General features: G+C 41.8%; 4 protein-coding genes across 5 annotated transcripts in view; 1 reads left to right on the plus strand and 3 right to left on the minus strand.

The window, feature by feature from the left end:
• Positions 1-1,797: 1,797 nt before the first annotated feature.
• rergla (RERG/RAS-like a) lies at positions 1,798-7,821 on the plus strand. The gene is made up of 6 exons (XM_080441576.1): positions 1,798-1,983; positions 2,429-2,485; positions 4,321-4,394; positions 5,199-5,347; positions 6,003-6,144; positions 6,780-7,821. The coding sequence occupies exons 1-6, from the start codon at positions 1,932-1,934 to the stop codon at positions 6,921-6,923; spliced, it is 618 nt and encodes a 205-aa protein (XP_080297702.1). The 5' UTR covers positions 1,798-1,931; the 3' UTR covers positions 6,924-7,821.
• A 26,821-nt stretch (positions 7,822-34,642) lies between these two features.
• On the minus strand, positions 34,643-38,687 carry LOC308095671 (lipoyl synthase, mitochondrial-like; the record flags this gene model as incomplete). The annotated part of the gene is made up of 3 exons (XM_080442715.1): positions 34,643-35,718; positions 36,966-37,117; positions 38,671-38,687. The coding sequence occupies 3 exons, from the start codon at positions 38,685-38,687 to the stop codon at positions 34,643-34,645; spliced, it is 1,245 nt and encodes a 414-aa protein (XP_080298841.1).
• Positions 38,688-40,415: 1,728 nt separating this feature from the next.
• On the minus strand, positions 40,416-56,154 carry LOC308095672 (piwi-like protein 2; the record flags this gene model as incomplete). Its single annotated transcript, XM_080442716.1, has 23 exons — positions 40,416-40,572; positions 40,875-40,982; positions 41,420-41,673; positions 42,213-42,318; positions 42,599-42,687; positions 42,792-42,908; positions 43,477-43,578; positions 47,648-47,836; positions 48,002-48,115; positions 48,248-48,388; positions 48,726-48,815; positions 49,072-49,156; positions 49,846-50,034; positions 50,680-50,793; positions 50,954-51,034; positions 51,413-51,537; positions 52,281-52,398; positions 52,935-53,045; positions 53,334-53,427; positions 53,680-53,843; positions 54,089-54,209; positions 54,935-55,040; positions 55,516-56,154. 23 exons carry the CDS (start codon positions 56,152-56,154, stop codon positions 40,416-40,418), a joined length of 3,414 nt encoding a protein of 1,137 aa, XP_080298842.1.
• Positions 56,155-64,092: 7,938 nt separating this feature from the next.
• The window catches only part of ripor2 (RHO family interacting cell polarization regulator 2), a 110,592-nt gene continuing 102,595 nt past the window's right edge, over positions 64,093-72,089 (minus strand). For both annotated transcript variants that reach the window (XM_080443226.1, XM_080443227.1), the window contains exons 19-24: positions 71,472-71,609; positions 70,122-70,316; positions 67,185-67,387; positions 66,807-66,890; positions 65,859-65,949; positions 64,093-65,558 (exon numbers count right to left, since the gene is read on the minus strand). In XM_080443226.1, coding sequence (XP_080299352.1) covers positions 65,458-65,558; positions 65,859-65,949; positions 66,807-66,890; positions 67,185-67,387; positions 70,122-70,316; positions 71,472-71,609 — 812 coding nt within the window. In that variant the 3' untranslated portion in view covers positions 64,093-65,457. The remainder of the gene's footprint in view (positions 65,559-65,858; positions 65,950-66,806; positions 66,891-67,184; positions 67,388-70,121; positions 70,317-71,471; positions 71,610-72,089) is intronic.

Genomic DNA, 72,089 nt, shown 5'->3' on the forward strand with positions numbered 1-72,089 from the left:
TGTGTGTGTGTGTGTGTGTGTGTGTGTGTGTGTGTGTGTGTGTGTGTGTGTGTGTGTGTGTGTGTGTGTGTGTGTGTGTGTGTGTGTGTGTGTGTGTGGTGACACATCTACACAATGGATCCTCTGCACTCTACAGCCTCTCCACTAGATGGCTTTGTAGTGGTGGAAGAAGCACTTTGATTATTTACTTGAGTAAAAGTACCAGTACCACAATATGTATTCAATTACATTTTAATTCATTTCATTTTGAGTAAAAGTACAAACATATTGGCATCTAAATATACTTGCAGTACCATAGTAAAAATACTCACATTCTATTTTTCTTCAAAAATAGCAGGTTGACAAGACACAACGTACGGATGCGACACATTGTGAGCATCGGCTTATGGCAAAACAGCTGAAGTCTAACATAGGGCTTAAGTGGTTAATGTACATATGTTTTGTAATATTAATCTAAATCTGCACAGTAACTTGTAACGAAAGCTGTCAAATAATTGTATTGGAGTAAAAGTACAATATATGCCTCTGAGATGTATAGCATAAAGAAAACAAAAACAAAAAAAACTAAAACAACTGAAATACTCAAGTAAGGTAGAAGTACATCCAAATAGTACGTAAGTAGTACTAAAATGTACTTAGTTACTTTCCACCACTGTGTCTTTGATGTCACTGAGGATGGATGGATGCTGGTGTTTGTGAACCACAATCATTTTCATGTCAAGGACCATATGTTCACAATTCTCCTTTGAAAATAACGGTTAAGTTAAGTTAAAGTGGTTAAACTTACATTTTAAATTTAAGTAAACATTTTGATGCAATATCAATTAATTTAGCTGGGGACCCCGTGGAACCCCCTCGAGGACCCCTGGCAGTCCCCAGACCCCACTTTGAGAACCAGTGTTGTAAACAAAGCCCTTCAGCTGGCCAATAGGAGCGCAGTGTCTCGTCGTGTATAAAAAAGAACCTGGGGCGCATGTTGGGCTCACTGCAGTGCTGGTCTGCTCACAGAGAGGGAGAGACAGGAGAGGAGAGGCAGTCACAGGAGAGGAGAGAAAGGAGAGGAGAGGCATTCACAGGAGAGGAGAGACAGGAGAGGAGAGGCAGTCACAGGAGAGGAGAGGTAGTCACAGGAGAGGAGAGACAGTCACAGGAGAGGAGAGACAGGAGAGGAGAGGCAGTCACAGGAGAGGAGAGACAGGAGAGGAGAGGCAGTCACAGGAGAGGAGAGACAGGAGAGGAGAGGCAGTCACAGGAGAGGAGAGACAGGAGAGGAGAGGCAGTCACAGGAGAGGAGAGACAGGAGAGGAGAGGCAGTCACAGGAGAGGAGAGGCAGTCACAGGAGAGGAGAGGCAGTCACAGGAGAGGAGAGACAGGAGAGGAGAGGCAGTCACAGGAGAGGAGAGGCAGTCACAGGAGAGGAGAGACAGGAGAGGAGAGGCAGTCACAGGAGAGGAGAGGCAGTCACAGGAGAGGAGAGGCAGTCACAGGAGAGGAGAGACAGGAGAGGAGAGGCAGTCACAGGAGAGGAGAGGCAGTCACAGGAGAGGAGAGGCAGTCACAGGAGAGGAGAGACAGGAGAGGAGAGGCAGTCACAGGAGAGGAAAGGAGGAGATAAAAAAGACAGGAGAGGAGAGGAGAGGAGAGGAGAGGAGAGGAGAGGAGAGGAGAGGAGAGGAGAGGAGAGGAGAGGAGATAGGAAAGACAGGACAGGAGAGGAGATCAGAAAGACAGGAGAGGAGAGGAGAGGAGAGGAGAGGAGAGGAGAGGAGAGGAGAGGAGAGGAGAGGAGAGGAGAGGAGAGGAGAGGAGAGGAGCTGTCTTCAATGGATGGAACGTGAAAGAAGCTGTGATTTTTCTGTCGGACAGTAGGCTGTTTCTTTTGTGTTTTTGTGTTATTATTTTTCGTAGCGCCGTTAACAATTGTGGAATCATGAACGACATCAAACTCGCAGTTCTTGGAAGTGAAGGTGTGGGCAAATCAGGTAACAAGTTCCTCCCTTTTTAAGCACTTAAACCCTCTCTAGACTTAATAAACTGGACCTGAGTTAAGAAATGAGCTGTCAAAATTGGAATTGGAACACTACTACATTTAAACTTTGATTCGATGAAATTGGCAACCCAACTGAAAATGTATGTTCTGTTTGCTAAAGCTTTCTATAGCAACAATGACTAATAGAGCTTTATCTTTAAAAAAAATAAGTATTGTTTTAACCCAAAAATATCACTTGCCCTACCTTTAATTTGTATGTATTATGTTGATGTTGTTGTTGTGGAACACTGTTACCCTCCCATACTTGCATTTCACTGTTTGTGTACCTGTATGAGCAGTGACAAACCTTCTTGATTCTTGAGATGCATAATTTTGCTCCAGACCTTTAGTTTTCACGCATAACTGACAATGCTAAAATGCACCTATTGTGTTCACAGCGCTCATTGTCCGCTTCCTAACCAAGAGATTCATCGGCGAGTATGCTTCTTCAACAGGTACGGTATACAAAGCAATGTGTTCACTGTTAAATCCTGAGTTTGTCAGAATGAGAATCAACTTTATTGTGACATCACAGTCTACTGGGTGTAAAAAAGTGGGTGAAATTAGTTTTTGTGCAAGCTCCCTCGTTTTTGTTACTTTCAGTAACAAAGGGGGGTAACTAGGAGAAACATATGTATAAATAGAATCAGACAGTTAAAGAAAAACATGTCAAGGAGAGGCAAAAACCTCAAAATATATATACTGTATACACATAGCATAGACCAGCAGGTACAGTATGTACTGTACGTGAGGTTAGACATAAGGTGGCGACGCATGCAGTAGGTCCACATTAGCAGGTACGTATGTACCTGAGATTTAGACATACTGCAAGGTGCAAGAAGTGCATCAACACATTATCATGTTCAACTAGGATGGTAGACCACATAGGTTGATAACTTCCACAGGTAAAAATCCGGAAAGTCCATGGCCAGCCTATAGTGACAGGCGGTGGTCAGGTTCTGGTTCAACAGTCTGATGGTAGCCGGGGAGAAAACTTTCAGAAACCTGACCACGACCTGTCATTTTACTCGTGAGGGTGTACAAAATTAATGGTTAAGGCCCTTAAAGGAGTAGTTCACCGAAAACATGACTTATTTTCTATCAATAACACACCCCACGAAGCCTTGAATTCATGGAGATTGTTTTGTTTTTGTCGCATTCCTGAGCCAATAATTTGATGACCGGGTCATAGGAGACTTAGTAGGAGACCCGTCTCCTACCGGAGTCTCTGCCAGTCATCAAATAGAATTGATTGATATAAAATATGTAATGTTTTTGGTGAACTACTCCTTTAAGGCCCTGACTGATACCCTTATGGGACCATTTGGTTCAATTTGTATACTCTCGGAGTTAGCCTTTATGTAGAATGACTCAGAATGAGAAATGAAAAAAAAAGAAGAAAAAAACGTTTTGTTAAAAATGTAAAGCTCCATATTCTCCCCATCTCTCGAGCTCTTTAATAAACAGAAAATACATTTTCTGAACAAACACTATAACAGTGATTACTATCAGAATTTAACACATATCTTAACAAAAACAATATTACTTACGCCACCTTTAACTCTGAGAGGGTACAAATGGAACCAAATGGACCCGGTCCCTATCGGTCCGTTTGGTTCCATTTGTACCCTCTCGGAGTTAGCCTTTTTGTAGAATGACTCAGAATGACTCAGTTTGTCATTGAAGGTGCCTCAACACTAGTGTACTTTGTTTTAATCTGAATATAATCTGGTTTCACCAGAAACTTGTCCACTCTCTGTTTGTTCATTAATGTCTGGCATCCGACCAACATGACTCACTCAGGCCTGCATAGTCGATGCCAGGAGCTCTGCGGTGACGATGGACACTTCAGCAGCTGAGATTAAAGGAGCACCCATTTGCAACCTTCTTCATACAATTGGTCCCCAGTAATGCTCATTGTAAGATAGCACAATTCCCATCTACTCACTCTATGTCTCATTAGTGGGCTATGGACAGTTCATAGGCCTGCCTACCAGTGACATCATCGATGGGGCTTCCAAGCTAATAGAAACTACAGCCACGTTTCGAGCTTGTGGATCTTCTACTTTTGATGCTTATGTGTGACGCTGTTAGCATGACCAAGTAGGGCGTTAATTTACGAGAAAAACACAAACATTTAGAATATGGAGATAGGAGGTTTCTGCCCGACAGCAACAATATAATGAGCATTAGTGAGAAGGACCAATAATGAAGATATGTTGAAAATGGGTGAAGTGGTCCTTTAACAGATGTATAATGGATGTTTCATGTCTGTTTCTTCCCCATGCAGAATGTATTTACAGAAAGCGTCTTTCGATGGACGGAAGACAACTCAACCTAGAGCTGTATGATCCATGCTCACAGGTGAGTCCAATTAAACGTAATTAAACTTTAATTAACGCCATTATCTTGATGATACACGCTAAATGGGGAGGTGGAAAGTAACCAAGTACATTTACTCAAGTACAGTACATACTTGACTTAAGTGTTCCTATTGGTTGATACTTTATACTTACTCCACTCTACAGTATATCAGAGGCAAATATTCTTTTTACTCTAATTACTTGACAGCTTTCGTTACAATGTATTTCGCACGTGTAGATTATTAATACAAAACATACATTAAGTGATACATGATGATGTGTTATTATAGGTTAATCTACCCAGCAGCAAATAAAGTCATTAAAATCAGCCCCACCTTTACCAGCTGCAAAGTTATGAACACATTAATGCATTACTAATTACAATCCAATAATATGAATGTGAAATGGGTCGTTCTAAATAACAAGCCTGAACGTAGTATCTGTACTTTATTTTTTTTAACTTTCTAAATTTAGGTTTTGATTGAAGATATTGTCACTTTCGTCCAGAAACCTTGTATCTCCATCTTTGTATATGTTTTCCCGTAAATCAAGGGTTCCCAAACCCCAAATAATCATATTTGAACTGCGGGGACCCCCCACCCTGACAAGCACTTGGAATTGTAGGCATTACATACAGTTTGATGGATAAATATAGTGACAATATGTCAGTATCAGGGGTCGTGGTGGACCACTGCTAAATATCCATCTGCTGCTTTTCCAGTACGCTAACATGTGGTTTAATAAACAGAGCTCTCTGTCTGTCTGTCTGTCTGTCTGTCTGTCTGTCTGTCTGTCTGTCTTTCAGGCCTGCGAGGGGAAGTCCACGCTAAACGATCAGATCCGCTGGGCGGATGGCTTCATGGTGATCTATGACATCAGTGATCGTTCCTCCTTCCTGACCGCCAAAGCCATCCTCCACCTGATTAGAGACATCCACCTGGGGCTAAACAAAAGGTAATTCTGAAATAAACAGCATGGGTTTCAATAGGGGGTCCGGGACCCCTAGGGGGTACTCAGAGTTATTACAGGGGGGCCGCCAAATGTTTGTGTGATAGGATTATTATAATTTTTTTTACATTGACCACTTGAACCCTAGCAGCATCCCTATTCTGAGGGGAAAACATTAGCCGAAAATAGCAGATCTACAAGCTCACAATGCCGCTGTGAGCTTGCAGATCTGGAGGTTTGATGTAGACGCACAGACAAATTCATATAAATTTGGTGGCTGATGGGGGCTGATGAAAACATTTTCATATCAAGGACCCCCAAATGAATATGCATTTGTTCGCAGACCCCCGCCTGAAAATATTTTGTGGCAGGGACCCCCCATACAAGATTTTTGTAGTTAAATATTTCAAAAATATTCCAAGTATTTCAAGATTATTTGAAAATAGACGATCTACAAGCTCACAACGGGTCGCATCGCGTTGTGAGCTTGTAGATCGGCTATTTTCAAATAGCCGATAGTATAGTTTTAAAGTGCTCATGTGGCCTATAGCTGCTTCTTTGGGGCTTATTTTCATATAGACCCGGTTGCTTATTTCTCTTCCAAAAGCTGGCAAACACTATGCTGACACTCAGTTCTTTCCTCTGACTTGTGTCCCGACAGGGACGTGGACCCCCTGCTGTTCCTGGTGGGGAACAAGCAGGACCTGTGTCACATGAGGGAGGTGCGACGCGAGGAGGGCCAGCGCCTGGCCTCCGACACGCGCTGCCACTTCTACGAGCTGTCAGCCGCCGAGCACTACCAGGTTAGCTCTGTTTTTATTGGCCACAATGTCTACAGAATGTCATTTAGATCAGTGGTTCTCAACCTGTGGGTCGGGACCCCCAGGGTGGTCCCCACGCATGATTTGGGGGCGGGGGGGGGGTATTGTAGATCTGGTACTTTTGCTATTTTGAATTTGAATCCTGAAAAGTAACAGTTTTGGACATATGAGGTTTCCACCCAACAGAGACGATATATTACAACTGCCTAACAACGCAGGCCATTAGGGCTGCGTAGCGGCCCGAACCTCTAGTAGTTTCAAATTTACAGAATGTTATTTGGATTGCGTATTGTTTAGACAGATGCTAGGTTATTGGTTTAGATAGGATCCTAGTTTCTTGAGGCACTACACTGTCTGTCTGCATTCTTTGTATGTGTTTACCTTGCTTATGCTGTAAGTCGCTCCGGATAAGAGCGTCTGCCAAATGCCTAAAGCCTGATTCATACTTAGTTGCACGCTGGTATTGCATGCCGTAAATAGGAGATCTACAAGCTCACAACGCGTCACAAATGCGTTGTGAGCTTGTAGATCTGCTATTTACCTAGCAACTACACCGACACGCAACTAAGTAATAAATCAGCCTTATATTGTGAAATTGTAATTATAAATTGTTCCAGGAGGTGGCGCTGATGTTCTCCAAGATGGTGCACAACGCCAACATGGGGGGCAAGGCCAAGGAGCGGCGGCGGCGCCCCAGCGGATCCAAGTCCATGGCCAAGCTCATCAACAACGTCTTCGGCAAGCGGAGGAAATCGGTCTGATGGTCCGCGCCGCGGTTCGAGTCCCCAGTAAAGCTGCACTATGTAACTTTCCTCTTCTATCCTGGATTTGAACCCGGTTTCCTGTGCAAGTGCTGAATTGTTTACCATTGAGCTAATAGAGCCTGCCTGCTTGCTCCGGGGATAAATTGAATCTTGACCTTCAGGTCAAAATTCGTGTACATTATTCGTGTCTAGGTGAGACATGAACTTTGACACGATTTAAATGTCTCAATAGAAGAGGAATGAGACAAAACCCAACCACCCCAATTGTATACGTTATATTGTATCAACATAGGCCTGCTCTACCATAAAAAAATTACATTTTATTTCTAATAAGGAAGTTGCATTATTGCCGCTTTTTAGAAATACGTTGTTAGTATTCTGACTGATGAACCCTAGCGTCCTTACGGTAAAGAGGCCGCTCTATGTTGCAGTGATGGTATTATTTTATTAATATTATTGTGCACATTATTGCGCTTTCTGTTGAAACACTTATTAATCACCCAACGTTTCTTGATCGGAGTCCCTCAGAGCTTTATACTAGTGTCTTTTAGCTCTACTGTACATTAAATATATTTGCCGAAAATAGCCGAGCTCGTAGATCTGTTATTTCCCGGTAAGAGTTTTCCCCAGGATTCAGATGCTGGGGTTTTAAGTGGTTAATACCCACAGTGGGTCTCACATATATGCATGTCAAGGTGAAGGTTTATCCTCAGAACCCATCTGAAAACATTTTGTGCCAGGGAGCCCCATACAAGATTTGTGTTGTTAAAATGTGTTGTGATTGTACACATCTACTACGTTGAAAATTGTATGAATGTGTTTATTACCAATTTTATTTTATTTCTGTGCTACCCCCCCACCACCACAATTTACGTGGCAAGGAACCAAAAATGGAAACAAACAATCAAGCTTTTAAAAAATATTGTATCCTTTTGTACAAACATATGAGCATGTATATGCATTTTTGTCAATAAAACCATGTTTTGACTAGTAATGTTTTTTTCTATACAGCACAATGTCCAGCTGTCGTGATCAAAAATCTCCAACAGTCCGTTTCAAAGGGTAAAAGTAAAAAAGAATGCAAACGTGTAATAACAGCAGACATATGGAAGTCATTCTCCGCAGCGGCGAGCGTCATTAACCTGTACTTATATACTTATATATTTATCCTACAGAACACTAGGTGACCTAAACGGACAAAAATGTCACATTGGAGCTTACAGTCAGGACCAATCGTCATATAATTGGTCCTCACTTATGTTCATTATAAGTGGCAGTGGTGGACGAAGTACTCACATTTTTTACTTAAGTAAAAGTATCAATAGTCAATACCACAATAAAGTTCACAAGTAAAAGTTCACTTGGGTAAAAGTACAAAAGTACTGGCATCAAAATATACTTAAAGTACCAAAAGTAAAAGTGCTCATTATGCTGAATGTCTCATTTTGCAAGTTTTCAAAATGTATAAAGGTCTTTAGAAAATTGCAGATCTACAAGCTCACATCACGATGCGTTATGATCGGCTATTTGCAAATAGCCGAAGAATATATAAGGCTGAAGTGGTTAGTTTGTGTTTTGTAATAATAACCAAAATCTACAACGTAACTAGTAACTATAGTTTTTAAATAATTGTAGTGGAGAAGTAAAAAGTATTGAACTTTATTTACATTTTTATTAATGCAAGAACAATGGCTTCCATGTCAGCACGCTAACTTCAGGACCCTATATTCACATCTCGATACAACTTGTTGTGTTGGCCTATACACTGATGTATTTGTACTGTACCCTCTTTCTCTTCAGTTGTTTAACAGCTGGTGTGGTGGTGTGGTGGGTGGGAGAGGGTGAGCAAGCTATCTGTGTATGAATATATCTGTATACTTGTATTGTATAGTATCCATGTCTGTTGTTCACGTTTTATGGCGGGACCCCCTTCGAAAATGAGAGGCTGCATAGATAGAGGCTATATCCCTTCAATAAAATGGGTGAAAATACCCCTATCGTGCAGGGTAGCTACACCCAGCAGACCAGAGCAAACGTTGATTGATCCATAATAAGGTCAGGAGTTCTCTGCCTGCTACACACAGCGCTGGAATCTGTTTGATGTAGCGGTGCCGGTGGCAGCGTGCGTGCGTGAGTGCGTGCACGCATGTGCGTGCATGTGTGTGAACTTGTATAACTGTACTTGTGAGGACCAGGTATATTGGAATTTTACAAATAGACATTGTAAGGTGAAGGTCCAATATTTATTTCAGTGACCATGGGGCTAAAGAATGGTTCAGAAGCTGTGTTCACGTTCACTTCTCCCCTGTTTCCGGTCTCGTAAAAAGGCGTCACGCAGATACCGGAGATGGGATGGCAGGTCTCTCTTTTTTGTTTGTCTTGGGCCTAACTGTTTTGCAGGGTGCTGATTGGAGAGGAGAGGTAATGAGGGGAAGGGGAGACACCTGGCCACTATCTCCCCACGGAGTATAAAACACCTGCCCTTCCCTGCTTCATCCTCCTCATGCATGGAAGAGAACAGCAATGGCCCTAACTTAGTCTTAGTTAATTTGAGCAGCAATTTTCCCTGCCACTCTATGTAGGAACCTAATTATTTTGTTAATAAAACATCACGTTTATTTTGCGTATACTCCTTAATTGTGTGTGTTTCCCCTTAATTTGTTGGGGCCCTATAGAGCTGGGGGTAGCGTGGCGCAGCGCAACGTGCTGTGAGCTTGTAGATCTACTAGTTGTGTGTGTGTGTGTGTGTGTGTGTGTGTGTGTGTGTGTGTGTGTGTGTGTGTGTGTGTGTGTGTGTGTGTGTGTGTGTGTGTGTGTGTGTGTGTGTGTGTGTGTGTGTGGCCTCCATATGGGCTTGATTAGGCCTCGTCAACGCAGCCTGAGCCCTGCATGTTATGACAGCCAACCCACACACGCATACACACACACTATGATGACATCTTAATCTTTTCCATGCAGGATCAATCCTCCAACATTACTCATAAGTCCAGTACAGTGTGACTGACAGTTTTAGCTTAAAACACCTTGTTTTATCACAGTGTGTAAACACATCCATTGTTGTTGGTTCTGGAAACGGTTCGAATATTATATTGTATATCATCGGCGGAAACCCTGTATCTCCAAAATCGTTCCTTTTTTTTTCTTTTTAAATAACATTTAAAAATTGTGAAAATAGCCGATCTGTAAGCTCACAACGTGTCGTGAGTTTGTATCGTAGATCTGCTATTTTCAGTACTTTTGTGCGGCACTCTTGTATGACGAAATAGGGCTTTGATTTACGAAAAGTTTAAAAGTTTAATTATGGAGATACCTGTGTGAGGTGATAGATTTATAAACCTGACAGGATTGTTGCTGCACTGTAAAGGACCAGGGGGGTCTGTGGGAACAGGGTGATGTCATAACTACCCCCCCCCCCCCCCCACACACACACACACACACACACACACACACACACACACACACACACAACCATGATGGAGTAATTTCTTTGCTCCAACACTGCGGACAGCTTATATGACATGTGTGTTGACGGCATGCAGGACACACACATCACTTTGCGTGTTGAGCGCGTAGCGTGTGTCACAGCGGCCTGACACACGCATGCATCCATGTGCCCTGATGAACGTCGGCGTGTGATCTTCACAGAGGTGACCCGGTTGACCCCTGCCATTCCTCCGGAGTGACGTCCTGGCCATGTTTTTCTTGGCTCCACATTCTGCTGTTGGTCTTCATTAACGAGGAGTCCTGCACGCCATGCCAGCGGCACGGCAGGCCGCCCTGAGACACGCACCGCTTGCCGCGCCGCTCGCTGCGTTGTGGCACAAAACACGTGTTTTCGATTGCTTTTCCAAAAAAAAACTGTCGGGCAGAAACCTCTTACTTCCAGTCTATATTCTACTGTAACTTTTTGTGTTTTTTCATAAATTAAGGTTGCAGTCACGAACTGTGATTCTTTCTGCCTATAGAGGGCGGATTCTGCCAATGCCTTTCAATGGCAGAGCTTCTTTTTTTTTGCGGAAATCTGCAAATGGCAACAAACCGCTCCATTCCCATTGAAAAGCATTGTCAGAAGCCGCCCTCATAGACAGAATCAAAGTTCGTTGTGCGACCGCACCCTAACGCCCTACTTGATCGTACTACAGCGTCACACAAAAGCATCAAAAGTAGCAGATCCTCAACCTCAAAACGTGGCGTGTAGCGACGCGTTTTGAGCTTGTAGATCTGCTACTTTTGCTATTCTTTTATTTGAATCCTCAAAAGTAACAATTTCGGACTTATGAGGTTTCCACCCGACAGAGACGATATATAATTATTAATATTTATTTTATAAAATTATTATTTTGTATCTATTTATCTATCACAAATTAGAAGGACAATATCAGTCACCAGAACCACCAGGGATGTTTGTTTTCAGTGTGCCTAACATGGTTCAAATTGAGTTTTAAGTTACAGTGGGTTTTACGTAGGGTCAAATATCCAAATATTGAATCAAGCAGACTGCCTGGGTTGTACACAGACGCCAGAGTAAAGTGACATCGCTGTGTACTATGAGGCCAGCCGTATGCAGCCTGCCATGTTTTTTTTTAAACATGAACTGGAAAACAAAGACATAAAATCTGCCTTGATTGTATCTAAGTAAAGATATGAGTGCCGCCTTTGAAGCCTCTGCAAAGCATGTGCCCTCTGTATAGTGATGTATACTTGTCAAACATAAGCGTGGTATTTGAATATAAGTAAGGATATAATAAGACAGCAGAACTTGCTTGAAGTAAAGACACCCTGATGAATTTAAATGTTGAGATGCGATCAATTTGCATTCCCTAAAGTTCTGGCCATTGTGTTAGAAGCCCAGGTGAGGTGAGAAATGGAACAGGCTGCTCTGCCAACCTTTTGTGTCTTGAGGAGTGAATCTTTAGAAATCCTGTGTTGACACTCGCAGGTGAAGGTAAAGAGACAGCGCCTCGAATTGATTGACAAAAGAAACTTGTGTTTACCTACAGGAAAGAAGCCTATTGTCCTATTGTATACAGAATGTTTGAAGCTGGCTGGAGTCCAACAGAGCATTCTTTTGTTTTGGTTTGAGCTGATTACAGTACTATTGTCTTTATGCAAGGTGATGGCTAAGGTGAAGGCAGCTGGTCTAGCAGCTCTCAAAAGATCTCTGTGTGGTTGAAGGAATAACCAGCTAAAATGTTTACCCACTAAATATTCTTCTCTTTTAGGTCTGCAGTATGTAGTTAAAATGAGTAAAGTCTTGATAACTAAGATTGGTGCTGTTAACAAAGAGAAATATCATTTAAAGGAAGTGGTCAGTTTTAGAGGGACGGCTGGGTTCTATTTGACTCATTGTATTCTTAAACTGCTGTTTTCAATCATGGAAGTATAATGTGTGTGGTCTTATTCTAAAGCTTAAGAGATGTTGAACAAGAATGACTAAACCAGCCTTTGTGTAGTAGTAAAGTTTGATAATTAGACATAACACAAGTTGGTACATTGTGAAGGCATGCAAATGTTTTACGTGTTGCGGGGGTTCGGCCACGACTCCCCAGTATCATGTATTGTGTTGAGATTGGCTGACAAAGGGAGTAAGGGCGGGACTTAACTCTTTGACCCTCCCATGTGAGCCAGATTTGGGACAGTATAATTGTTGTGTTTTACCTGTGATGCTGTGCGCTGCTGATTAGACCTGGCAGTAGCCTGTTGGGCTGAATAAAAGATGCCTGACTTAAAACCCTTGGACTGGATCTTCTCTCATTTGAACCTCTCTCCAGGAGACTGAATACAGCCACTCTTTCGACCAGAATATACATCAGAATGGCGGTTGTCGGCAGTCGTTTTACTATTTTTTCCTTCTTTTTGAAGGGAAGGATATGCGAACGGACCTTGTTTGTTTGTTTTGGTTTTGGAAGTGATGGGCTGGTTTCCTGGCGGGGGTGGTTTTTGGGGAATCCAGGTTAAGGTAAGTGTTTTTGTGGCACAAATGGCTTCTAGGGACCGTTAAAGGCCTGGGAGCTAGAAATTCTATTCATACCTATTGTAAACAATATAATAGGCCTTCGGGTTCCAGCACCATTTGACTTGTGAGCTAAAAGACAAGAAGTCAAGAAAGGAGCTTATTTCAAATTGGTTTTGGAACCAATAATAATAGTGTTAGAGAATTTTGCGCCTCTTGAAATGTTCCAGAGTCGAATAATTGAGGGGCAAAAAGCAGGAGCAAAAAAAGCTCACTTTACTCGCCTTTGGAAACCTTTCACAGGAGTGTTAAATTGTTTGCATATTTTTTAATGTAAGTCGTCTATCCCTATGATAATTAACTATACTCCAGGGCAGCCGAGCACAAAAAGTACAGTTTACAAAAAGTGTTGGCGCTAGGGTAAATGTTTATGTAATTGTACAATTTGAACGCCTCTTCTAGTTCCTCCACACTCGTTTGAACTGGGAGCCAAAAGACAAGAAGTCAAAAAAAGGGCTTGTTTCAAATCGGGTTTGGAGCAAATGGAGGGGGTGTTTGAATTTATAACAATGTAATAGGACTTCATATTACCAAACGTTTGATTTAGGAACTCTTATTTCGAATCGGTTTGGTGACCAACAATAATAAGTAACATTGTGATACACATTTAGAACAATATAGTATAAATTCACCTTCCAAGATCGATAGACAGTAGGCTGCAAGACAAAGGGGTCCAAAAAAGCTTGCTGTGGTCGGTTTTGGAAGTTGAATTGAATGTAAATACATTTGAATGCCACTGTGGTTGGTTTAAGACTAGCCCAGGATCCGATTATCAACTGGAGTACGTGTACAAGTGCTTTCAGATATCGGCGCGCGAAGGACCCAGAGCGCCTTAGCCTGTATAAAATTCCTGGGGTTAGTTTTATTAATGATGGAGTAAGATGAGTTTGCCTTGTATGTATCTTGGGAACAATAGAAAATATTTTCAATTAGGAGGGTTACTCTCGTCATAAGTGTCAGGCTCAGATGAGTAATCATTGATTACTGAACCAGAATAGGGTTGAGATTTTAGGAGGACATATTTTCTAGGGTTCTAGTTAGGGAAAAGAAAGGTACATGGAATTTCAAGGCATTGTGTGAACTGTTGTTTTTCCCTAGCACTTGGATATCTTGTGGTCGTACGGGAGGTGATTTTTTTTTTTTTTTTTTTTTTTTTTTTTTAGACCCTTTCTTGTGTTGTGTGTGAAGTGAGTGTGTGGGTTTTAATGGGTCTTTGTTGTGAGTGATGTGGTGTGTTTGTAAGTCTGGATAGGAGTCTTGTGTGCATGTGTTCAGTGAGTGTGTTTTGATGAGTCTTTGTTGTGAGTGAGGGGATGTTTGTGAGTCTTGTATGAAGGTTGAAGATGCAGTAAGGTGTTGAATGACTGGAGGCTGTGAGTGGTGGACGCTGGTGGACGCTACTGGAGTGGACTACGTTTTATAGGGTACATGCAGGCGATTGGTCTAGTATTAATTTTTACATATATTTGTGGTGTTGCCACGAATGGCTTATTGGCGGGTTGGAAGATAATTTCGACACATTTTGATTGTTGATGTGTCTTGGGGAGGTGTTAATTTTTTGACTTTAAGTTGGGATACTGGGTGCCTGTGGGTGCTTGAAGTGGCTTGATTTTTGTAGTCTATTGAGGATGATTTGGATTTTTTTCCAACTCTGGTCTGTTGACCACAGTTGAGAGGGGGAGTGAATGCTGATTAGCTAAATAATGTGAAAATGATTATCTAAGGACTTGTGTTGAATAAATAGGTGATATTTAGGCCGTAAAACAACGACAATGATCTGCATGGATTGTTAAATGTGGTTGAAAGAGGACGAAAATAGTGAACTAATGTAAAAGATACAAGTAGGAGTTTTAGATTGTTTATTTTAATCTGTGCTAAAGTAAGGCATTGAGTACTTTTAAAACAAGGAAAAGGTTTTGTTATAATTTGAATTTGACCCATTTTGTGCTTTATCCGCGACGGTGTTAACTATTTAACTGGTCTAATATGTTGTTATGAGTGTGTTGTCCTTTTTGTGTTAGATCATGGCTGTTTTTGGAGAGACTACAACCTGGGAATGCATGCCTTTGGAAATCCTGTTATCTGGCCAGAAACAGGGTTGTTTGTGTTCTTTTCGAATACCAAGGTTTGATCACAGATTGGAAAAGCATAACATGACCACATTAGGATCTGTTGGTGTTACTTTAAATATTGGGGGACATGTGATAAGCTAGCATGTGTGCTTCAACTAAAAGGATACACTTTATTTAGTTGACTCAGCCGTGAATGGGTACATAGACAGTGTGGATTTAGAAACGAATGATGTGGTTATAATTGAAGGTTATGTAGAAGTTTCACAGGCTGTCTGGATGCACGGGTTCAGAGGCTTATTCTAAAAGGCCTTTGAGCCATGTGCTACAGGGAGATTTATGTGATCCATATTTTGTTGAAATTTGGTTTATTTTTAGGAGATCTTAGGACAGAACCATTGATTACCTCTGATGGTTAAGTGATGGTATTACCCCCTTTCTTTCATGTTTTTCTTAAGAACACAGTCTTTTCTCTTTTGTGCTAAAATGAAACTGTAAACTTTGCCTCAATTGAGTGACAGCTTGTAACCAGTTCCCAGTCTGAATCACTATTCTTTTAACTACCACGGATCGTTTCGATAGTGGACTAAAATACCTAATTCAGTGGTTCACCACTGGGGCTAAACATAGGCTGTACCTCTCTTTTGTTTGAGGAACAGATAAACATTTATAATACCAAAGCACCAGATAAGAGATGTTCTGTGCCTTTCTTGAAAATTACCATGTCCCTTTGTTCTTGTCTCTGTTAGGAGTCAGAAGCTGAGAAAGAGGGAGATTTGACCACATTGTGCAGTTTCGAGGTAAGTGTTGGTGGATGGGAGTCACCATGGTGGACAGTCTTTTCCTGGAACGGACCTAAGCTGCTGGCATTGTTAGAATGTCAGGGGGTGAATATCTTTTAGATATACTCCCATTGGAGTTGAATAGCGGTGGATCCCTGGGGTAGGGGAGTGTTTAGCACCCCTCAGGCCCGGGGTGCCGGCCACAGGAAAGGTAGAAAGATTAGCTAATACTTGATAGACAGTTAGGGAGGTCTCCGTTCCATTTGTTTAAACGGCTCTGCACCCTCGTGACGACAAATCACCAGCACTGATCTTTGTAAAATCTGTACTTAAGTAGAATAGATTTGAGTAGGCCATAAGCCGTGTAAACATTTTGAAAATATTGAGAGTAAAAATTCTGATATTACTAAACTTAGAACCAAGAGGGGTGATGTTTATACAGAGATTACTATAGAACAAATGTTGAAGTATAGGTAGGAAAATAGAGTTAAAAAGTTGCTAAAACTGTGGAAAATGGTACTATTAGGAAAATGCTAAAACGGTCTGGTCCATGAGTAACAAATGAGAATCATGGTTTTGTAAAATATAACAAAAAGAGATTGAGCCAGAGTGATTTATGTAGGAATAAATTGATTAAAACTTAGCTAAAATGTGATATTTGTAGAAGGATGTCTAATTTCCTAGGGAAAGTATAGGGAAAGTTTTTTTCCAAGTATTTTCATGTCAGGAACTGATGGCGTTGGAGAAAGTTGGAGACGCTGATGGATGCAGTACCAAGAGGGGACATCAGGCTGAGTGGACAGCAGAGTTCTACAACGGCACGCCCCCGACCATGCCACGCCAGGTCCCTCAAAAAGTCCCACTCTAGACCTGGAGGCGTGTCCGCGGCAGGAAACCAGCAGATGCAACGGACCAGGAGCCGGGGTGAACCGTCAACAACTCATCCCCCTTCAGAGAGGAGGGTCCATGGAGGGCTGTCTGTCTACTCATCTCTATAGGGGTCAGGAGGTCTACTGGTCCCGGATAACAGCCGACGAGTGGGTGTCTCAGGTCTAGCGGCGTCGAGCAGAGGAGGAGCGGTGAGAAGTCTTCGAACTACATCACTACAGGACGGATGGGGCCCATCCATCAAACAGATGGCTGGATGGTGTGGTATCACAGATATGCTGCAAAAATCCAGAATCCAGGTCTGGGCCTTCCAGATTCAACAGAGTTGCCTTGTCAAGATGAACGCCATACACTCTCTCCGTGGAGAGATATTCCCCAGTGACCCGGGCGGGCTTGCAGAGAGATGCCCTGTAGGTGTCATTGAAACATGACATCCAACCCCCACCTCTGATCCATTACACATTCCATTTCCCTCTGTCTCATGTACCAAGCTGTGAACAGCTTCTGATTTAAGGACTGAACATTCCCCAGTAGAACTTGGACACTCAAGACGAAGACAGACCAGCGTTTTTTAGCTCAGGCGAAAAAAGAAAGACAGAGAACATTCTGTGCGCGTGGACACGAAAAGGACACTCGTTGTCAAAGTATGTTATATGATGTGTTTTGAACAGTAACCAAATGATGATTGTTTTCCGGGTTCGGTTGGCGACGTAAATAGGCTACTAATGGTGAGTCTTTTCAGGTTCGACAGATGGCTGGCGGAGAATTTAACCCAGAGTGTTTCTAACAGTATTTATTATTTCCAATGTTTGAAAGTTTCTTTATGGTAGACATTATTAAGTCTCCCAAGAGGGGATTGATGTATACTTGTCAAACATAAGCGTGGTATTTGAATATAAGTAAGGATATAATAAGACAGCAGAACTTGCTTGAAGTAAAGACACCCTGATGAATTTAAATGTTGAGATGCGATCAATTTGCATTCCCTAAAGTTCTGGCCATTGTGTTAGAAGCCCAGGTGAGGTGAGAAATGGAACAGGCTGCTCTGCCAACCTTTTGTGTCTTGAGGAGTGAATCTTTAGAAATCCTGTGTTGACACTCGCAGGTGAAGGTAAAGAGACAGCGCCTCGAATTGATTGACAAAAGAAACTTGTGTTTACCTACAGGAAAGAAGCCTATTGTCCTATTGTATACAGAATGTTTGAAGCTGGCTGGAGTCCAACAGAGCATTCTTTTGTTTTGGTTTGAGCTGATTACAGTACTATTGTCTTTATGCAAGGTGATGGCTAAGGTGAAGGCAGCTGGTCTAGCAGCTCTCAAAAGATCTCTGTGTGGTTGAAGGAATAACCAGCTAAAATGTTTACCCACTAAATATTCTTCTCTTTTAGGTCTGCAGTATGTAGTTAAAATGAGTAAAGTCTTGATAACTAAGATTGGTGCTGTTAACAAAGAGAAATATCATTTAAAGGAAGTGGTCAGTTTTAGAGGGACGGCTGGGTTCTATTTGACTCATTGTATTCTTAAACTGCTGTTTTCAATCATGGAAGTATAATGTGTGTGGTCTTATTCTAAAGCTTAAGAGATGTTGAACAAGAATGACTAAACCAGCCTTTGTGTAGTAGTAAAGTTTGATAATTAGACATAACACAAGTTGGTACATTGTGAAGGCATGCAAATGTTTTACGTGTTGCGGGGGTTCGGCCACGACTCCCCAGTATCATGTATTGTGTTGAGATTGGCTGACAAAGGGAGTAAGGGCGGGACTTAACTCTTTGACCCTCCCATGTGAGCCAGATTTGGGACAGTATAATTGTTGTGTTTTACCTGTGATGCTGTGCGCTGCTGATTAGACCTGGCAGTAGCCTGTTGGGCTGAATAAAAGATGCCTGACTTAAAACCCTTGGACTGGATCTTCTCTCATTTGAACCTCTCTCCAGGAGACTGAATACAGCCACTCTTTCGACCAGAATATACATCAATAGCCTGTAGCTCAGTGTTACGTTAACCTTTGTTTTCCCAGTGATGGAAGAAGTAGGCTACTCACATGTTTTACTTAAGTAAAAGTATCAATACTGCAACGTAAATATGGCTATATATAAAATAAGTAGTAGTTCCGTAATCAAAATGTACTTGAGTAAAAGTATAAGCAAAAGTATTAGCATCAAAATATACTTACAGTACCAAAAGTAAAAGCACTCATTGTGCAGAATGTCCCATTTCACAAGTTCAAAATGTATACAAATCTTTTGAAAATAGCCGGTCTACAAGTTCACAATGTGGGAGCTTGTAGATCGTCTATTTTATAATTTCCGAAACATATATATGGCTGAAGTGGTTAGTGTGTTTTGTAATCATATTCAAAATCTACAAAGTAACTAAAGTTTTCATATAATTGTAGTGGAGTACAAGTAAAAGTATTGAAATTTGTAAATACTGAAGAAAGTTTAAAAAATACCTCAAAATTCTACTTAAGCACAGTACTTAAGTAAATGTACTTAGTTACTTTCCACCACTGATTGTTTATCACTTTTCTATGAATCATGAGCTTCAAAATGTAGCCTTTGTGAGGCAGGATATGGCTGGCTGGTTTATTTCTGGGGACAGAGGGATTATGTAACAAGCATTCTGTCTGTGGAATCGAGATAAACATGGCATGTATACAGTTGCTCACTCTCTCTCTATCCCCATTCTTTTCTATTGAAGGGAAATTGCAACCCCTTTATTGAGGAACTTCTGGAAGGAAGGGAGGAGTTTGAATTGTGTTTTCAATGTTAGACTCGTTTAAAAAACACACGTCCCCGCTTCTGGTTTTTGATTGATCGAATGCTTTATTAGCAAAATTGAAAGTACAGTACGGAAGTATTGATGGTGACTGATATGGTGTCATATTGTCCTTTGGCCTTTTTACTTTGTTATTGCTTTCTTTCTTGCTTTCTTTTTGTAAATAGAAAGGTGTGTTTTAAATAGTTAACTTGGAGATTGAAGTTCAAAGGTCGTATATTGGAAGGCGGTGTGTCTGATTAAATGAATATCAAATGCCTAAATATTGAATCAAGCACATTATGGTGGCACAGCGGTTCTCAAACTTTTTAGCTCGAGACTCTCCCCGGGACCCAAACTAGGGAAAATAGCCGATCTACAAGCTCACAATGTGTTCCTGCGTTGTGAGCTTGTAGATCTGCTATTTTCACTACTTCTTAAATATTTTTTTAATTTAAGTTATTTTGCTAAATGTTTGAATTGAATTTTTTGGGGTGAAAATCTTTTGAAATAATACAGGGACCCATCCACGACCCAAACACGGGTCCCGACCCAGTGTTTGGGAAATGGTGAATTACAGCAGGCCGCCCGCGACCTCCCAAAATAATCATATTTGAACTTGGGGACCCCCCACCCTGACAAGCACTTGGAATGCATTGGTAGGAGTTGAGGCATTACACTTTGTATGACTCGGTTCCACAGATAAATATTGTGAAAACAGCAGATCTACAAGCTCTAACGCCTTGTGACAACGTTGCGAGGCGCTACGTTCTCACTTACAGTAACTGTCATCTGGGGACCCCCTAAAAATCCTGTGGGGACCCGAGCCACTGGTTGACAACGACTGCCTTACAGTGTGTTTAGTGTGTTTGGTGTGAAGGCTGGGTCCTGTGGTTTGGTGTGAGTTACTTAACATGATGAATGTACAGCTGCAGAGGAAGTCTTTGAAAAGATGGCAGAGGATGATGTATGACCCCTTCCTTTACATACATGTTATGTAAGGCCCCCATTATGCATTATTATTGATATTATTATTATATGCAGTGATGGAAGAAGTACTCACATGTTTTACTTAAGTAAAAGTATCGGTACTGCAATGTAGAAATGCTCTGTTACAAGTAAAAGTCCTGTATTCAAAATGTACTTGAGTAACTAGTAACTAAAGTTTTCAAATAATTGTAGTGGAGTACAATATTTGTCTGTGAGATGTATTGGAGCAGAAGTAAAAGTATTAAAAATTGGAAACACTCCAGTAAAGTAAAAGTACCTCAAAATTGTACTTAAGTACAGTACTTGAGTAAATGGTGTTACTTTACACCAGTGCCTGTGATCCTAGTTTCCTGAGGCACTACACTGTCTCTCTGCACTATATGTGTTTACCTTGCTTATCGTAAGTCGCTGTGGATAAGAGCGTCTGCTAAATGCCTGCATTGTAAATTGTCACTTGGGCTGGCGTCTGGTGTCGTTTTGTAAAGGCACTAAAGTGCTCTGCTGGCTGGAGGTGTGACACTTCACCAACAGAGTGACACATGGCAGGTCACTCTTCAACCCGTCCATTTAGGAAACTCTTTGTTTACAGTAGACACTTATACAGTCTATGACAGTGCTGTTTGACTGTGTAAACCAATGGTTCCCAAGCTTTTTAGCTCAAGACTCAAAAGTGAAAATAGTTAAAATAACAGCCCTACAAGCTCACAGCAAAGTTTTTAATGTATTCTATTTTATTTATTTAATGGAATTTCTTCCATCCATTTGAAAATTATGAAATTATTTTTGACTGTTTTCAGGCCCTGTGACAGGGCAGTGAGAGGGGCCTGATGTGACTGGGCCTGACATCCCTGTGAGAGTCACAGTGATGTCAGGCCCTGTCACAACTGTCACACGTGAGACGGACGGACGGACGGACGGACGGATGGACAGACCTGACCTGACCTGACCTGACTTGACTTGACTCCAATATTTCCTTGACTAAAGCCCACCTTTGAAGTCAGGAAAACATCGCTTCATCCATGATTCCGCTCCATCAATCACAATCAGCCATAATCAGATTGTGAAAGATGTACTTTTCTTTTGTCTCGTCTGTGAAGCAGCGGCTCTAACCTGCATTTATTAGTCTAGACTCTGGAATACATCAGCATAGATGTACAGTATGACGTCTGACGTATGTACGTCACAACGTTGTGAGCATGTAGATCTCAAATTTTCATTTTGAAAAACTGAAATATGACATTCTGCATAATGAGTACATTTACTTTTGTACTTTAAGTATATTTTGATACCAATACTTTCCGGACTTTTACTTGATACTTTTACTTAAGTAAAACGTGTGTGTGTGTGTGTGTGTGTGTGTGTGTGTGTGTGTGTGTGTGTGTGTGTGTGTGTGTGTGTGTGTGTGTGTGTGTGTGTGTGTGTGTGTGTGTGTGTGTGTGTGTGTGTGTGTGTGTGTGTACATAAGTAGAGGGGAGGTGGGGTGGTTGGGCTTTCCGTGTATTGAACTTGAAAATAATCGAATTATCTGTAATTGCAGGAAAATAAATTAACCATATTTTTCCAGTGTTTTGACATGCGGGAGGGAAACTAAGCTCAAGGTATGCGACATCAGCTACGGTGTGTGTGTGTGTGTGTGTGTGTGTGTGTGTGTGTGTGTGTGTGTGTGTGTGTGTGTGTGTGTGTGTGTGTGTGTGTGTGTGTGTGTGTGTGTGTGTGTGTGTGTGTGTGTGTGTGTGTGTGTGTGTGTGTGTGTGTGTCAGGACAGAGGCACAATGAGAGCACTGTTTGCTCTCCTTGTGTGACCTCTGCTGCAACGAGGTCATCATTGACAGGCTCGTCGGTTCAGATTTCTGGATGGAGAGTGTATGGTAGGAATGCTCTCATTGGATGGAGAGTTTAAGGTAGGAATGCTCTCATTGGATGGAGAGTTTAAGGTAGGAATGCTCTCATTGGATGGAGATTGTAATGTATGCTCTCATTGGATGGAGAGTGTAAGGTAGGAATGCTCTCATTGGGTGGAGAGTGTAAGGTAGGCATATTCTCATTGGGTGGAGGGTAGGTAGGAATGCACTCATTGGATGGAGAGTGTAAGGTAGGAATGCTCTCATTGGATGAAGAATGTAATGTATGCTCTCATTGGATAGAGAGTGTAAGGTCGCAATGCTCTCATTGGATGGAGAGTGTAAGGTCGGAATGCTCTCATTGGATGGAGAGTGTAAGGTCGGAATGCTCTCATTGGATGGAGAGTGTAAGGTCGGAATGCTCGCATTGGATGGAGAGAGTAAGGTCGGAATGCTCTCATTGGATGGAGAGTGTAAGGTATAGGAATACTCTCATTGGATGCACAGTATAAGGTAAGAATGCTCTCATTGGATGGAGAGTGTAAGGTAGGAATGCTCTCATTGGATGGAGAGTTTAAAGTTTGGAACGCTCTCATTGGATGGAGAGTGTAAGGCAATTTGGATCCCCAAATGAATGTATGTATTTAGTTGCATCCCTATCTGGAAAAAAATCTGATTTGAAAAATAGCACATTTAAAAAACTGTAGTAGATTTACAAGCTCACAACGCGTCAACGCATAATATGAAATAAGGTTAAAGTGGTTAACTGATTGTATGATGCTACATTAACTGATATAGCCGGGGACCCCCTGAAACCCCCTCACCTGGGGGGTCCCCGTACCCCACTTGGAGAACCACTGGTGTAAGGAATGCTGTCATTGGACCACAATGGAAACAAGTCCCCAGGCCTTTTTTGTGTTATCCTTTTAGCCTTAATGTCTGACTGTAAGTCGTGCTGTTTACATTTCTGACTAATAAAGTATTCAATCAATCAATGGAAGGAATTGTCTGTCTGTCTGTCTGTCTGTCTGTCTGTCTGTCTGTCAGTCTGTCTGTCCGTTCCCCATCTGTCTCACTCACACTCGCACGCTCAACTTCAAATGTAGCTCTACAGGTGTAACAAAGTGGGTGAAATTAGTTTTTGTCTGAGTTCCATAACTTTTGTTGTTTCCTGAAAGAGAAAAGAAAAGAAGAAGGATGGGGGAATAGGGAGAGCTGACATATACACATAACATAAACCAACAGGGACAATATGTACGTGAGGTTAGACATAAGGTGCGAGGTGGTAACACTTTGGTGGGTCCACATTACCAGCAGGTATGTACAGTAGGCCTACAAGAGATTACAGCAGAGGTAAAGCAGGGACTCCCACCACATTTTGTATACAATTGCGTAGCAGGCTAGATCTACAAACTCGCAACGCGTCGCAAGCGATATCTGCTATTTTCTGCAACTGCCCCCCACCACCCCCCATCACACAAAGATTTGGCGGCCCCCTTGTAGTAACTCTGAGGACCCCCTGCTGAAGACCCAAGGATTAGACATTAAGGTGCAAAAGAGTATCCACACATTGTCAAGTTCACATAGAATGGTAGTCCACACACACACACACACACACACACACACACACACACACACACACACACACACACACACACACACACACACACACACACACACACACACACACACACACACACACACACACACACACAGTTTTGATCCCAGCATGCTGGCAGCACTTTATCACCTGTCATCCGTCGACATGGCAACGCATTCCTGTCACACTCATCTGTATGGTGGCTGCACACACACACGCTTCAGTGTCCATGTGCGGCGGCGCGGGGAGGGGGGGGGCTAACCATGGACACCTGTGTTCAGTGAGGGTACAGCCCACATGGACGGTTGGACACACGCACGCACACACACACACGCACACACACACACACACACACACACACACACACACACACACACACACACACACACACACACACACACACACACACACACACACACACACACACACACACACGTTTGTACTGTTATATACTTGACAGGACATCAGCATCTTAGGATGGCGTTGAAATAGGGAATATATAAAATAGGGGAAACTCTAATGCCAACACCTAAACCTAACCTCTAAATGTCTAACCCTGACCCCAAAGCACAACCTTCTTTCTTTCTTTTACCATAAAACAACCATTTGAGGAGCTGAGGACGAGGAAAATGATCTATTTCTCAAATTGTAGTACACTTGTGGGGACATTAAAGTATAATGATACAAGTGCACGCACGCACGCACGCACGCACGCACGCACGCACGCACGCACGCACGCATGCACGCAGATTACAGCCCTCATGGAAACGGCGGTACTTAATGTTCCAGGTTTGATATGTACTGTACATGTACAGTATGTGTGCTGGGGGGGCCCTGGTATAGGGGCCCCTATGGTGGTGGTGACGGTCGTCTAATCCCTGCATGTGTGACGCTGTGCTCTAGTGGAGCAGCACATCGCCTCAGTCTCATGATCTGTGACGGCTACTAAAAGCTTCACACATGGGCTGTAAGATCTGGGGGCGGGAGGGGGGGGGGGGGGGGGGTACGGTTCCTGAAGCTTCACACTTTTTCTTTTTTTTACCCTGGGGAGGTTCGCTGAGAATTCTCTTTTTCAGGAATGCCCTGCTTCACACTCACACTTACTAAAAACTGGGAGCTTACCAGTACAACCACAGTCTTATACTGTGGGCCAGTGTTTCTCAAACTGTTTCATGTCAAGGACCGCCAAAATGATATGTATTTGGCCGCAGACCCCCATCTGAAAATATTATGTGCCAGGGACCTCCAGAAGTAAATATTTGAGTTAAAAATGTTCACTTTGAAAAATATATATTCAAAGATTTGCAAACATTTAAAAAAATAGCAGATCTACAAGCTCATAGCGCGGCACGAAGTGACGCGCTATGAGCTTGTATATCTGCTATTTTTGAATAGCCGAAGTATAAAATATGGTTAAAAAGATTGTGACTACATTAACTACTTTTGCTGGGGACCCCCTGGAACCCCCCAAGGGTCCCCGGACCCCACTTTGAGACCCAATGCTGCCTGTCGGCCACTGAGCATCTCCGCTGGAGCAGTGTGGGGGTTCAGTGCTTTGCTCAAGGGCACTTCAGCTGTGTTGTTGGGGGAGAGGTAAGTAAGTAAATTTTATTTATAAAGCACCTTTCGAAACAAAGTTACAAAGTGCTATACAGTGGCAAGCAATAAAACAATCAAGTAAAACAAGTTACAACAAGGCACATGAGAGCAATAGCACAACACGAAGTCAAAAAACCAAAAGAAAACATTGACCTACACAGGTGGGACAGGTAAGAACTTCATAAGACAAAATGCTTCCGAAACAGATGTGTTTTTAACAAGTTCTTAAAACCGTCAACTGACTCAGCATTTTTTATCACTAAAGGCAGAGCGTTCCACAATGTGGGAGTAACCACTGCAAAGGCCCGGTCACCCTTAGTTTTAAGTTTGGACGCGGGTATCTCCAGAAGGCCTTTGTCCGAAGACCTGAGAGATCTCATATATGGGTAGATAGGTAAAGTGTTGGCCATTCACTTCCCCACACAGATTTCTTTTTTTCCGGTCCGGGGAATCGAACCAGGAACCTTTCGGTTATACAAACTCGCTCCTCTATCCTTTAGGCCACCGCTGCCTCTAATAATACATGGCGAAGATCTGTTTTCGTTTTTTTTTTCCTCCTTTCTGTCCTGAGCATTCATGTGCCGTGGCCGTTTTCACCCGGGTGGGGATTGATGAAACGCAGCTGTCAGGACCAGGTGTGTTTGACGTGGGAAATGATTATGAACAGTGTGATTAAACGAAATGGAGCTAGCAGGGATTTTCATTCCAATGGGGTCGGGTGCGGGGGGGGCATTACATTTTGTTTGACTCGGTTCCACAGATAAACATTGTGAAAATAGCCGATCTACAACGCGAGGCGTTGTGAGCTCAGACTTCCTTGTCTGAGGAACGGCCACTTTGGCTCGAAAACGTTTACATTTTACGCTTTTGGGAGCATGATCCATCCAGTGTGCAGACTTTTTTTTAAGACTGTCTACAGCATTGGTTCTCAAAGTGGGGTCCCCCCAGGGGTCCTTGGGGGGTACCAGGGGGTCCCCCAGCAGAAGTTGTTCAAAAATAGCAGATCTACAAGCTCGCAGCATCACTTCGTGCTGTGCTGCGAGCTTGTACATGTGCTATTTTTTAAATGTTTCGAAACATATTGAAAATGTTTGGAAACATCTTCTCTTCTGGGGGTATCCCTGACACAAAACCTTTTCAGATGGGGGTCCGCGGCCAAATACATATCAATTAGGGGGTCCGCGGCATGACTTTTCTTTTTAGAACATTACAGTGTAGTGCAGGAGTCTTCAACAGGGGGTCCGGGACCCCTAGGGGGTCCTCAGAGTTACTACAGGGGGGCCGCCTAATCTTTGTGTGATATGATTGTGTGATATGATTTTTTTTACATTATCCACTTGAACCCTATAGCACCCCTTTTCTGAGGAGAACTAAAGACAAAAATAGCAGATCTACAAGCACACAACGCCTCGCGCTGCGAGGCGTTGTGAGCTTGTAGATCGGCTATTTTTGCCAAAGAGGAATAGGTGTAGTGGGAGAAAAAGAGCAGACCAAGTGAAAACAAAAAAGTTTGATCTGAAACACAATTTTATACACCTTGGCCTGAAAAACGTGTAGAGACAGTCCCACAAACACGGGTCAGGAGGAAACGGGGACACAGATGTGGGTCAAACCCTGATGGAGAGCAGAGCTTCCACTCCTACGCCACATCGTGAAGAATAGACTCATGCAGCTATTCAAGGAAGGCCCCACAGCTTCCTTCTGAAAACACAAGAACCATCTTTCCATAGGAGTAAATAATGTAAAATAAGCACTGAGATAGGGTTGGGTGGGGGGGCTGGGTTATGTAACTTATGTAACACAGGATCTCCCACAGGCGATATGAAGCCCAGAATAAACTCAGCTTTCAGACATCTGCATACAAAGTTAGTGAGATGTTGGACAGGACAGGAGCAAAAAGGGCACAAACAGAATTTAAAGGAGCAGTTCACCCCCAAAAATATTTTTTTCTATCAATTACACACCCCATGAAGGTTTTCTGACCTCAATTACACCCCCCCAAAAAAAAGAACTTTGAACTTTCAGTGGATTTTCTTTGGTCTGGGGTTTTCTGAATAATTAGGCTCAGAAAAGTGCGGTGATTTGCCCGTGGACTTTGATGTCACAGTCCATTAATCCCGCCGCCTCTCCTCCCCCCTCAAAGGTCAAGTAAATGGTAAATGGTGCATTTATATAGCGCTTTTATCCAATGCGTTTTACATTGACTGTGCCATTCACCCATTCACACACACATTCATACACCGATGGCGGAGGAAACCATGCAAGGCACCAACCTGCTCATAGGGAGCAATTAGGGGTTCAGTGTCTTGCTCAATGACACTTCAACACTAACTCTGGGGGAGCCCCCCAGACCGGGATCGAACTGGGAACGTTGCAGTTTCCAGTTCACTCTACCCGGCCACTCTACCCCTGAGCCACTGCCGCGTCAAGTGTGCTGTAGCAGACTCCATGTAAGGACATGTATCAGTCACCAGAACCAGCCTTGTGTGTTTTCAGTGAATCTAAACATGGTTAAAATAGAGTTTGACTCTTATGGGTGGTATCTGACAAAATGAATATCAAATATCTAAATAGATATCGTTGCTGTCGGGCAGAAACCTCTTATTTCCACATTCTAACTTTTCGTGTTTTTTTTGTAAATGAATGCCCTACTTGATCATACTACAGCGTCACACAAAATAATCAAAAGTTGCAGATCCACAAGCTCGAAATGCGGCGTGAAGCAATGCGTTACTTTTGCTTTATTTGAATCCTGAAAAGTAGCAGTTTTGGACATACAGTATGAGGTTTCAACCCAACAGAGACGATATATTGTTTAAAGTGCAAAACCCCTTAGATGTCAGAGGTCACATCTCGGTTCAGCGCTGTAGAAGACTACATGTTCACCCCAAAAAATATTTGTTTTCTCTCAATAGCACACCCCATGAAGCATTAAATTCATGCAGATTTTTATTTTATTTTGTCACATTTAATAATTAATAATTTGACTGCCGGAAAGATGCAAATGTATCCGGTAGGAGTCTCCATTGAGTCTCCTATCGGAGAGACCGCCGGTCATAAAATTATTGCCTTAGAAATGCGACAAAAAACTAAAAATCGCCATGAATTCAATGCTTCATGGGGTGTGTAATTGATAGAAAATAAGTAATTTTTTGGGTGAACTACTCCTTTAACACACAAACTAATGTAAACTTTCTGACAATGTATGAAAATTACAAAACTCCACTCAGTGGACAGATAAAGGTACACTATACAGTACAGTGGTGGAAGAGATACTCAAATGTAGCAATACTACAATATACAAATAAAAGGCCTATAAATATAATTTTACCCACATGTTTAAGTCAGCAGTACATATTCATATTGAAATGTATGTTACTCTTGTAACTTGTAGATTCCCAGTCACAACAGAACGTGCACATACTGTTGTGACAGGAATCTCTTTTAATATCTATGTGTTTATCTGTACAGTAAGATGTGGTTATAGGGGAGTGGCCTGTTGAAGCCCAGCTGTGTAGTTGGGTGATTGGTACCTGAAGATCTGATTGAGGGGTGCCTGTTAATCCTGTTGGCTGATTGATCATTAGAACATTGTGAGCAGCTTGGGTGGATTGCTATTATACTGTGGTTGGTTGATTAGAAATGTATGGGTGGAGTCTGTCAGAGTATATAAAGGAAACAGCTTAGTGACAGTGTATGCGCTTATGGGGAGAAGTTGACACACTGCCTCTTCTTCCCATCAATTTGAGTTCAACTTCAACTTCCAACTACTTTGTTTCTTGAACTTAATTTGTGCAGTGGTTAAAAGACAACATACAGACATGATACATAGATACCCAGGTCACAATAAAAAACACTAACTTCATTTAAAACTACAGTACATAATAATATACAAAAAATATGGAGCAATTCTATATGTATATAAATAATATAAATGATATGCAACCTATATGTTTACTAGTTTCCATCAGGTGGAAGGGGAGTCTTGTTAAATAGTCCAACGTCCAAACAAACAAGTTGTTTGTTTGATTTCTTTGTTTGATTTCTGCATTGTACATTTTTTGCAATATTTGCTGTCCTGGCCTAGATCAAATTAAATAAAACCTTTGTTTTTCTGAAAGCTTGTCCCCTGTTTTTTTAAATGTCATGGTTATTACTGTGTGTGTGTGTGTGTGTGTGTGTGTGTGTGTGTGTGTGTGTGTGTGTGTGTGTGTGTGTGTGTGTGTGTGTGTGTGTGTGTGTGTGTGTGTTAGATCGGAGTAATGAGTTTAAATATAGCACACAGTTTTAGTGTACTTGTAACCATTCATACTGCTGCTTTTCCAGTCTGTCTGATACAGAAGTACTTGCAGACCAATACTGCCCTCTATTGGATCTAAGTAGTATTGACGGTTGTTCAGGTCTGGTTTCACCTGTTCTGAAATATAATGTTTAATGCAGGCTTTCATCATTACAGGCTTTCAGAACATTTCGAGGGCTTGGAGCGCAAAGGGATATTTTCCAGGGGCGCAAAAACATATATCATTGTAATTATTTAATCAAAAACATATTTAAGCAATCTATACCTTTATACAGATGTGGTCATACTGTCATGATACTGACTGACCATGGTACTGACCATGATATTATCAAACAAAAGGGAGGAGGGCGCACAGCAGTATTGGTGAGGTGCTGCTGAGAGTAAATAAAAGGCTGCACTCATAGCCACGATGCAGGATTAATTTGAATGAGAAACCAACTTCATAACACATACATCCTGCATCGTGGAGTGTGCAGGCTTTTCTTTACTCTCATACTGACCATGATATTGACATGATATTGACATGATAACTGACCATGATATTGACATGATAACTGACCATGATAGTGGTATGATATACTGACCATGATATTGACATGAAAACTGACCATGATAGTGGTATGATATACTGACATGATATTGACATGATACTGACATGCACCGACACAAATCCTGTGTTAATTAATTCAATTTGATTGATTGAATATTTTATTAGGCAAGAAAATGTAAAACAGCACAGTTACATTTTAAAAAAACAAACTTTGTCTAACAGGTCCGTTCATGAAAGTCCTTGCGGTCTTGTTTCCAATGAGGGCCTTGGTATTCAATTCATAGACATATATAGTGGCACCACAGTTCGAATCAGTAATAAAAAAAGTGAAAAGCTTTTTCTACAGTAGCTGCTTCCAAAACTAATAAGTCACAGTAAGAATTAATTATGTCCAAGTCCTATAACTTTCCACAGGGTTTCAACTATTTTCTAAGATAATGACTGATTATACAGAAGCTATTTATTGTTCTTTATATGATTCATCTATAAAGAAAGTGTTTGTTTTTCATTTCCTTTTCTGGTTGTTCAGGTCAACCCAAATCAATAAAGAGGAACCTTCTATAAAATCCAATGTTCTTCTGTATCTTTTCGTCTCTGTCAGGTGGAAACCTCATATGTCCAAAACTGTTACTTTTCAGGACAGATCTACAAGCTCAAACAAGCTTCGCCCCACGTTTTGAGCTTGTACTGTAGATATGCTACTTGTTATGCTTTTGTGTATGGTATGATCAAGTAAGGTACAGCTCACTGTGTCAAGCTGCTGTCTACACAATTCAAAAGTTGTCGGTTCAAATCCCACCAAGACTGCTCAACTCTTTCCTCAGAAGCATCAAGCATCTTTTGAAGACTAACGTTCAGAAACTACACTTAAAAGCAAGCAACGTGTGTGAATGTGTGGAGGTGCCGTAGGCAAGTGGGTCGATCTGTTCAGACTCCCATCTGAATAGATGTTGTGCCAGGGACACCCATACAAGATGTTGTTAAAATATTTCATAAATATTCCATTCCAAAATTTGAAGGAAAGAAAAAGGGAAAAAAAATAGCTAGCTGATGATGATGATGATTCCATAGGTTTAAATTGGCTAAACTGATTTTGATCCTGTATTATTGTGAGAATCCAGGTGAATGGTGACCAAGAAGAGAGCAATATTGTTGGGATGAGAGTGGAGACGAAAGCCATGGCATTTTCAGTGATCAACATGCAGTAGGAAGGTTTATTGTAGAAAAGTGTCAAGAGTCAAATCATTGAGGATTACCAGGAGTGGATTAGGGATTTTTGAAAGCAAGAATCTAGAACGGAACCAGTTCTAGAACCAAGGTTATTTTGGTGGAAAAGGGCCATCTTAGTTTTCTTGTTTGAATCTAAGACCTCCTGCAGATAGTTTGAAGCTAACATACAAAAAAAACTACTGGTGACATTATCACAGTGTGAAAGTGTGATGGGATTGTGGTCTTATGTTTGGACTCCAAGTACAAAGTTGGTGTGTTTGAGTCCCAAGACTTCTGTAGTTAATTTTGGGGGACACTTTTTGAGGGAGGTGTGTTAATAGTGTAGTGGTCTAGTGCTCTGTCTCTGAACACAGAGATTCTTTGTTTGAGTGCCAGTTTTTTAGTCCAAACATTAAATGATAAATACCACAATGAAAGAAAATCTTTTGAAATCTTGTTTGAAATGACCAAACCCGCCTACCAATGATGTCACTAACATCTATACAAAAGAACGTGTGAAGAGTACTAAGACACATTGCTGTAGTGGTCTATTGATCAGACTCTCAGCGCTGAGATTCCATGTTCAAATCCCAGTCCTACTAATGCTTCAATGCTGGAGTAGCCTATTTACTAACTGAAGGCAAAAAGAAGTAGTACTAAGAGACATCAGCTTATAGTGTGTGAGTGATAGTATAGCAGTCTAACGAGCAGACTCTCAGCACAGAGATTCCATGTTCTAAGCCCAGTCATGCTATATAGTATTTCAACTTTTGACTTTACTAACTGAAAGCTAACATACAAATAACGCTTCAACAATACTAAGAGACATGTGGTGAGAGTGAGCGAGTAATGGTATAGTGGTCTAATGAACAGACTCTCAGCACAGCGATTCCATGTTCAAATCCCAGTCCTCTATTTAGTTCAATGTTAGATGCTGTATTTCAATTTCACCAACTGAAGGCTAACATAATGGAAAAAAAATACTTCTACACCACTAACGGAAAAAAAGTGACACGTTTAAAGAGTTTTGACACATTTTAACAAATCTTGTATGGGGGTCCATGGCCAAATACATTAATTTGAGGGTCCATGAAGTTTGACTGTATCACTACACTATATCACCAAAAATACAGAATACTATTATAATATCAGTGGGGGAAAAATGTCACTAATTGAGCAAATGTCACAGTCTATACTACATCAATAAAAATATTCCATGAATAAATTACAAATGGGTGCCGTTTATGAAGCCCTGGTGTCGTGGCAACAACATGAGACCAACATAATTGATAGTCACGTGACTCATGTAGATTTTGTTTTGCCTTTTGTAGTCAAATGTATTTACATCATACCTGCCAACTCTCCTGTTTTCACCAGGAGACTCCTGTTATTTGACCTTTTGGGGGATTCCACCCTTTTTGTGTGGCCCCTCACTGATATGCAGCCACGGCCATTCATGTTAATTTGCTAGTTCCTTGAGTTTTTGATATGCAAATCACAATGGCAGTATTTGATTGTTCGGTGAAGGTGGGGGGTTATTACTGAAAGAACTCTGTCTAGCTAACCTTTCACAAAAAGAAATTCAAAAGTGCTGGAGTATTTCAACTTAACTGTACTAACTGAGGGCTGCCCTTGATACATTACTGTCATATATGTATATGACAGTCATGGGTGAACTTCAACATAGTGTTTGCCTTTCTCTCATTTTAGTCCGTACATCTACACAAATGACTGAAATGAATCTACACAACATCTACACAAATGATTGAATGATGAAAACTTGACTTTGTGCACAGTAGCTAAATAACAAAAAGAACCTCTTGTGATTAAATTGAAAACCCAAGACCCTGTTCAACCTCAACAGAATTTAATTTAGTTTCAGGACATTGTTTATTTTTGGAAGATCTAAAAATATAAATTTGATATGGCTTTCACTATTATGAAGTGTCTTGAGTCAGCCATCATCAGTCCCTCATAACCTGTTACAGTAGTTTATTATACATTTATTCAAAACACTTTGCTGTTACAGTTTCCGCAAGTACAGAGACAGTGAGTTGCTCTGCAGGCTTCTGTATTCATTTTAGAAATGTGTATACATTTGCCAGACATCATCAGAAGCATGATGTCTTGGAATTAAGATGAAGGCATTAGTTACAGTATGAATACCTCAACCAACAAAACTCAAGAGGTCAAACACAATTGTTATTGGAAAACAGGAATGTATACATTTTTTTAGCTCAATAGAAGAGCAGGGAGACAAAATACAACCACCCAAGTGTATGTTATATTGTATTAACAAACTCTACCATACAAATTTGACAAAATTACATTTTATTCATTACATTGTTTTTTACATAGTGCCGCTTTAAGTAAGCCCTATATACTTTGTTTTACAATAGCAAAAATAGCAGATGGACAAACGTTCACATCACATCATAAGCTTGGAAGAGCTATTTTTCATTTTACGTTTGAAAATGTGATTAATTCAATTAATGTGGTTAATTTATCTGCCTCTGCATGCTATTTAATGCACCTTTTGGGGCCATTAGCAAGATTTGGTTTGGGGCCACCTCACTCTGAGTTTAGCACATTCTAACGACATCAAACCAACTGGTATCACACATAAGTTGAATAAATTAGCCAATGCTTGATGACTGTTTGAACCCTACAGTAGGTCCGTCTTGCAAGTATATACAGTATGGATTTGCAGTGTTCTAAGTGTGCGGTTGCTGCTTTCTTTCTTTCATTCAAATAAATAAACATATCTAAAGGTGTGCTGCTATGTACAAAACATCCCAACTCAATGTGGTTTCAGCGCAACAACAACAACAACAATGAAATATAGAGAGTATGTTCATGTGTCACTTTTCCACCGGGACACACCCCCCTCATCTAGACTGAACATTGAGCAGCATGGAGCATTGGAGTTTGGAAGCAGCGTTCCCGCATAACTTCTGGGTGATGTCACGCGCATAGCCTCTTTTGTGACACAACCTATCCACAAGTTTCCTAGGGAATGGTGGGCATCACTTCCTGACGATTTGATCCCTGATACCTGATCAAATCGACAGGAAGTGATGCCCACCATGCCCTAGGAAACTTGTGAATAGTTTCTTTACTTCTCAAAAACATAATTCTTTATGAAGAACTCTGCTGCCTTGTAAGACGATCGCACCAGGGGCCCGCTGTAGAGAAAACCCAGCTCATTCCCAACCTCCTCCCAGCTGGCAAACCTCTCGGGGGTCACGTACTCCTCCACCTTGAGGTGGCGCTTGGTGGGCTGCATGTACTGGCCAAGGGTCAGACAGTCCACCCCGGCCTCCCGCAGCTCCGACAGGGTGTCGAGAACCTGCCGGTCGCTCTCTCCTAGTCCCAGCATGATGGAGGTCTTGGTAAGCAAGGTGGGCGTGACCTTTTTGGCGTGTTTCAGCACGGCGAGCGACTGATTGAAGTTCGCCCTGGAATCGCGCACGTGCCTCTGCAGCTCGCGCACCGTCTCCACGTTGTGGCTGTACACGTCCAACCCGGACCGGGCGATGGTCTCCACCGCCACCAGGTCGCCGCGAAAATCGGGAGTGAGACATTCGACCGTGACGCGAGAATTAATCTCCTTCAGGGTGGAGACGGTCTTCGCAAAGTGTTCCGCCCCTCCGTCTTCGAGGTCGTCTCTGTCGACGGAGGTGAGGACCACGTAGTCCAAGCCCCAGGCGGCGATGGCCATGGCGGTGTTGCGGGGCTCGTCCGCGTCTAGGGGAGGGGGCCGGCGGGCCGTCTTGACCGCGCAGAACCTGCACCCGCGGGTGCACGTGTCGCCCATCAGCATGATGGTGGCCGTGGCCGTGGCGTGCTCCCCTCCTCCCCAGCACTCCCCAATGTTAGGACACCTGGCCTTCTCGCACACCGTGTTCAGATTCAGATCTCTCAGCGTGTTCTTGATCCGGTTGTAGTTCTTCCCGGACGGAATGGCTTCGGTCTTCAGCCACGGAGGAAGCCTGAGCCTCTCTCCTCCTTTCTGTCTCTTTAGGTTGACCCTGTATTCGGCCCACCTGCTCTTCTCTGACAGCTCCCCGGAGATGAAGTCTTGCAGGCCGGGTCCGTCATCATCACTAGACACGTCCTTCCCACGGTGACTACTGTTGTTGTCATGCCACTTCCATACGCGTGTTGGCTGCTGAATCGGGGACTCAACCCCTGCAGGCGATTACCAAAGAAACCACGCGAGACACCAAACACTTGTTTCAGTGCCATGATGAAACTTAGATGCTGGCGAGCAGGTGTCTGCCAATTCCATTATCCCTTGGTCCATGGACACGTCATCATCACACGAGTCATCTGGTGTGTGTGACCACCAGACCAAGTACTCAGAGCCCAGTCTAATGACATCATAGTACTATGATGTCAGCACTGTGTGTGTCTAGCTATATAACAACACAATCAGAATACATTTTATAGTGTATATCAGTGGTTTTCAACCTTTGTCATGCCAGGGACCCCATTTGGCCGTGGACCCCCATCTGAAAATGTTTGCTTTAAAAATATACATATATTCAAATATGATATGCACACATTTTCAAGATTTTTCAAAAAATAGCAGATCTACAGGCTCATAGTGCTATGAGCTTGTATATCAAGAACACAATTATTGTGACGCTATGTTAACTAATTACGTTTGGGAACCCCTGGTACCCCCCAAGGACAACTGGTGGGGAACCACTGGTGTATTAATGTTGAATATTGTATAAAGTATATACCGATGGAATCAGCAGATATATTTACAGAATACTGTATATATATCATTGTATAATAATTATATAATTTATATGAGTACCCAGTGTTGCCCAGGTAATTAATGTCACTTATGTCGTCAGTATTGTGACATAAGACATGTCCATATTTGGGCATAATCCGGGCACACAATCTATGACAATGGTATAAGACCGTGGGCCAGAACTGTCTCGCCAGTGATCAATTCTGGCCTGGCATAACCGGCATAACCGGCTAGCATAACCGGCTAGCCATAACCGGCTAGGATGAATGCATAGTTCTTTTTCTGTTCTTTGAATGTTCTATTTTCACTGTCAACTTTACTTTAGACTTTTGGGTGAAAAACTGAAAAACTAAAACTGTGTTTCACATGCGTTAAACTACTACACTGTTTCTAGAACGGAAAGTTTCATGGTTCAAGCAAGGTCTCATCATCATCATCATCATCATCATCATCATAACCTTTATTTAAACTCGGAGTCACAATTGCGAGGCATGCCCTCATTTTCAATGTAGCCCGAGGAGGACTGTTTTGTTTGGATTGAAGGTCTGGCTAGAAAGTGGCTGGTGGCCAACATTACCAAGCAGGCAGAGGCAGTATCCTGGTGGAGATGCATGAATTGATTGCATTTATACATAGCGCCTGTTTTTCACCTTCACCAATTCATACTTACCTGCTTGTTGGCACCATGTGTTTAACTTAAAATACCTAGAGGCTGGGAGGACCGACGGTGGATGGCGGATGTCACAGACATAACATCCGGACTTGTGTGGCCCACCGTTGCTCCAATCAGCATCAAACTTGGCACAAACACTGTTCAGGGGCCTGTCATGACAATAGTCCACACCAAAAAAGATAAAGTTGCACAAATATGGGGCGCTGCAGCAGTCAGTGTTACTGCAGTGTTTAACACTTCAAATGGCCATAACTCTGTGACCATCGCTTTGATCAGCGTGCATATACTGTAGGGTGCATAGCAGCCTGAAAAAAAGGTTAATTAAAATAAGCAGATTGGAGCAATTTAGCAACTGTTAAAGATCTTGAAGTCTCTTGCCAACAGTATGAACATATTAAGAAAAGAAATAATAGTACAAAAAGGTAAACCTTCACTGGCAAACAGAACAGCAATGGAATCGTATGAAGACAAGATATTATGCATTGAAAAATGCCTTGAAATATGGTCTAAACTCTAAACTAAGCGTATTTTTTAAGAACCAAAAGTTGGCTGAAACATTCCTGTGTGACTTTGAATGTATCCAAAACATGATCAGCAGAAATGACACATCTGAGACTGTAGTGAAATGACAGTTGTTGCCCAACATTTTAAATATTTAGGTGTCCTCATTGATAGTAATTTCAAACAAAGAAAACTGTAGTAATTTCAAACAAAGAAAACTGTAAGGATTAGTCACTTTTTTTCACCCACTTTTTTACACATGTAAAGCTGTGATGTGACAAATAAAGCAGATTCTGATTCTGCAACAGTTTAAATGCATTCAAAAGCAGTTGAATACAGATGCAGAACTCTATGATATTGTCTCATATTCCATATTGTGTCACTATGTGTGGTCTCAGGCAAGTAATACAGATATGCAACCATTCTACAAATACAGTATATAAACAATATTGGATCTACTGTAATATATAATTGTATGATTACATGATCTTATGTTACCCTTCCCATTTCTAACTACGATACTACTTGCAAAATGATAAGATCCTCCACTAGAGGGGACTGTTGTCATTGCTTTTAGTAAAGGCAGCTGGGCAGTGGACATCCTGAACACCCTGCCAAATATCAAAGAGTCCAGTAAACCTTCTGCTTATAAATGTACTTATGTACAGTAAGTGCTTTTTTAAAAACCTAACATACTGCATCTGTAGGCACAAGTCTTTGAAGTTGACAATGCAGTTCCAGGGAATTGGTAATGATATTAACCCAGTCAATAGAAATTCTCTATGGGCTGTTAACATTGTCTTTGACAGGGCATTGGACCAGACATAATGGTAAACTAAACTTGAAATCTTGAGTCCTTCAGTACACAAGAAGGCTATAACTTAAATTCAAACTACAGTGGTACACCATTATGCTCACTGTTTCTGTTTAACAAGGAAAAGAAAAATCAAGCTGTTAGCACTCTGTGGCTGAAGACTGCACCCAGGTCTTCCTGTCACACAGGGTGAGAAGAAAAGAAGTAAAAAGAAGCACAATTTCAGTTAGAGGGTTAAAGTGCACTAGTCTCCGCACTGCCATGTCATTATACAGGAATGTATGGCATGGAGACATAGGTCACCTTTTATAGCATGTACAGTTAAGCAGCTCTCCTGTCAGTATACTGTGTAATACTGAGTGTGTTGTACTGTATTGTGTCCGTGACCTGTTGGCTGCTGTCATCGGTGATGATGATGAGGGAAGAGGATGAGGTGGAGTTTGATGATGAGATGGATGATACTGATCAGTGAAATTATGTTTTGATTACTTAAGAAAGTTATTATGCCAAAACGTAAGCCAGAAATGTGATATTTGAGTTTTTCACCAATAAAGACTGGTTGTACCATTTCTCAGTGACCTTTCCATTAGATCCCGGTGTTAAAAGTCAATGAAAAAGTGGGTTTATTTGTCTTTGTATGTGTTGCAAAATGGTCGCAAAATCAACTCCATCATGGGACATTAGTTGACTTGGGCAACAAGACGACATCTTAACTGGACACCATTATGGTCCTAAAAAGACATGTGGCAGAAAAAGAATTCACCTGAAGTATTTTAGTACAAAGAGAAGATGTGATTTGAACACTTTCTGAACAATAAGGGTCCTAAAAAACAGGAATAAATCTGGGTGGCGAAGTGAATGGTCACCGCTAACCCAACATCGCTAAGCAAGGCACTGAACCCCCAACTGCTCCAGTGAAGCTGCTTAGTGGCCAACAGTGGTTGTACTGGTCAGCGGCCAGTTTTTAATGTCTGTTTCTTTAGTGTGCAGGACGTTGCTGAAAATGAGCACTTGTGCTCAGCTACTACCCTGGGTAAAAGAACAAAAAATATTGAAAATTTGCCTTGTTAAAATGTGAAATACAAATAAAATTGCTTAGCCTTTATCACACCTCGACAGACACCCAATGTTTAGATATTTATTCTATAGGTCTTTTTCGTGTGTGCATTTTCCCCCTAATTTACACTCCAACCATTACTACTTGATGTTATTAATATGCCTTCTGAGAAGCAGCATGGAGCCATTGCTAGTTGGGTTAATGTGTAAGGACCATTTGTTTTTCAGACATTCGGTAAATGCTAACCAACCAAGTACTTTTCACAGGAATAAAACACTTCAAGCTACTTTAAATGACTCAACCAATATATTGTTTTTCAAACAAAGAACTCACTGTTCAACATATACAAATACAGTCATGAGTAGGGCCCATTTATTAGAAAATGAAGCATGCAACTATATACAAGTGTATGTGAAAAAAATGTGGAAAGTAATTTCAAACAGTGAAAGTTAAAATTATATTCTAGTCTAGTCATTACACAATGTGAAATATTTCCAGTCTTTTTTAAATCTTAATTAGTAGACAGCTCATGAAAATGAAAATACAGTATTTCAAAATATTAGAAGACCTTATTATAAATACAGTTTTTGATTGGTCTTATGTAATATTTTAAGATACTGGATTTTTTATTTTGATGCCCTGAATGCTGTAATCAAGATTAAAACAAAAAATGCTTGAAATATTTCACTTTGTTTAACAAATCTAGAATACAAGTCTCACATATTGAATTACTAAAACCTTTCCATGATATATATATTTTTTACAAGCACCTGTATATAACATTTAACAAATAGGGGTTACAAAAAAAAACACCACACATAGTAACCCCATCACAAAATATTACAAAAGATCAAATTATATTCTTAAGAGGACCCTAACTCAATATAAAACAAAATATAAACAAATGTAGGCTGAAAAGACAAATGCCGTTTATGACAACAAACACAAATAAGGTCATAAACATAAGAAACTAAATGTTGCACACCAATAGCAAAAAAAACTGAACACTTGTGCAGACACTTAGCGGCGAGCGGAAGCCGGGGGCATCAAGTGCGTCAGCTGGCTGTGGGGCAGATCACAAAAAATACAGTTTGTCTGCCAGCTGGATGGACGGCTCGGCATGCAGATGCTGGCCAGCCAGGAATGCCAGCTTGTGGGCGTACCTGCACGGTGCCGGGACACGCACAGTCCCTGGCCAGTTCCAATACAGGTGGCACATCTTGAAGGTGAGCCTGGTATTGGGGGGGGGGGGGGGGGGGGGTACAGAGCAAAACATCTTTAAATAAAAAAGCAGAAAACTGGTTGAAAAAACAGGGTTCACATACGTGTATCATAAAAACAAAAAACACAAACCCCGAGTTTCGAGTGAAGAAAAAGCCTGATAACAAGGGATCCACCTTGTTTCACTGATGCACAAAACTTTGTTGAACTGGTACGTTGCCGATTGACAAGACATGACAAAACATGACATGCCAAGGTCCATCAGATGGATTAAGCCCCCCCCCCAGACGGGAGAAAACTGAAACATAATTACCTTTGCAAGTGGTCTGGTGCGAGGTTGGCGGTGTTCAACACACAGACGTAGTGTGTAGGCAGTCCACAGCCCTGGCGGATTGTATGAGCCATCAGGTAGAAGTCCACCCTGGGTAAAAAAAGGAAACACTTGCATTACTTTTAAGGTTGGCTGTGAGCAACAAGCTACATAGTTTTTTTCATACCTAAAAAAATTATGCAGCTAAAACCTTCCATTTACAAGATGAACATTCCTGCTGACATTTATAACCACTTTAACCATGTGTACCGCCTTTTGAAAATAACCATCTACTAGTTCCCAACGGTTCGTGTAAATCTGCCATTTTCAAAATAATCTTGGGGGGGAAAAAGTGTAGCATTTGGAATTTCATTATTTTAACACTACACATCTTTTATGGGCATCCCTGGTACGAAATATTTTCAGAAGGGAGTCTGCGGCCAAAATACATATTAATTCAGGGGTCCTTGACATGAAGGAGTTTGAGAACCACTGCTGTAACCACATACAGAGCACATGATGGTTTAGTAAAAAGAACCAGGGCTGACCAGTCTCTGTGCGTCACTGTGTGGTCCAGAACGGTGCCAGGCGGAGGGGACCCAAAGTGATTTCCACTGATGGAGTACAGGGTGGTGCTGATGCGTTTCTGGACCACCAGGAAGGTCAGCTTGGGCTCATAGTTGGGAAACGTCTCGAAGCATTTCAGCAGCTGTGGGATCTCGTAGTGCTCCACAGCGTTGAGCTGACCGTCGCCCACGCCGTCCCGGAACACCACGATCTTCTCCGGCAAGCTGTGGTTCATCTGTTAAGTCACACATATACCGTTATGAAATATTTAATTGGCCCTTGGGGCCCTTTCTTCGCTTAAGCTTAGAGGGGCTATTCAAGTAAGGCTGCATTTCTTTCCTTTTCTTAATGCGGTGAAACAACAATGGATCCCAGCGGTCAACCAGACAGCCCTAGAAGTTGAACTTTCCAGCTTCATAAACCTCTGATATCGCAGGGACATTTGCAATGTTTATTATTATTATTTGACAATTATTATACAATGGTGATGAAAATACATCATCTGTCGTTTTATTGTATAGCTGTTCATGTAGCAGTCTTTGTATCTGTATAAGTGAGGCCTGCATCTGTATAAGTGAGTGACAATCTTGAATTAATCAAAAACTATATTTTCTTGATTCATTCAATAAGTTGTGCAGCCCCGCTATCGGGTTGGGGCAGACTTTGAAGCCATCTGTCAGCCCCTGTTGGTTTAAGATCAGAGGTGAGGGTCACTAGACCACCTCAGCCACCTGCTGGCTACAGTATGCATGTGTTTGAGGTGCAGTAGTTTACCTCGTAGTACTTCTGAAGAGCAGCCAGGAAGCACAGCCGGAAGCCACTGATGATTTCCTCTGTGGCCGTCTGGAAGATGACCCTTGAATACCACTGTGTCATGAGGCTGCAGGAGAGGAAAACGTTTTAATAATAGGAGATAAAATTTCATCCATTTAAAATACACCCAACCGCACTGATTTTACCTCCAGGCTTTATGTCCTCATGTTTTTTTGTATGTTTTATTTCTGCTTTCTTCGATCTTTTTTTACAGTGGTGTGTGATGGTTCTTATGAAAATGTTCATTGTAGCACTTTGAGATTTATCCAAATGTTTGTAAAGTGCATTATAAATAAAATTCATTATTACTTCTACATAAAACCATAGAGGAACCACTGTCGGTTTACCTGTTGAGGCTGGCCACGAAGCCCATCACTGACTGCTTCTTCTTGCTGGTGTCGTGGTTCACGTCAACTCCAATCACCATCAGTTGTTTCTATTAATGGGAAGCAAAATGGGGGTGACAGGTGAGGTGATGTTGATAGGGTATAAGTGGTTGAGGAATACATTGTAAGATGCACTATAGAAAATAATGCTCACCAGAGGGACATTGACGGTCCACAGCGCTCCCCCAAGTTTGCAGTTCATCTGCAGCAGGATCTTCTGGGCGACACTCCTGAGTTTCTGAGGTTGGGAAATGGTCCTGACATTGATGCACTGCAACGAAAGCAAAAATAAAGTCAAAAAGCTGACACACCCAAGCTGTGAACGTACAGACAATGACATGTACTGAAGCCCATCTGGTCCTTTAACCCATTAAGACCTGAGGCGATTCTTAAAAATGTTTTCTAAATCCTAATCCTTTTTTGAATTAAAAGAAAAAAAAAATGTTTCCAAGATTTTTCATAGCTCATAGCGAGGCACCGAGTGCCGCTCTATGAGCTTGTATATCTGCTATTTTTGAAAAATCTTGAAAATGTGCAGATCTTTGAATATATATGTTTTAAAGCAATTTTTTAAAACCCGATCTGTGCTTCTGGGGGTCCCTGGAACAACATATTTTGAGATGGGAGTCGACGGCCAAATGCATTTCATTTTGGGGGTCCTTGACATGGAAAGGTTGGAGCACCACTGATGTTGTTTTTTTTTCTTCAAAGAAGATCTCTCAAAGAAGTGCACAAACTTTCACGATTTCTGAATAGCCAAAGAAATCCAGAAAGTGACACAGATGCGTTCCTGGATTGAATGGGTTAACCATGGCCAACAGATTAAAGTGTTGCCAAACCTGGGAGGGCACGGGTCTCTGGATGCAGCAGAGCTTCTTGATGGCACTGTACAAGTCATCTCGGTTTCCCGTTATGATGGCAACTACCAGCTGCACATTGGGCTGGAGGAAAAGAAACATCATTATTACTTTTGGCATTGGAAATTAATACCTTGCTACCTACCACTTGTGTCTAATTGCAAGCAGTTTGTCAAGCACTGTGCCAAAAGTAGATTAATTAGGAAAATTAATCTACTTAGCTATTAGCGATCACATCACTAGTGTTATGTTGCCAATGGTGAGGAATACCATGACAACAGTGTTGGTATTAGGGATTAAATGATTCCTTTATTACTTAATAAATTACAATAAATGATATTGCCTTGACACCCCAAATATCCCTTGCAACTGTCCATGTCTTGATCATTAGCATTTTCGAATCTACCAAGTGCAAAACCATGGCAACCATAACACACAAGGAAATCCTTTTAGTTATAGTCGGCAGGCACTTGACCTGTATTGTTACATACGTAAAAACATGACATAATAAAGAATTGTAATAGTAAAAGCAGTAGTAAAATCAGCAGCATCCCTAGTTCTTAAGCATCACTAGAGGTCGTAATAACTCATTTAACTCCTGACTGCTTTTTTAGCAGATTCAGGTTACCTCTAGGGATGTCCCGATCCGATCACGGGATCGGTGATCGGTGCCGATTACGTGATTTTTAAAAGATCGGAATCGGGAGAAAAAGATCGGGAATTAATGAAAAAAAAAAAATTTATATAAATTTTTTTTTATGTTTTATTTTTATTTTTATTTAATGTTACAAAACAAAAATAACCATGCTCACGTCTTAAAGTCATCCTAAAGCCTTAGTTTTGGTTTAAAATTAGACAGCATATGTGTTGCGTCTGTGTTTTCATAGGCCTGGTTGCTTACTTCTCTCTCACAATCTGGCAACGCGGTACTAGCAGCAGTAGGCTAACGTGGAGGCTACGTCCAGCTGGTGACTCGGGACAGAGAAAATGTCAGGAGTTTGGAAGTTTTATAAAGTTGAAAGTGAAGGCAGTCTAACAGCCAAATGCAATGTTTGCAAGGCAGACGTTCCGCGCGGTGGAAAGAACAAAGCTACGTTCGGCACGACAAATCTAATTCGCCATCTGAGAAACAAACACAAACCACAACACGACGAGTACACAGCGGCCACTCAGGTAACGGCACTGAAACAGCCGACACTTTCAGAGACTTTTAAAAGAAAAGAGAAAATGCCCCAGGACAGTGAAAAGGCCAAAAAGATAACAGCCAAGATAGCAGAATTCATCGCGCTTGATGACCAGCCGTTATCTGTGGTGGCGAACGTGGGGTTTCGGGGTCTCATGGAGCAATTGGAGCCACGTTATGAACTGCCTTCTCGTCACTACTTTACAGAGAAAGCTCTGCCTGCCCTTCACAACAAGCTTCGAGACCACCTGCAAGCCATGTTAACAGACGTTCCTGCATTTGGATTTACCACAGACATATGGAGTTCTTCTGTGTGTCCAATGTCACTCCTTAGCTTCACTGCACAGTGGATCGACTCAGAGTTTAATTTACAACATGCAACCTTGCATACCCAGAACTTTCGAGGATCTCACACGGCAGATCGTGTCAGAGAGGCGATCGAGGGGATGCTTAACCGTTGGGGAATAGATAAGTCACGGGTCCATGTAATTTTGCGGGATAACGCGCGAAATATGGTGAAAGCCATGGATGATATGGAAGTAATGAGTGTGGGCTGTGTCGCGCACACGCTCCAACTTGCTGTCCATGAGGGTCTACTGTCTCAGCGCAGCGTCATAGACGCACTGGCCACTGCGAGGAAAATTGTAGGCCATTTCAAACATTCCCCGTTGGCCTATTCCCGTCTGGCAGATATCCAGATGGATCTGAAGCTGGACGTCAAGCGTCTACAGCAGGACGTGCAAGTGAGATGGAACAGCAGCCTCTACATGCTGCAGAGCATCATCGAGCAAAAGCGGGCTCTCTCTGTCTATGTAGCTGAACACAGCCTCCCAGCCACACTGACAGCCAACCAGTGGACCCTGCTGGAGAAGACAGCTGCGGTGTTAGCTCCATTTGAGGAACTCACGAGGGACGTGAGCAATCCCACTGCATCTGCAGCTGATGTAATCCCTGCAATAACAGGTTATTATAATAATAATTAATTTAATTATTATTCTCTACATGTTTAAATAAAATAATAGAAATGTTTTATTTTACTATAATTATTTTTATAATATATTCTAAATCAGAGGTCTTCAACAGGGGGTCCGGGACCCCTAGTGGGTCCTCATAGTTACTACAGGGGGGGCCGCCAAATCTTTGTGTAATATGGATTTTTTTAAACCACTTCTAGAATCCTTATTATTCGGGGGAACATTACCGAAAATAGCAGATCTACAAGCTCACAAGGCCTCGCGCTGCAAGGCCTTGTGTGCTTGTAGATCGGCTATTGTAGATCGGCTATTTTTGGCAAAGAGGTTGTGTGTAGAGGGAAAAAGAGCAGATCAAGTACAGTGCCAACAATGAACCATCCATCCATTAATTTAATTCATTCAAACAGCCCTCAAGCGTCTACTCTCTCGGGAGAAGAGCACTGACCAGGGGGTCAAGACAATGAAGAGCACGCTCCTAGAGGCAGTGGAGACCCGCTTTGCTGAGGTAGAGGAGGAGCCACTGTACAGCATTGCCACTCTAGTGGATCCAAGATACAAAGACAGGCAAGTACAGTAAATTAATGTACAATTTGAACGCTATAATCGTATCTATTATGTTATGAATTATGTATATCAAACCAACCAGTATTCTATTCATTATTCAAGCCAATTTCTATTTTTCTGTTCTTAAAAATTTGGTCTGTTAATGGTTAGATTTTTAAAGTAAGGCAGTTGCCTGACTTAACTGTTATTCTGTGTGATGTCTCTTGTCTTATGTTTTTCTTTGTTGTGGGTAATTCTTACATTTATCTATTTTCAGATTCTTCACAAAGTCAGACACCGGTGACGGTGACAACCTGAGGCTTGCCAAGGATAACCTCATCCTGGAGGTGGCGAAGATAGAGAGGGAGAGGGCTGCTAGTGTAGAGCCAGAGGCAGCAGAGCCTATGAGCAAGACACCACGCCAGGAAGCAAGCAGCAGCCTGGGCTGCATCTTGGACGAGATTTTGGAGGAGAATCAGCTAGAGACCCGGTCCGTGAGTACATCAGCTGATGTCCAGGTACAAACCTATCTCTCAGAGCAAACCAGCCCTAGGAAAAGCAATCCTCTACAGTACTGGAAAGAGAATGCTTCACGGTTCCCCTCACTGACTGCTGTTGCAACCAGGTTCCTCTGTGCCCCCTGCACCTCTGTGGACAGTGAGAGACTCTTTAGTGCAGTGTCCAACGTCCTTGATGCGAAAAGGAACCGGCTCTTGCCTGACAAGGTAGAGATGCTGATTTTCCTTAAAAAAAACCTCCACTTCATTGTGAAGCAGGAGAGTGAGAGTGAGTAAGAACTAAGAAGTAAGAGTGCAGCTCACATTCAAGGGCTGACCGTCCCTTGATTAAAAAAGAAAAAGAAAAACAGTTATGTCCATGTTTACATTTTATATTTTAATTGTGTTACTCCAGTAAGATGGAAATATAATACTTTGTTTATTCATGTTGCTTTTAAGCTGCTGCTGTTCATTTAATTCTAGACTAGTCTTAAACCTAGAATTCTGCACTAAGCCAATTTTGTATTTTATTTTCTTATTTGTGAGTAACTGTCACTGACTGTGAACTTGTGTGAAGTCAAGCTACCTCTTTCCAGTAGTTATTTTTGTTATGTTACTGGCTGCACTATATGCACTCAATTTTCTTACGTGGTTATTTTGTGGTGCACCACTGATAAGCTTTATTTTGTTTTGATCCAATGTTGCACAACTGATCCAATGCTAGTGTGAAAAAAAGAAGCTATATCCATGTTGGATAGACTGGATACTGTCATTCAAATAAAAAAAATAACCCTAAGGGACAACTTGAATGCTTTTTTTTTTTTTTTTGATCGGATCGGGAAAAATCGGGATCGGCAGATTCTCAAAATCAAATGATCGGAATCGGATCGGGAGCCAAAAAACGTGATCGGGACATCCCTAGTTACCTCACTGGTGAGATGAGTGGATGGTCTTACCTCACTGGTGAGATGAGAGTGGATGGTCTTCACGTAGGTCTCAGTGCGGTCATCCCTCAGTTCCACCCGAACAGGCCGCTGTAGCTGCAATCCCATTGGTTTGGCCACCTTGAGGAAAGTGGAAACCAGTTCCTCGGCTTGTTCCGCAGCGCGTCGGGGGTAGAATATAGCCCAAAGATTCAAGGGGACCTGAGATTAATTCAGAGAGAGACGGATGAGCCATGATGGAGGTTACATTTAGGAAAATTTAACCTAGTACAAACATCTACGCATCATCCTTGTGTGGGAACCAGGCTGTAGTTAATTGGACCCGAGTGTAAGACTGACACACATACATGCATCACACACACTTACACAGCTGATGACAGGTTCCCTCGTAACCTCTCTGGACCAGGACACGTCGGGGCCAGTGACAAAGGATGCTGTCTGGAGACAGATGGTCTCCATGGGCAGGATCCTACCTTGGGTCTAAAACAACCACACAGAACATACACTATGAGTGCAACCATAAGAAACGGATGCATTGGCGTTTGCAAGAACACACTACAAGCACACGCAGTCTGCAAAGGTTTTTGTACACTTGGCCAAGTCAGGTCTTACCATCAGGATCTCTGTGCCAACGCCCAGCCCCCATCGAGCCAGCTCAGTCAGAGCCTCAGGGTTGGTGTTGATGTTCCTCAGCAACTGCTTGATGGATTGGGTGTGTTGGTCAGCGCTCACATTTATGTGGATGGTGAGGTCCTAATGGAACATAAAAGCAATGTCATGGTAAGATAACTATTAATGCCAGGGGGGATTTCTGCTGTATATTCGTTTATTTTAAGCAAAAAGGTTTTAAAATGTGTTAAAATGAAATAAAAATAAATCATTTGGGTGGATATTCTTCAATTAATTAAATAAATGTTCTCCATTTTCCAGAAGGCACTGTAATTAAAGCTGCATTTGCTTAATGGACTTTGGACGTCAAACAGCAGTCCCTGGGCACGGCAGCACACACACAATAGTTTCCTAACAGCACCTGGGCAGTGCACACGCACACACACACACACACACACACACACACACAATACAGTTTTACCTTCATGGCGCGGAAGTCCTGCCTCATCTTGTCAGGAATACCGGTCATGAATGAGAGCTCAGGTACAAGAAGGATCTCCCCTGTAAGGATTTGCTGCGAAACACCAGAATGTGATTTAGTCATTTTCTCTAGTGCTTTGTAACTAACTGCTGTATCATAACTGCTTTACATAAAATAGAATGTATTGCCTTATTTATTTACTCCTGATCGGAAATTGCTAAATAAATGTCGGTGAAATACAAAATGAGGAGATTCTGGAGTTTTTTTTTTAATACAGCCACAAGAGGGCAGTCTGGTGCAAGTACTTTAATGAGGTCATACTGGGAAGCCCTCAATGTCTTTGTACCTTCCCTCCAGGCTTGGACCTCTCCTTGGGCCGATGGACCAGCATGGGCTGGTCCATTTCTTTGATGGTGATCCCGTAGTTCTTACTGTTGACACAGCAAGACAACAAGTTACAAACCCACAATTATAGGAACATTTGAATTATGTATACAAGTTTGGTGCCGTGTAAAATACAGTCTGTGCTGCGTTGCGTAAAATACAGTATGAGGACAATTGTTTTAAGGAAAAGGGAAGGCTTTCACTGTTGGCTCTGTTAAGGTTTAACATTTGGCAAACATAGGCAAACATTCAGAGAAAATGGCAGATCTACAAGCTCACATTGTATCGTTGCGACACGTTGATAGTTTGAAAATCTATTTTCAGCAAAGAGATTTAGTTTAGAGGGAAAAAAGGACAACAAAGTGGTCAGCAAAGTGTCTAGGGTTTAAGGCCCATTTGTCTACCTTATTGAAATCAAGGAGAGATTTCAGTAGTTTTGCAGCAGTAATTGCACTCGTTTTCTAAATAGGAACTGGAAGATTATCTGGGTGCGTCGTCATTATTTTTGACCTTGTAGTATTACTGCATATTTGTGTGCGTGAGAGAGTGTGTGTGTGTGTGTTTTTTTTAAGGTTTTTGCCTGGCACCTGGACCAACCGTACTTTAATACTGAAGATCCAGCAATAATGGCATGAAGAAGAACAGTCATTCATGCCGGCTTAATATATATATTTTTTTAAAGTACAAAATACAATACTTGAGTAAATGTACTTCGTTACTTTCCACCACTGCTTACCTGTAATACTCCACGAAGCTGGTCTGACTGCCGTCGGCCATGGTGAAGGTGTCTTTGGGCGACTTGTCCCACTTGATGTCGTCTATGCGGTAGGTGCGGTTGTTGTAGCGGGTGATGACGATGGCGCCCAGCAGCTCCTTGGTGCAGTCGTCCTGGAAGCTCTGTGTGCTCTGCTGGTAGAACGCCGTCCTGGAAGAAAAGGACATCACAGGTCAAAACCACATAGCAGTGGAGGTCAATGAGGTTCTTGGATATAAACCCATTCAATCCAGGGACGCATCTCTGTCATTTTAGATTTATTTGGCTATTCAAAAATAGCAGATCTACAAGCTCATAGCGTGGCACCGAGTGGCGCTACGAGCTTGTATAACTGCTATTTTTTTTTTTATCGTGAACATTTGGGCAAATCTTTGAATATATATATATTTTTAAAGCGAACATTTGTAACTCAAATCTTTGCTTCTGGGGGTCCCTGGAACAAAACATTTTGAGATGGGGGTCCGTGGGCAAATATTTATCTAAAAAGGTTTTCTAAATCTTAACAGTATGTTGCTAGATCAGTGGTGCTCCAACTTTTCCATGTCATGGATCCCCAAAATTATATGCATTTTCAAAATATGTTGTTCCAGGGACTCCCAGAAGCACAGAGCTGAGTTAAAAATGTTCCCTTTAAATCAAAAACATCCTCACGATTTGTCCAAAAAATAGCAGATCTACAAGCTGTGCCGCGCTATGAGCTTGTATATCTGCTATTTTTTTAATAGCCAAAGAAATCTAAAATGACACAATATGCTTTCCCAGTCTAAATGGGTTAATAATACTGAGTGCACTAACATGACATTCAGCACAGAGTCATTGCGCAGCACTTTGTGGGTCACATCCACAGACAGGTACAGGCCACCATCCGTATGTTTGATGCTGGTGGCGTAGCCTGGCCAAATCTGCAGCCTACAATGACAGAGAAACAAAAGGTTCTGAATAGGATAGGATAGCAGCCAAGGCTAAAATGTTGGCAGCAGTCAGAACATCTTTATAACAATTATTTTGTTAAATACGTAAACTGTTGAAACATCAACCCTTAGACAAGCCAACAAAAATGAACACTCGCCTATGTTTTCCCAGAATTACTGCGCTTTGGGGATCGTAGTGATTACGCCCCACAAGCTTCAATCCTATTATCTTCATCAACCTGGAATGAATAGGAGAGACATACAAAATATTTACAACACTTCATTGGATAGTTTGAAGTGCCTAACTGACAATAAAGTCATTATAAACAACTCAAGTCCAAAAAAACATCAATGATTGAGTGACATACTGCTTATCAATGTCTCATGTTCTTTGTCAGTTATGCTCAAATGTTTCAATTGCCATCTTGATTATAGTAATTAGCCGCTCCAGTTACTTTGGTGAAAGGGGCTTTTAGGATTAATGGCAAATGGACTGGTTTCTTAAGAAGTGGCTGTGTGCAGTGGCTTAAAACGTTTTAACTGCAGTATATGCTGAAACAGTCTTATCAATAAAATAAAACACTTTTATCCAGACATGCATAGAAACCCTGTTGTACCTCCTCAGCACCACGTTGTAGAACGGAATGCAGAGGTCCGAGTGGGGAGGCAGGATCTTGGTCATCTCAATCTTGATTGTGATTTCCTGGTTGTCAGTCCTCCTCTCGCTCTTCAGGAAAACCACCTGCATCAGGGGACAAGGTAACACATGGTAAATATGTGTGGACACTCCTCTTGAGATATTCAGGGGACGTTGGGACGGACAATGTATAGTAGGAGACACACAGGACAAAGCCATTGGTGGAATGGAATTAGAGGAGACCATAAGTGTGGTTCGTGACACAAGTTGTTATCCCTATCCGAGTGGATGAGATATGGATTCTGGGTGTCAAGATATTATTTGATTCAAACATGTTCACAAATCAAATAGCAAAGTGATCCCAATGCTGTTTTGTTTTTTTGTACAAATTCCAAATCTAATCTATGGCTATAGCTAAAATACTCCCTTGCATGCTTCTGCTGAATAAAAGAAACAAACCATATCACATCAGTATCACATAATGCAAGGGTTCCCAAACTTTACAGGCTGCGACCCCCCAAAATAATCATATTTGAACTGGGGACCCCCCCCCACCCTGACAAGCACTTGAAATTGTAGACATTTAGTTTGACTCTGTTCCACAGATAAATTGTGAAAATAGCCTGACTACAAACTCACTGCGAGGTGTTGTGAGCTTGTAAATCGGCTATTTTCACAATGTTTGCCTCTTTCTCACGTAATATTTGCAAATAAAAAGGTCTAGTTAGTTAACTTTAGAAATGTGCAGATACCCTGTATACACTTCTACTGTATGTTGGTTTGTTTACTGTTCAGTGAGAAAACAATGTTGCAAAATTGACTTGACAAGAGGAAATGGTTGTACCCACCTTTTCCATCTTGACCGGCAGGTAGAGTATAGAGCCATCAAAGGCCACAACCTCCCCTGTGGTTGGGCGGTGGTCTCTCAGCATACCAAACCGCATGCCTATGGACTCCACGTTTGGCCTGAAAGGAGATTTGGAAAAGATTACTCAACCTCACAAAGTCAATGGTGTTCTTCAATGGTGTACTTCTAATAACCAATTAACCCATTAAAACCAGTAAAGCATTGGTGTCATTTTAGCTATACATCGTTATACATTGCAACTTGCGTTTTAAAAAATGAAAATAATAATGCCCTACTTGATCGTACGACAGTGTCACACAAATAGCAGATCTACAAGTTCACAATGTGTCGCATTTAAGCATAAAAAGTAGCAGATCTAAAAGTTCAAAACGCGGCGCAAAGCGTTTTGAGCTTGTAGATCTGCTACTTTTGAATTTTAATCCTGATTCTATTTAGCACTACTTAGCACTACTATCAATCACAGAAGCGTGATGACTGATGAATTATTTCTTATCCTTATTTCTCATCTTATTATAAAATACAGTTCTAGTCAGTTAGTTGATGGTTATAATGGAAGCAGTGATGGTAAACATTTCTACAGTGGTGAAGGGCTACCAATACAGACAAGACACCGACGTGTCAGTGTACTACTTACGTAAAGGTCACATGGTACTGGTAGACGGCCTCATTTTGGCAGCAGATTGGGATTTGGTTGGAGCCAACTGTCACAGTGGTTCCTTTGCTTCCAATCTTATTCAGTGGCTCACTGGTGACAGCAAGATGCACAAAAACATGTAATAATCAAATAATAAATACACGCAGAGCACACTACATAGTAGCAAGTACGTTTTGATATTAGTATTCTATTGTAGGGTGGGGCAGAGTGGATGTCAGTATCGTGTCACTTTCATCACAAGGCAGTTTTATTTGGGGGGGGGGGGGTTCCCCCTTGGCCTAGAAACCAGCATCGTGACAAATCTGAGACACTGTAAGATAGCAAATAACAGTACACTTTTCAAAGTTACTCAATTTGATATTGAAAAATGACATTTACCGTGTAGCCTCCATTTTGAGTTCTGCCCTCGTCAGACCAGGATCAAGTGGGGCCTCTTTGGAGAGGACAAGAGGGGAACTGGCGTCTGGGGCATCTTAAGAGGGCAAGAGGGGACACACAGTTTAATGTTTTCTTTTATATGCATTATCAAAAATTACAGGTCAAATCATACATCCGACATTTTATGCAAGTTATCCTCTTAACTTAAATAGATTATTTTGCAACGCACAAATGCTCAATATGAGGGTGCATGAATTTCCATTATTTTTCTCAAACTGATTTTCTTGTATTCCTCCGTACCTGTGAAAGGTCTGGAAGATTGTAAAAATGTGCTTTCATAGCATACCTGTGTAGTCTGAACCCTGGGGGATTGGAGGTGATGGTATGGCTGGGGTAGGCCCTTTGGATGGGATGGGCCCAGGGGTCAGAACTTGAGTGGGTCCTCTCCCCACGGCCAGTTGAGGCATGGATGCTCTGCCAACCCCTGGCATAATCCCTCGCCCAAGGAAACTGTTCACAATTCACAACAACAATGACAGTTAGACATTGATGGAAGAACATGTTTTTTCTGCAATTATTTTACTAGCAGCCTTGGCAAGCACATGAGAGTCAGAGTGAAAATGGCAAGTGCGGAAGAACTTGAACCCTACAAATAAGACAACTGTCTGGTTCATTTCTTTTATGATTTCATCACCGGCCAACATGGGCTGTTTCTTTACAACAACAAAAAAAGAAAGTGGTGACCAGTGACCTACCTGGCTCCTCTGCCCATCACTTCTTCTGCCTGTCCCATTCCCGGGCCAGATAGGACTCCCACGGGTGCAGGAGCCTGCTCTTTCACCTCTGCTCCAAGATGCCCAGGTCCCTCACCCCTCCCTGCAACACAAAACAAAACAAAACAAAACACAAGGAAGGGTGAATGACACCTCCTTTCGATGGGAAAATACATTTACTGTACCTCACCTTGTGGTCTGCCGATAGGCTTTTTTTTCCAGGTCAATTTTGAAAGAGACAGATTGACGAGTGATACAGATGCGTTCCCGGTCTATATACAGTACAGGTCTAACGCATTAAAGCGTGTCATTTTTAAATGTCTTTGGTTATTCAAAAATTAGCAGATCTACAAGCTCATAGCGCGGCACTGAGTGCCATGCTATGAGCTTGTAGATCTGCTAATTTTGTAATCTTTTTGAAGCTTGCATGTCTGCTATTTTTGAATCTCCGATCTAAAAGCTCACCACGTGACACGTGGTGAGCTTGTAAATCGGCTATTTCCACTATTTTTGAAAATGTATAACCCCTTCTCTTTTTTACTTTAGAGTAGCTAATAATTTTTTGGCCCATTTTTCCCCCCAATTTAGTCATTATGCCAATTGATTCCTCCCCACACACATTTCTGTGTTGTCACTGCTGTCGTATCCTACTGACTCACGTGCCAGTGAGGAGCCCCCAACGGGAGGACGTAGTCCTACTCCTCCCGCCCACAACACTCCTCGCTGACAGGTGCCGCCCCAGCCCGATCATAATAGCGATCATCTCAAATAATTGCGATTGTGTAATAATTGTGAGAGGCCTAATATTTACACTTTTGTAAAACTCACCTACGGGTGGGCCACCTCGGCCCCATGAAGTCTGTAAAGGCTCAATGCCCATACCCCTGAACATGGCTACCAGAGCGGACCCCCTGCCATGAGTAGGGACATCACCCTGTGCATACAGAAAAAGATGGAGAAAATAAGCAGTTATAATAGACAGGAGAATTTTATTTAATATCTTGTTACTTTAACCCATTATAAGACCGGAAACACATCTGTGTCATTTTAGATTTCTTTGGCTATTCAAAAAGATTGCAGATCTACAAGCTCATAGCGCGGCACAGAGTGCCTCGCTATGAGCTTGTAGATATGCAATCTTTTTTTTTTAAACTGTTAAGATTTAGAAGACATTAATCACCATAAGCAAAGATTTGAGTTACAAATGTTCGCTTTAAAAAATACATATTCAAAGATTTTCACAAAGACTCACAATTTTTCAAAAAATTGCAGATCTACAAGCTGGTATATCTTGCCATTTTTGAATAGCCAAAGAAATGTAAAATGAGGCGTTCCGGTCTTAATGGATTACAAAAATTAACAGACCGACAGATTAAGAGCTAAGGCTGCACACAATCATGTCATCTTACACTTTTAATGCCGGCAGGTATCCCTCTAGCAAATCCCACGGGAGGCTCAGTGGCTAGCGGGCCTCCTCGTCCAATTTGCACCGGTGAATCTGCGGGCACAGGGCCACCTCGCCCAATCTGCACTGGCACAGTAGCATCGGCGGCAAGAGGTCCTCGACCAATTTGCACTGGCAGTGAACTGGTGGGCAGAGGGCCGCCTCGGCCAATTTGCACTGGCAGGGGGGTACCGGTGGGAAGAGGGGCTCCTCTCCCAATTTGCACTGGCAGGGTGTCGATGGGTAGAGGTGCTCCACGGCCAAACTGCACTGGCAGGGTACCAGTGGGAAGAGGGGCTCCTCGCCCAATCTGCGCTGGCAGGGCGTCGATGGGTAGAGGTGCTCCACGGCCAAACTGCACTGGCAGGGTACCAGTGGGCAGAGGGCCTCCTCTCCCAATTGGCATGGGCAGCGAATCACCAGCCAGGGGAGGAAAGCTTCGGGCTCTTCCGATGCCAAGCCCTTCGGTCAAGAAGGCCAGGCCTCTGGCGCGTCCCACGGGACCCGGCTCTTCGGTCGGGAGCCCTCGCCCCAGCTGCTGCTGCCAGGGGAAGCGCATGGCCCCCCGCAGTCCGGGGAAGGACGGCTTCTTATTTGGATCCATTTTAAAATCACACTTGTGGTGTTCTACAAAAAAACAAAAAAAGAATAAAGAAAAAAAACACACATTGATTAACATAATGGTAACTGGCATTGGCAGACTTCCAACTACAACTGGCATGGCAAGTTCAAATTGACCTGGTCAATCTATGTCAGGCCATGAGGTCTTTATCCACATGTTTACAGTGTCCCTTGAGCCCTTGGGTGAATGTCGGGAATCACTTCCTGTTGTCAATCATTCCACTCCACACAGCTGATTCAAATTAATGATCAATGTCTCTTGACACTTGCTCTTAGCTGTAGTCTAATATCCTGCGTTTCATTCTGACAAGCTGCTGTTGAGACCTGTGTTGCCAGATTTCGCAAGAGAAACAAGCAGCCAGGTCTATGAAAACATAGCCTCTATACACCCGCCCCACGAAAGCAGGAGCGCTAGTGCAGCCTAATGAAAACAAGCCCAAAATAAACTTAACATTGGCTATTTGAAAACAGCAAATCTACAAGCTCCCAGCGACACATTGCAAGGTTGTAGGTCTGTTATTTGAAGTGAAATATTTTTAATATTTATAACACAAATCCTGTATGGGGGTCCCTGGCACAAAATATTTTCAAATGGAGGTCCGTGGACAATTACATATTAATTAGGGGTCTTTGACACGACAAAATGTGGGAACCACTGGTTTAAACAACATTATCAAGCAAGCCCAAATAAGCAACTACACTTTATAAACAAGAACAAAAAAAACGCAACCTGCAACTACCAATATTTAACAATATGCTTAGAATAAGCAGACATGGCAACACTGGCTGTGAGCCTGAATCTCTGCATGGGGATAACATGGTACTTGTTGAGTGATTTGAATCAGCTGTGTGGAGGATGATCTTGCAGGGAAAGTAGACAGACACATTTTTTTTTTCTGTCAGGTTGTGTTCCCATATTATTGTTGACTGATTTGATCCCTCAAATTAATTGAATGAGTGACAACAGGAAGTGATGCCCAAATGAACACACACACCCCCTTTTAAAAGCAGTCACTAAAAGCAGTAGGTCAATTAAGCCATTATTTCTCAAAGTGGGGTCTGGGGACCCCCAGGGGTCCTTGCAGGGTACCAGGGGGTCCCCAGAAAAAAATATTAACAAAGCATCACAATCATTTTAACCCCTTTATCCATATACTTTGGCTATACAAAAATAGCAGATCTACAAGCTCATAGCTGAGCTTGAAGATCTGCCATTTCTGAAAAATCGTGAAAATGTGCACAAATCTTTGAATACATATATTTTTAAAGCAAACATTTTGTAACTCAAATCTTTTCTTCTGGGGTGTTCCTGGAACAAAATATTTTGAGATGGGGTCTGCTGCCAAATACATATCATTTTGGGGGTCCTTGACATGAAAATGTTTGAGAACTGAATTAAGCCTAAGGCACTGGTTCTCAAAGGGGTCCCCCCCACCATGATAAGCACTTGGTATTTAGGAGTTGAGGCATTACATTTAGTTTGACTAGACTTAATATTGTGAAAATAGCATATCTACAAGCTCACAATGCCTCGCTGGTGTGAGGCATTGTAAGCTTGTAGATCTGCTATTTTCAACAAAAAAAAAAAAGTTATACATTTAAGATATTTGAATACTTGAGAAATGGGACAGTCTGCACAATGAGTACTAATACTTTTTTCAAGTCCATTTTTATACCAACACTTTAGTACTTTTATTCAAAGTAAAAATTGTTCTGGACTTTTACATGTAACAGAGTATTTCTTTTGTTTGATTGAATACTTTAATAGCAGTTTGCAAAAAAAGCACAGGAAAGGTCTGCTATGAGGATTTTAAAGCCAAGAAAGCCTATGGCTTGTTTCCATTGGGGCCCTGTATACTCAAGTCATTGAAAATGATTACATTGATTGCAGTATTATTATTACTTTTACTTAAGTAAGTAATGTCTAATGTGAGTATACTTTCTCCACCACCGTGGTAAATATCACCTGCGCCACAGCCTACTGATTGCAACACGTGCGTTCAAGGCAAGGCTGCCAGTACCCCACTTTAACCAGAAACCGTCCAAATAAAATATCTCTTTATAACACGTTTAAATGGTGATTTTTACAAGTCAAACGGAGGGATAAGACTTTTAGCAGCAGGTTAGCATAAATTAACAAAGTTCTGATAACATAAAACATACCTTTACCTTACTTTCCCTCAACTTCAGGTTGAATTCGTGACTGGGTAGTGCTGCGAAGTCAGCGTAATAGTGCGTATTTAAGTCACGTGATATGAGAGAGAGGGGAGGAGTCTTCGGCTACGGCTGGCAACGAGGCTAGCTATTGGTTCAGCTCAGATACTTTGCGGCCAGCTATTGGTTCACAGCACCTGTCAATCTGTGTTGTCGTCAGCTATATTTCTAGACACGTAGTACGACGGTGTTGCTCACCAAAAATGCATTCGTTGTAATGCAATGCGTCTGTCAGTGGTGGAAATAACTAGTACGTTTACTCAAGTACTGTACTTGATTACAATTTTGGTCAGTGCATGCCATCATACAGAGATATTAACTTTTAAGTAATGAATGGTTATTATTAAAGATGGGCCTTACATTGCTTCAGTCGTCAAATCAATTTCTATAGGCCTACTTTTTTAATGGATGAAATTGTACCCATTATTTTATCAAAACTCTATCTATCAAACTCACAAAATTCACCAAAACACAGCAAATTTACTCTGTTAAAAGAAATCGGGGGAGGACCCCCAGACCTAGCCTGGTAAACCCTCCCTCCGGAAATCTCATTTCCATTTGATTCCTGAAATCAAATGGAAATGAGATTTCCGGAGGGAGGGTTTACCAGGCTACCCCAGACCCCCGCCCCCAACCAATCTCCTGGATTCTGACAGCCCAATGTTGGCAACCCTGGCTAACATACAAATGAACGGTACAGTATTAGGGGTCCAGGACCCCCTTATGAAGACCCCTGCTCTAGGGTAACATATGCTATGGTTTAAGACATATATTTTAAACCATAGCATATGTTACCCTAATATAATGTTGATACTATGACAAACTCTTGTTTCCCCTAAACTCATAAACTCTTTTAGTTATGTAGTAGGTAATAAATAGCCTACATTTTGCACAGTCATGTCATTGTTATCCAAGTTACTTGCATTCAATCAGTGGTGGAAAAGGTACTCACACTTTTTACTTAAGTAAAAGTATCAATACTGCAATATATAAATACTCTGTTATAAGTAAATGTCCGGAATTCAAAATGTACTTGAGTAAAAGTATAAACGTATTGGCATCAAAATGTAGTTAAAGTACCAAAAGTAAAAGTAGCCTACTCATTATGCATTCCATTTCAACTTTTCAAATGTAAACAAATTCTTTCTTTCTTCTTTCAGGAGGCTGCAATTCAAAATGGCCCCTGTCCAAGTCTTAACCTACCCCCATACCCCCCCCTTTCTCTTTCTTCTCTTTTTTTCACTCTTCATACCAGTTACCTGTAAACTGATTGTATGACATTCTGTATAGTAGTGTGTATATCTGTCTGTCTCTTATATGTCATCATGATTTGTGTGCATGGGGATCTCATCTTAAACAAGCTCAGTGCTTAATGAGTCTTCCAGTTTAGTAGACCTTGTATTGTGAATTTGTACTTCCATGTACTGTTATTCTCATGTCTTACTAAATAAAGTACATCAATCAATCAATCAATCAATCAATCAATCAACTAGTAACTAAAGTATTCAAATAATTGTAGTGGAGTAAAAGTACAATAGGCCTTGCCTCTGAGATGTAGTGGAGTATAAGTAAAAGTACTGAAAATTGGAAATAATAAAGTATCAAAAAAGACCTAAAAATTGTAACTTAAGCACAGTAGGTTACTTGAGTAAATGTAGCCTTTTCTAATGTATTGACGTGCATGCAAATGAGCCATGCGGTCTCATAAGAATGAAAACAAAGGCTTTCTAACATGATGATGGTCGTCTGTAACGAGGGTCATGGATGAACTTCAACCTGGTGTTTGCACTTTCTCATTTTCCCAGCCGATAGGGTCACGTAGTTGAAAGCATGTAGAAAATACGGGGGAAATGGCCACCAATCGGATTAAAATGCTTTTTATTTAACAATTCGGAAAATTCAGGTAAGCACAAGAATAAGAATTTGTACTTCCATGTACTGTTATGTACTGTCATGTACTATTGTCATGTCTTACTAAATAAACTACATCAATCAATCAATCACAGTGGCTCACTGGGTAAGAGCCCGCCTCGGAAACAGAAGGGTGCAGGTTTGAATCCTGGCCCTGTCAAAGTCTCCCCAACATCTTGACAAAACTGGAATACTTTGTCTTTAAAGCTCTGGCTTTTGTGTCATTATCCATTTTGCTTTCAGAACCGAACATGTATGGTGGCTCACTGGGTTAAGAGCCAGTCTGGGTACAAAGTGGTCACAGGTTTGATTCCCAGTTGTTTCAAGTTGTCCATGATATCTAAAGAATCTTGACAAATTTTGAATTCATTTTATTAAGTTTTAAATACAAATCTTTCTTATGGGAGCCCTTAGGCACGCACTATACGTTTCAGATTGGGGTATGCAGCCAAATTCATATCAATTTGCGGGTCCTTCACATGAAAATCTTTGAGAACCAGCGTAGGCTATTGTTTGAAGTGCCAGCCATAGCTCAATGGATAGAGCACCTGCATGACAAGCAGAAGGTTGCAGATTCAACTGTCACCCTCACTAGCTGTAGAATACAACTCTCGTAGCCGTATTTATGATTCTGACGTTTTCAATCTACGAGAGTTGTAGGGTTCATCCCCCATGGACACAGGGACTTTCAGCACTATACCCCGTAGACACTCCAAACATTTACAAATTGGAGGGAAAAAACGGTGCTTACAGACTTTCAAAAAGCGTTAAGCATTGGTTCTCAAAGTGGGATCCAGGGACCCCCAGGGGTCCTTGGGGGGGTTCCAGGGGATCCCCAGCAAAATTGTATTATTAAATATGGCTCTTTTATTGCTTTTAACTTTTTAATGGATCCTAAGTAAGTAAATCCTGTAAGTAAAGCCTGATAAAAGTGTCAAACTCCCAAAATCCACCAGAATACTGGAAATTACATCTACTCTGTTCAAAATTTCCTGGGGGGGGGGACCCCCAGCGTGGTCAAGAGCAAACTGTTAAACGATACCTAATTACTGAGCCTCTTGAATATCAGTTCATGATTAAACACCAAACAAGAGATTTTCATAATTATGCAAAAATAAATTTTATTGCAACTTTCGACGAGCAAAGGAAATGCTGTGAATCAAGATGAGGGGTGGGGGTGCTTGGTAGCTAATGTAATCATTACTGAAGCTATTGACCAAAAACATTATGCATTAAGTTCAAGTTTCAGCAAAACACACTCATTCTTGAAAGGAGTGGTGATTTGTAAAATAAGATGTGCAGACATACACACATCACCTAAACATCCACTACTAACAGTAGTTTTGTACAAAGAAAAGCAGATTTACATAATGAGATGAATGGGTGAAAACATAAATTCATAGCCAAAAATACTGTAATGCTATTCACATCATGGGGGGAAAAAAGCCATATGAAATGCATCGTTACTTCAAATCAAGACTGTTTCGCACAAGGCTAGACCATTGACGGAAACAAAACGTACGACGCTCTCGGGTGGAAACACTTGTACGTCCAAAACCCTTCCTTTTTTAATATTACAAAACAAATCTACAGCCGATCAAACAAGCTGAGCCTTACATCGGCTATTTTGCACCATTTCATTTCCTTATTATTTGTGCGACACTCTTGAAAAACATAAAAGTTTGAAATATGGATATACAAGGTTTCTGCCCGACAGAAACAAACAAAAAAAGAGTAAAAAGCCAGTCTTCAGCTTTTAGTAATAACTTTCACACATTTACAGCTTATAATACAAAAGAAAAAATAATACATATTTCACAAAAACATATTATTTTTCATCAATATGGCTTTTTGGGGACTGTGCAATGCGTACCAAATGTAATTGTACAGAATCCCATGTTATTGGGTTGAATGATTTTTCACTTGTGCTTTTTTAATCCTCAGTTGTACTATACTTTGTCTTAGGGCGGTGTCTCGCACTTGTAGATCTGCTATTTGTGGTGCGCGTCACCGCCGTACAACAAAATATTAATCAAGCATTTAGAGGAAAGAGTGAGCAGTAAATGGCTAAATGCAAATGATTACTTTCAGAATGAGTTAGTAAATGACCGTTTTAGATTTTTTTCCTTTGGTTACAGTAAATCTCTTTCTTGAGTACTAAAGTAACATTTCTAATATATATATAATACTGTCCCATTACAGTTGAGACCTTTAAGGGATAAGAAATCTATAGCATTAGCAAATCTTTATTATAATCTTCTCCAAAACGATCGCCCATCTCATATAGATATATAAACCATTCAAAATATATACTCCCAATTCAAGTTCAACGCATCATTCCCATGGTAATACACAAGCAGTCTGTTTTTTTCTCTTTCTCTCAACCATAATCTCAAAATACTGGACACGATCCATAATAGAACATAAATTATACACTGTAGTTTTTACATAACGCAAAGATCATCTGCACTGTCTGTATATAAAGTAAAACTCCAAAGACTATTAGGATTGCAAATGTGTAAATAAACAATAAATAAACAAACAGACTTGTTTTCTTTTTGCCATTGTGCACACAAGCGCCCGGCTCAGTAGTAAAAGTTACAAAAGGTTATTTATGGTTGGACGCAGGGGGGGTTTTCCCTGTAGTCTGATCTCCCAACATGTATAACAGGTTAGGATGAATGCAGGGAGGTAAGCTGACCTGGGAAGTGCCAAGCAGGCCATGTCATTGTATCATAAAATGTAATTCATTTCAATTAAAGTATTATATGTTAGGGCTGGGCAATTAACCGAAAATATATGGAAACCGATAACCGAAACAATAACCGACTTAATCTCGCTGATGTAGGTTAATCGAATAATCTTAAAAAAAAACACTATTAATTTCTTATATATATATATTTTATAAATGACTAAATTGATTAGCACGATTAAAAACGTAACCCAGTATTATACATAGTTGTACAATGGTGACGTGCAAAAATAGCAAAAATGAGCATGCAGATCTGCAGTTTTTTAATGGTTCATTAATTGTGATCGATGCAAACATTTTAAATATCGATTTTTTAAAGTCATGTTGCCCAGCCCTAGGCTAATTCATTCTGATTCCATCAAACGCAAAAGGCTGACAAAAGCAAACCCTGCTTTTGTCCAGTGTGGGGGGACTCCATCGATTCAGTAATGGAGGAAAAATACACCTCATATCAAAAGCCTGGAAAATAAACACGGGGGGGGGGACATTTTCATAAGAGGTTGCGTTATTTGCCTTGACTGAAACACCCACACTATATACACCACAATTGCACTTGTATTAAATTCTCAAAATTAAAAAAGAAAAAAAAAATGCGTGAGTTAGCTTAGCACGCGTCACTGTTCATCCCTGCTGATCAGTTCCTCTTTCCCTCCTCCGAAGTGAGGTCAAAACTTGGGGAGTGTCAAACTGATCCTAGATTTGTTGTGTTTAAGGTCGAGCAATGTCTTGGATCCCATCCATGAATGTACACGTACCACGAAAAAAAACTAACAAAACAAAAAGAAACAGAGTGCAGTAAGTCCGAATCCCGAGTATCCCTGAAACTCAAAAACGGAGCCTGATGACGGATAAAAACAGAGCTAATGTTTTGCAGAACACCCGTGTGGCGTGTTTGATGGCTGACGGCCGTTATCAGTGCAAAAAAGTTTAGAAAGAAAGAAAAGCCCATCATAAAATTAAACAGTGACTACACAAATATATTAATTAGGATACAGAATAACACAAAGTTGTGACACTGTGTTGGACAATCGTGACGATGATTAATTAAAACCCGAAGAAATTCTAATAGATATTTTCCAATAGACTAAATCAATTAAGTCTGTACAAAAATGTATGATAGGCCTACAGGGCTAAATGTTTAATCAATGGTGGCGTACAAAAATAGTCGACCTCCAAGTTCAGAGAGCTCTGCAAGTTTGATCTGCTATTTTCCACTATTTTATTTTTTTGTATAAATCGTTCATTAATCGTAAGTTAAGTTTCCAATAATCGTTTGAAAAATAATAATCGCCCCGGCCCTACATTGGTTGTGCAGATGAGGATGGCTTATTTGATTTCAGGACAGTGGTTTGTGTGAGTGACCCACAGTTCAGCACCGTAATGCAGGTGTTTAAAACAGTGGTTCTCAAAGTGGGATCCGGAGTGGGGGTCCCTTGAGGTGGTTCCAGGGGGTCCCCCCAGCTAAATGACGGAGTCTGTAACCCTGAGAGCGTACACAATGATTTGTACACTCTCAAGAGATATCAAGAATCCATAATAAACCGACACTAGGCTCCCCAGGGATAGTCTGATGGCCGATATGTTCCTCTCGAGGGAGCAGAGAGGATGAAATCTGCCTTCCAGCTCCAACACCCGTCCAAGTCGTTCCAGTTTGCCTCCAAGTTAAGCCTGGCTCAGAAAAGCAGCGAGTTAGTGGGGGGGTGGGTGGAGGTGGTGGACTGCTGGCGTACGCTATGATACAGAGATGTCACATTAACATTAGTCATCCACCGAACGTCGAAATGCGATCGGCTCTATGCACAGCGGCCATATTGGAAAGACATTGGGCCTGTTTCTTACATCCTTCATATAGGTGTTACCAAGGATACTAATTAAGGCTCTGTTCCATTTAGTGTAGCACAGCGGTTCTCAAACCTTTTAATTTCAAGGACCCCCATAACTCTGAGAGAGTACAAATGGAACCAAATGGACCCTTGCGGGTCCATTTGGTTCCATCTGTACACTCTCAGAGTTACACACCCGTAAGGGGCCATTTGGAACCCCCTCAAGGAACCACGAGGGTACCCTGGACCACACTTTGAGACCCACTGGTGTAGCAGGGTGTTTCCAGTGAGCCAACATGCACAATATCAGCACCCTGACTCTGTTTGACCAGAATGGAACAGAGCCTTCATTAGTTATCATTGGCAACACCTGTGAAGGAAGTAAGGAAGAGGCCCAATTCCTTTACAACATGGCTGCTGTGCATAGAGCCTATTGCGACTTAAGGACTTGAGGACCGACAGAACTGCGAGGGGACAGTGTTGGACGTGGTGGGTGGTGTTGAACGTGGTGGTGGGTGGTGTTGAACGTGGTGGTGGGTGGTGTTGGGGGGAGTTGATGGGGGGGGGGTCTCGGTGGCACAGTGGCTCAGAAGGCAGTGGTGACGGCGTTCCCTCGCCGCGTGCCCAGGCGGATCATTTCGCCCGGCACCGTGTCCAGCTGTTCGTACGCCAAGCGGCCCTCCTCACCTGCCACGGGGAAGGAAAGATGAGTGTTAATTTTGACAGCACATTTTTGGGTTTAGTTTTCAGCCCATAGTCCACACCAAAGCAACTTGCAACCAGTTCCGAGAAATATGCAGCGGTCTGGAATGACCAGTTGCAGACGGGTGCCATTTGGGGATAATGATTGCAAGTAGTTGCAGTCCCAATGTATTTACATTACATCGATATGTATCGTTCATTAAGCCATAAAGGCCAGGAACGCATCTGTGTTATTTCAAGATTTCATTGGCTGGCTGGTGATGACACAAAGGGGCGTGGCCTTACCGAAGGTGAGCAGGGTCTCGAAGGCGACGTGTCGCAGCTCCTCGTCGGCTGAGTCACACAGCGCTATGACCGCCTTGATGCTTTCCACCGCCTGCACACAATTTCATTTCGTAAATGAACACCCGACTTGATCATACTACATACAGCGTCACACGAAAGCATCAAGAGGAGCAGATCTGCAAGCTCGACACATTTTGAGCTTGTTTGAGATCTGCTACTTTTGCTATTCTAAATGAACAACATTGGACATACAGTATGAGGTTTCCAGAGATGATATACTTCATTGCACAGCGGTGTCATGCATAGAGGTTTTATATTGTAATTATATTGTAATCAAAAATATCATTGTAATCATATTGTGATCATGCTGAAAGCTGAATAAACATAAACAAAAAAACAGTGAAAATAGAAGATCTACAATGCTGTCGCGATGCCTTGTGAGCTTGCAGATCTGCTACTTTCACAAGTTTTGAAAAAAAAGAAAGAAAAGAAATAGAGATAGATTATTAATCTCAATATCGATATTTTTATTTTAAAAATAATGGATTAAATCAATTAGCTCAATTAACTGCTGCGCCCGTAACGGAGACTGAAAACTTAACCCATTAAGACCATAATTTTTGCTAATCTTTGAATATATTTTTTAAAGAAAACATTTGTACAGTAACTCAAATCTTTGCTTCTGTGGATTCTACAAATGTCTTCTAAATCCTAACAGTTTAAAAAAAAAAAAAGTTATGTTGCTATAATCAGTGGTTCTCAAACTGTTTCATGTCAAGGACCCCCGAATGATATGTATTTGGCTGCAGACCCCCATCTCAAAATATGTTGTTCCATCGGCTATTTTCTGCGAAGATATTTAATGTAGAGCGAAAACCGAAAACATACTAGTGTAGAGCCCTGAGGGTCTCCGCTCATTGCTCAACAACGCATTGGGGTTTGACTGACCTGGAGACAGCTCAGGGCAGAGCAGGCAGCCCTCTGGCTCTGAACTCCTGCCTCAGACAGTGCCTGGGTGTAGTGGTCTATCGCCTGTGGACAAACACACACACACACACACACACACACACACACACACACACACACACACACACACACACACACACACACACACACACACACACACACACACACACACACACACACACACACACACACACACACACACACACACACACACACACACACACACACACACACACAATGTTAACTCCTAATTGGATAAAATTGGTGTCCTGACCTGAAAAATGCACTTTCTGTTTACTTAAGAGCCGGAGAGACATGGATACACACGTGACACACAGAGATAACAGCAGTGACACTGACCGTGCTCCTGAAGTGTGCGTGTGACGCTGCTGACGAGAGGTAGTCGGCGGCAGCCTTGTTGACCTGGGGGTCCTCGTGAGTGAGCAGGGACGCCAGGGCCCTCAGCGTGGCCCCCCGGGGCCACAGCGACGACGCACACACCTCGGCCAGCTCCGCCAGGCACCGGCTGCAGTCCCCGCTGCTCAGGGCCTCGGCAAACACGCCTGGGAACCGGATTAACTAATGTTAATTATACCATTAATGTTGTGTATGAAATGCCATGTATTTGTCGGATGGGAAATGTTCTTATTTGTACTGTATCGTATTTGTATGTAGGGGAAAAAATGCATATGTACTGAATATGTTTTGTGCCCCATCTATGCTGAATAAAAAAACAAATAAATGTAAACCCACATGACAGAGGGACAGGTGTTAAATCAGTGTTTCCCAAACAGTGGCCCTCATTTATCAACGCGGTGCAGCCCAAATAATGGGCGTAGGGCGAGATCACCGCACCTTTCGGCATTTATCAATATATCCTGACGTGGGCTTCATCCTACCATACGCTGAGATCTCACGTCTGGTCGAGACCAGTTGTTGACGTTGGCTGCGCCCGTTTATTCCATTCTAGACCTGCGGAGCAGCATTGTCTGACTGTCTGACAGGCATCTGGACACATAATCCACTCCTAAATGTATATCTACACACTAATAATTAATCCCTGTGAAAATATAACATTTTATAAAGTAATTTAAACAAACTGCTTTAACAGTCATTCAGTTGCATTGGCTATTTTAAAATAGCAGATCTGCAAGCTCAAAAACGGGTCGCATCGCGACGCGTTGTGAGCTTGTAGATCTGCTATTTTCAAAATATACGAGCGCTTTTGCGTCGGGACTCGGGAGTCCCGCGGTCGGGACTGCCGACGATCTTTTCATGGACAGTGAGGTGTACAAACTTACAGTGTCCTATGTTATGGAGTTATGTCATAGAGAGTTTTGAAGACTAGAACCTTGCTGGGTTAACGATATAAACCCGACGCTCCAATCTCTTATTAACGTGGCGGAATCACTGCCGCGGAATGACTGCCGCCCGTCCGAGTCTCACGGGGAATATCCTACATGACTGCTTGTGCACTGCTCGGTATGGGTTAAATAAATTAATATACAAACGTATTCCATTCATGGCGATGTGATTGGTATCATAATATGTCATTCATGTAGGCTACAAGCCTAAGTGACAAAGATTGTACCGCTACGGATTACATGAAAGACACAGTTGGGCGTGTGTGTGTGTGTGTGTGCGTGTGTGTGTGTGTGTGTGTGTGAGTGTGAGTGAGAGAGAGAGAGAGATCAGAGAGAGAGGTGAGGCGTGTGCGTGTGCGTGTGTGTGTGTGTGTGTGTGTGACTTGACAGGCAGCGAGGCGAGGCAATCGGGGGAAAATCTTTCTTATTGGCTTTTGATGTCTTTGGTCGTATTCTGATTCTTCTTCATGTCGTAAAATCGGGGCGTTTTGAGAATATTTAAGGGCGTGTTATTTAAATGACGCTCGTTTTCAGACGTGAGATTTATCAAAGCTCCGACCTGATGTACGCCAGGATTGGCTGTGTAGGATCCGTTGATAAATGTGACTTTGACGTTGGTGTACGCCGAATATATGGAAAAATATAAGCCGGTTTATACGCTGCGTTGATAAATGAGGGCCAGTGGGCCAGGGACCTAATTTTTGTGTCGCAGGCCCATTTTTATGGGTCGTGAGAAAATATACCTTAGTTTTTCGTTTCCTAAGTTTTGTTTTTAATAATTATTTCAAAACATTGTCAAAACATATTCCCCAAAAATTCAAAATGTTTCATTTGTTTTTTGTTTGTTTTTTTATAATTTCATAAATAAATTGAAACATCAAAGAAATTCCATACTTTTGAGTCAAGTTATCAAAACAAGTAGTCAAAATAGTAGATACTATTTCACTAGTTTGGGTCCTGGGTAGACATGAAATTTCTCTCTTAGCTCTCCAGCCAAAACGTTTGGGAACCACAGTGTTAAACAACCTTTGAGCACCCTCTGCTGGACAAATTTGTGTACAGCGAGACATGCATACATAACACACAGACACACTTTACAATACAGGTGCAACAGTTAACTGAACTAATATATTGAATCAGTTATTTAACAACAATAATAATAATCGATGTTAATAAAACATTTCAATGTAGATGTAGATCTACATACGTAGATTAGTATAAAATGATAAAATGCTTTTCTTTATTTATTGAAGTTATTTGTCATATCTGCCCTGTACAAAAAAATGGTATTATGTTCCGATGTTCAATACCCAAAACACGGTTAATTGCAATGATTTGTACTATTAATTACACCACCTCCTCAGGACACCACAAGGGGAGGTAAATGTAATTTCACATCTCCTTTATACAGTACATATCGTTGCTGTTGGGCAGAAACCTCTTGATCCACAAGCTTGTAGATCTGCTACTTTTGCAATTTTATTTTAGTAACAGTTTTGGATACATGAGGTTTTCCCCACGACAGAAACGATTGTATTTGTTGATGACATGTATTATTGTGTTAATGACATGTATTATTGTGTTAATTCTTTATGTGTTATCCTTTTAGCCTTAAAGGGATAGTTCACCCCCAAAATGACTTTTATTCTATCGATTAGTCACGCCATGGAGACTTGAATTCATGGATATTATTATTTTTTGTCGCATTCCTAAGCCAATAATTTGATGACTGCCAGCGGTTCTGGTAGGAGACAATTATTGGCTTAGGAATGCGACAAAAACGTAAAAATATCCATGAATTCAGGTCTCCATTGGGTGACTAATCGATAGAAAATGTTTTTTGGGGGGTAACTATCCCTTTAATGTCTAAAGTACCTCGTGCTGTTGACATTTCAGACTTAATAAAGTATTGAATCAATCAAATCGTCCTCACCCTCTCTGGCCAGATGCTGCAGATGTGTCTCCATGTGGTGGACGTCGTGCCGCTGGACGTAGCCGTGGAACTGAAAGACTGTCAGGAGGACGTCCTGGTGGGACGGCGAGGACGAAGTGGTGGCACAGGCGGGGGGTCCTCCCGTCCACGACAGGTCACCTCTGTCCACCATCTCCCCCACCACGGCACCTATGACTGGAGGACAGAGGGGACATTATGACATCTAATTATTATGACGTCCATTTAAGTCCTATTTTAGTCATCTGAAATGTTTTAGTTTTAGTCTAGTTTTAGATGACTAAATATCATAAGATTTTAGTCAACTAAATCTACAGCTGATTTAGTCGACTATAATGGATTTTGGTGGGCCGTGATGGCATCGTTACGCCTGATTTATACTTCTGTTTTCGGAGTGCGACACAGAGATCAGTTCTACTGGATCTCTTTTTTTAGTCTAGTTTTTATTTGTTGACGAAATTAGCAATACTGTATATTTAGTCATAGTTTTAGTCATAGTTTTAGTCATCATCATAGCTTAGTTTGTATTTCGTTTTTGTCAATGAAAAAAGGTAGTCGACGAACAGTTTTACTCGACAAAATTAAGACTGACTGCAAGCAGCCATACCATGGATCTACAATGCTACAAGCTGCATTTACGGGGGCCAAGAAATGGCCATTTTCTGAACGGGCATGCCCCCCAACAATGCTGCACACAGCGATACCGGGAGACAACAAAACGGCCCGTTCCCACTCGGCAATGCACTGGTTATTCTCATTTTATTGCATTAGTTATTCGAAACATTTGACCACTGGCCATTTTCTTTCCCATTGGTGGGATTTTTTATCATGTACAGTACAGCATAATACAGTATAATACAGTATAAATGTGACTACCGTGAAGACTAGTATGAATATTGTATAACTTGCTTAGCATTTTCTGGGTGAAAAAATTAAGAAAAGGGAAAAGAGACAGATAAAATGGATTATGTGAAATCCGTCCTGGTGCCAACCTGTGTGTGTGTGTGTGTGTGTGTGTGTGTGTGTGTGTGTGTGTGTGTGTGTGTGTGTGTGTGTGTGTGTGTGTGTGTGTGTGTGTGTGCGCGTGCGCGCGCACTTGCTGGTGGTACCTGTGTGTGCAGTGTGCGTGTGTGCTGGTAGTATCTGTGTGTGCAGTGAGTTGTGTGTGTGTGTGTGTGCAGTGTGTGTGTTGGTGGTATCTGTGTGTGCAGTGAGTTGTGTGCGTGCGTGCGTGCGTGCGTGCGTGTGGTACCTGTGTGTGCAGTGTGCGTGTGTGCTGGTAGTATCTGTGTGTGCACTGTGCAGTGAGTTGTGTGTGTGTGTTGGTGGTACCTGTGTGTGCAGCGTGTGCGTAGCGTTGGATCATGTGTGTGAGCAGTGTGTCCAGCGTGGTGTGGAACACTCCCCCGGGTCCACTGCACTCTGACCACAACGCCATCAGACCCGGCCGCTCCGCTAGCCTGGGCAGCACTGAAACACAAGTGAAATTGGAAGTGACGACGCAAATAAGTGAACAGACACAATTGGAACTGGATCACTATCAAATTGAAGTCGATAAATTGTTACTCTCTCCTGATTGGATGAAATAGGCCAAGACACCTGAACATTTATTTTCTCTTTATTAAGGAGAGACTACTGAACAAACACTATACAGTACCAGTGATTACTTTTGGCATATAGAGGTTAAGTCGCCTCCATGAGGCCCATAAAGCAGGAGCCCATCTCCTGTTTCTATAGTGTGAGGCTGCTTGATGTACAAGTACACCCTCTGGACATGACACGGCCGGGGGATTGAACCCCAACCTCCCAATCTCAGGGCGGACACTAACCACAAGGCCACTGAGCTGGTTGAATATAGAACATACCGTAGAGGTATTTAACGTTTATTTCACACAAAAAATAGCAGATCTACAAGCTCATGGCGCGGCACTCGGTGCCGCGCCATGAGCT

Source organism: Gymnoscopelus braueri (assembly GCF_963280865.1).
Source record: "Gymnoscopelus braueri genome assembly, chromosome: 11".
Taxonomy (NCBI): Eukaryota; Metazoa; Chordata; class Actinopteri; order Myctophiformes; family Myctophidae; genus Gymnoscopelus; species Gymnoscopelus braueri.

Bases quoted from the DNA above. Each gene is read 5' to 3' on its own strand.
- rergla (XM_080441576.1), top strand. From the start codon at position 1,932: ATGAACGACATCAAACTCGCAGTTCTTGGAAGTGAAGGTGTGGGCAAA. The intron at 4,395-5,198 runs GTGAGTCCAATT...TCTGTCTTTCAG, and splicing joins TGTATGATCCATGCTCACAG to GCCTGCGAGGGGAAGTCCAC. The intron at 5,348-6,002 runs GTAATTCTGAAA...GTGTCCCGACAG, and splicing joins CACCTGGGGCTAAACAAAAG to GGACGTGGACCCCCTGCTGT.